At 31.5% G+C, this 63,504-nt stretch overlaps 2 protein-coding genes across 4 annotated transcripts; both read left to right on the top strand.

Moving 5' to 3' along the window:
* Window positions 1–25,661: 25,661 nt before the first annotated feature.
* On the top strand, window positions 25,662–56,478 carry LOC120277480 (guanine nucleotide exchange factor SPIKE 1). 3 transcript variants are annotated; one of them, XM_039284341.1, is made up of 31 exons: window positions 25,662–25,907; window positions 27,239–27,325; window positions 28,623–28,785; window positions 29,267–29,385; window positions 30,652–30,764; window positions 30,927–30,982; window positions 31,123–31,220; window positions 31,412–31,549; window positions 31,841–32,155; window positions 32,559–32,747; window positions 36,606–36,773; window positions 36,866–37,057; window positions 37,237–37,280; window positions 38,387–38,456; window positions 38,684–38,845; window positions 40,466–40,573; window positions 40,770–40,807; window positions 42,184–42,328; window positions 43,736–43,862; window positions 44,381–44,574; window positions 45,647–45,777; window positions 47,117–47,192; window positions 47,343–47,453; window positions 52,010–52,192; window positions 52,462–52,605; window positions 53,111–53,284; window positions 53,367–53,714; window positions 53,800–54,132; window positions 54,642–54,827; window positions 54,918–55,889; window positions 55,979–56,478. In XM_039284341.1, exons 1-31 carry the CDS (start codon window positions 25,905–25,907, stop codon window positions 56,231–56,233), a joined length of 5,442 nt encoding a protein of 1,813 aa, XP_039140275.1. In that variant the 5' UTR covers window positions 25,662–25,904; the 3' UTR covers window positions 56,234–56,478. The 3 variants fall into 3 exon arrangements, with proteins under 3 accessions (XP_039140275.1, XP_039140274.1, XP_039140276.1); XM_039284340.1 differs by having other exon boundaries at window positions 32,559–32,852; XM_039284342.1 differs by lacking the exons at window positions 25,662–25,907; window positions 27,239–27,325; window positions 30,652–30,764 and having other exon boundaries at window positions 28,649–28,785; window positions 32,559–32,852.
* Window positions 56,479–57,320: 842 nt separating this feature from the next.
* On the top strand, window positions 57,321–60,603 carry LOC120276962 (signal recognition particle 9 kDa protein). The gene is made up of 4 exons (XM_039283705.1): window positions 57,321–57,479; window positions 57,587–57,655; window positions 59,947–60,040; window positions 60,180–60,603. Exons 1-4 carry the CDS (start codon window positions 57,408–57,410, stop codon window positions 60,254–60,256), a joined length of 312 nt encoding a protein of 103 aa, XP_039139639.1. The 5' UTR covers window positions 57,321–57,407; the 3' UTR covers window positions 60,257–60,603.
* Window positions 60,604–63,504: the final 2,901 nt, after the last annotated feature.

Genomic DNA, 63,504 nt, shown 5'->3' with positions numbered 1-63,504 from the left:
TAGCTTTCTAATGCCGGTGATCTCATGTAATTTGGTTCAGTAGTCTGGGAGAATTTTGATGTTTAATTTGCATTGGTTGGGACTGTGGTTGAAAGTGAGCTTCATTGAGTTTTGGAGTTCTAACTCAAAATTTAAGTAATATCTTTGAGTTTTTATGATTTGAAGCTGTAGAAGACAAGTAGAGGAATCAAAAGAACTTGGAATCATGAAAATTGGTGAAGAAATGGATGGGTAAAACTTCATTTGAATGACATGGAAGTGACACAGATGAACCTTTCTTGAAGAACAGTGTACTCAAACATTTGGTGGCAAAGAAATTAAACTCTTTTGTTTATGTCTTTTATAAATCTAAATTTCATTTGCATAATGAACTACTAGAGTTGTAGATTGGTAGTTTTGTGGCATGGTTTTGATGGTGCAGTTGCATGTTGTTATATGTTTGCAAAGTTTTCAGTATTAGTTAAGGTTGCATGGACTTGCTGCATGGTGATTGTGATTGATTTTTTTCATTCTTAAGAGTGATGGGAATAAGAGAATGATGTACTCTTTTATTCAATCTCAAAATCTCACTAGTTAACTAAATGTTATTCTATATATATATATACAAATATATGGCTTAAATATTTAAACAATCAAGCAAAGATGGATGCTTTATAAGATATCTATATATATATATATATATATATATATATGTAACTAATGCAAGCTAGCATGTTAGATATGTTTATACATCTAACTAGATAATTAAATATAGTGAAGTAAGAACATTAAGAACATAGTAAAAATGAAACACTAGAAGAAGAATGTCGAAGTTTTACTTTACTTGCTTGCCATATTACATAATTTATTTGTCGTTTGCGTATAAACTCTTTCTATCAATGGATTCATCATAGTTTGTGTGTTTTGATTGTAGAAAGGGAAGATACTAAGATAGCTAATCATCATTCAAATTAATAATAAACATATAGGATACACAATAGAGACTTGTTATAGAGAACTTGGTATACTTGCTATACATATATATATATATATGTGATTCATAATTTACATACATGTCAATACATCCAACTAGATAATTAAATGTATTGAATTAAGAACAGAGTAAAAATGACATACTAGAAGAAGAATGTCGAAGTTTTACTTTAATTACTTGCTATATTACATAATTTTTTTTATTTGTCGTTTTCGTATAAACTCTTTCTATCAATGGATTCATAGTTTATCTATTTGGATTGTAGAAAGGGTTGATAATAAGATAGCTAATTATCATTCAAATTAATGGTAAAACACAAAGGACACTTGTTAAAGAGAACTTGGTAAACTTGGTATACATATATGTGTAATTCATAAGCAAGGTTTCACCAAACATCTATAACTATCAATTAGTTATCAAATCATATCATTGTTTGTTTTGGGTTTAATGGCCTTGAAGCCTATGAAGGATGAAAAAGATTAGCTATACATGATCATATTGCTTTAACTCACCATGGCCCCATATTAGTACCAATTAGCATTAAATTAAATGCAGGACTATCATTTCAAACCTTTCTTGACAGCATAGCATTAAATTAGATGGCACATAATTTTGAAGTATTGTTACAAATAGCATACCTTTCAATACAGTGAATTCTAATAAGATATCTTGGGACCAAACTCAAATGGATTTCACTTAAGGTTTAAGAAAAGGTTTATTTTTCAAGTATGGATATATATATATATATATATCTCTTTCCAGTTGATTCTTCATACTGATAAATTCATTTGAGTAGTAGTTCTCCAAATTATGAATTATGATTCTAATTCATTCCTTAATTTCATTTATCGGTTTAGTTGGGGGTTGTGAAGAGAATATTGAAAATCTTTTAACCTAATTCATGTATGATTTTTCTATTTTTCTTTCGCTTTAGATCAGCCCTATGATGTTTATATCATTTTCGTAGCATTTATGGATGTGAGTAGTGAAGAATGATCAAATTAGAGACCTTATTTGAGCTTTTATGTTCACCTAACTCCCTATTAATCAATTCGAAAACCCGTTTATTTTACTAAAATGGTGTTATTTTAGGTTCATGGATAAAGAAAATCTTCTCTGGGAAGATTTAGTAAAATCTAGATAACCAAATTTTCTACATATGTTGGAACTTTTCAAGAATCACGACTCTTACTTCTACATAAATTTCAATTTGAGTTAAAAGTAATCAATTCCTCTATTATGGAATATTTGTCATTTTGAGCATCTTGCGGAAGAATTAAAGATAACAATAATTTTTTAAAAATTTAGAATAAAAATGAACTAAGATTAAACTACCATTTTCTTGGTACCATACTTATGATTAAATATAACTCTCTTTATTAAACACCTTTTCTTTTACCCATTACATAGGTGCTTTCTTTTTTTTCCCACAATATTTGATATGTGTTTAACATCAAGATTTTCAATCTAAGTTTTAAAAAATCTATAATTTTCACCATACAAATTTTTTCCCCAATAAGATTTTTAATTTAAAATTATGAATATTTATAATTTTCACAAAAAAACAAAGAACAGGTGCATCACATGGGTTTTCATGAAGTAGATTTAAATATAAATAAGGAACATAGTTGAAAACGACAAGCGCAAATTCATTTGTCTGATCTTAACAATGATGTTGTTGCTATTGTAAGTTGAAACATGAGTCTTTAACGGTGGAATTTTATTAGAGAGAGAAACCCATAATCCCTAGCAAACTAAATTATATCATAATTAAATTTTAAATAACATATTCTAATTATTTATTGATATTTTCAATTGTTAACAATTATAAGAGGGAATTAATTAAAAAACCATGAAGTTTTGAGGTATGTTCACCACAAGCCTTTTGTTTAATTAGTTGCCATTGAAAACTTCCGCTATAGAAATATCTATATTATCCACAGACCTATATAGTCTAGAGTAAATCGCATTGGAGATGACAAACTTCACAATTTTTATAAAATATTTAAATCCTAATTAGAGAAAATATTTTGATAGATTCAAATATGTTTTGTGATTTAAAATTATTCAAATTATCAAAGATGTAATTTTGTAAAAATTTATTATTCTAATAAAATAGTTTCAAACTATGAAAGAATAGTAAAATTTATTTATTTATTTATTATTATTATTATTATTATTATTATTATTATTATTATTATTATTTTGAGAAGGTAAAGAAACCAAAGCTAAGAAAAAAAAAGTAACACAACCACATTATATTAAAAAGGAAAGAGTAATAGGTATTACAAAGTCTTAAGGACTATAAAGATATAAGGGAAATAAATTGAAGCTAAGAAAAAAGAAACACAAGCACGTCAAAAGTACAACAAAAGCAAAGCACAACCTAAACAAAAACATTAATTAGGAATGGACAATGAACTCAAAATCACATAGGAACAAAACAAAAGACAGGGAAAGATTTCACTTCAAGAAGCGCCACAATCTTGATTATCAACACAGAGGCTCTCTAGCAAAGGCTAAGGGCCCGACAAAGCCAAGACTTCGCCTGATCAGTGGGATAACATTTTCCAACTTTGTTTTTGTTTTTGCTTTTTTTTTTTTTTGGGGGTCGGAGCTACATTAATTCAAGTAACAAGTGAATGGCGAGATTTGCAGATCATCGACGAAAAAGAACATGACAAGAGAATGGCAAGAATAGTAAATATTTTGATATAGAGTTGTTTTATGGTCATCAAAATTTTAGGTAATTAGGGAATACATTAAAAAGAAATTAATAAATTGCATCTCAAAAGTTAAATGTCTAAAAAGTTAATATATTTATTATTTATTATTTATTTTAAAAGGAGTATGCGTGACCAATAAACATGGAAATTGGGTGAAGTGGGTGTTTTCAAAGTCATTTTTCTACTCTGTAAATCTAAATAGACTATAATATTAATGAAACATAAAACAAGGTATTTTGTTGATGTTTTATTATTTAGTTATAAAATATTTTAAATTAAAATTTTACTTTATTTAAAAATACTACAAATAAGATTTAATAATAATTACTAAGTTATTAGAGGATTTAATAAATTGAGGTGACATAAAAAAATTTAACACATAGGGGGCGTTTGGTTCGCGGTAATGTGCAAACATTACCGGGAATCTGGTGGTAATCTGTTCAGATTACCATGTTTGGTTACTGTAGCAGTGGTAATGTTGATGGTAATGTAAGATTACCAATAGTGAAATATTACCAAGTAAGGTGGTAATCACATTACCACCAAAACATGTGTCCATCCAGATTACCAAGTTGGTGGTAATCTGACATGTATTTTTTTTTCAATTATACCCCCACTCATTTAATCTAATTCCTTATTACACTCCCTAGTTTTTATTTTCCTTTATTATTGTTTAATATTATAATTTATTTATTTATTTATCTAAATACTTTAAATTAAGATTTTCAAATTTTTATACGTAGGGATATTTTGATAAATACAAATATATTTTAAAAAATTGTGAAAAATTATCTTTTATATTATAATTTAATTATTTATTTATCTAAATACTTTAAATTAAGTTTTTCAAATTTTTATACATAGGGGTATTTTCGTAAATACAAAGGTATTTTAAAAAATTGTAAAAAAATAATTTTTGATATTATAATTTAATTATTTATTTATCTAAATACTTGAAATTAAGTTGTTCAAATTTTTATACATAGGGGTATTTTGGTAAATACAAAGGTATTTTAAAAAATTATAAAAAAATAATTTTTGATATTATAATTTAAATTATTTATTTATTTAAATACTTTAAATTATATTTTTAAAAAAATTTATACGTAGGGGTATTTTGATAAATACAAAGGTATTTTAAAAATTGTGAAAAAAATAATTTTTAATATTATAATTTAATTATTTATTTATCTAAATACTTTAAATTATATTTTTCAAAATTTTATATGTAAGGGTATTTTGGTAAATTTAACATATTACTGAGGTGATTACCATGACTAACCAAACATAGTAATGAAAGATTACCAGTAATATAAATTCTCAACCAAACATGGTAATCTCACATTACCACAACATTCCCAGGCATATAACATTCCCGATCATATTACCATAGTAATCTCATTACCATGGTAATATATCATTACTGTGAACCAAACGCCCCCATAGATTAAAATATCGTCAATTGATCATAAAGTCAAAGTTACCACTCAAATAATCACTTTCATTTAAGTTGGGATGTAAATAGTATTCTAAATACCAACTGATATTCAACATAAATTACATGAGAGCTAGTGGAGAGAACTTTTGACAAGTAGGTTGTTAATATTATCAATAAAGTTGAGTTATAAATATATTGGTAAGATTTATAAATATCATGATTCAAAGTTAATTTTGATAGTACAGCTTTGCTTACTAACAGTGAAATCATATTTTCTTTTTAAAGTTAAAAGCTTAACATAATCACATTGTTTATTTGGTCATTATACTCCAAAAATCTTATATAGTTAAAAAATAAAATAAAATACAAATAAGCTAAAAACTTATGTGGCATGTCAATTTATGTAAAGCAAAAGGAGTTTTTCTTTAGAGAAAATGCTAATATGTTAAATTAGCAAATGTGTTAAAAAAAATAAAAACTAAGTATAACTGCATACACTTGTTGCTTAAGCCAACTAGTATACCTCAATACCACAAATATCCAACTCAATATATATATATATATATATATATATATATATATATATTTATAAAAATGGATAAATCACCCAACTCGATATTAAAAATTTTTAAATATATCTATAATTTTTTATTGTAATTTCCACCAATAGAATTGTATTGTTTTTTATATTTATTTTAATTAAGGCTTTCTCATAAACACAAATATCTCTATAATCCTAAAAGAGATATTTTATCATTATGTGATTATAAAAGTATTGTACATACACATGATCCACAATGATCAACTAATTAACTAAATAAGTCAATTTCTTTTTTTTTTTTTAATGTAACTTTCGCTCTTGGTGTGTAGTCTAGATGAGTGTTATTTCAAATGTTGATTTTATTGTCATTTTATACTAAGTTGATTGAAGTGAACATTTGTTTAGGTCGTATTATTTTTAAATAAAGTTATTTTATTTTTTTATTTTTTGGATAAATTAATAAGTGAGGAAAAAATTATACATGTATAATAATAAATTAAATATGATTCTTTTACTTTAAAATAAAAAGCGTATCAAAAGAAATGTAGATAATAAATAATTATCCTTGTTAGCATATTATTATTAAAATATTTATGACCGTTTGGTTTGTTTGTTTGTTTTTTTTTTTGTTTTTTTTTTAAATTTATAAATGTAGCAAACCTTGTAGTCAAAGGGGTTTGTGCATAGGGAATCAACAGCTACCTTGCATGCCTTCATTTAATGATGAGGACTTATTGCCTTCATTCAAAGATTGTAAAGAATTTATGAACATTTTAATTGACTCATTTCAAATTTAAAATGAATCTTTGACATGAATCAAAAATGTAAATTAAGATATTTAATTGGCCAAGTTTAATGATGGGAATTGGATCTACTATTATTAATTTATAGATTTCCAAAATGCATTTTATAGAAGCAAATAAACACATTTACCATTAATAAATGTATCAAATTTTATTTTATTTTTATATAGATAAAATGTAATCAAAATAAAATAACAATACCAATATAACAAGCTATAAATACATAATATCGTAACCGCACAAGACATTTTGATAAATAAAAACATGTTTCCACAACATTAAAACTTTTTCTATATTCAATTTAAAGTAAATGCTAGTTTAAAGACATATCACACACACAAAAATTGCAAAAAGATACTATAAATTTTGGGAAAAACCATTAGGGAATGTAATTTTTAAATCAATTTCGATTATGGGAAGTATATTTTTAGATGTGAAAAATTTGGGAAATATATTACTTTGAAAATATGTTATATTTTTTATTGAATGATTAAAATGACTTCATTAGATACTTTGGAAAAAAAAAAAAATCATATCAAATATTAAGCTTTCCTCTTGGTTTTTATCTTCTTATTCGTATAGAATGATGGAAGGATAATGAAAAGGATTTTAATGCTCAAGAAGGAAAATGTCCAAAATATATAAAATTAAGAGATAAGAAACAAATATATTTTCAAACTTCAATTTAAAAACATAGTAAAGTCTATAAACAACAAAAACAACCATGATTATTTCCTTGAAATAGTTTTTAACAATATGTAACAACCCAATAAAATATCTTTGGAAGTAAATAGTATTCTTTTCTTGCAATAACTAAATATGACAAACAAAAGTTTGTAAAGATAATATCATTGATGAAAATACTTAAATAATTATTTCAAAAGATAATATTTTATTCAACTAATACTTTATATGTTGTTAAGGTGTACGTAATAATGTAATTGTGAAAGCATACCTTTCCTTATGAGCTTGTAAACTATGGTTAATTTGTCATTTCTTCAAAGCTTTATTATGTCCTGTGCAAATTTCTTTAACCTAAAAAACTTAAAACATTATCTACATTATTGAAATTACTAAAGACGATCATGCATAGCAGTTATATAGCCAAACATAGCATGACATAATTCTTTCACATTCATCCTATTGAAGTATAAAACAACATTAGTCATTATTTCGAGTTTATAGTAGTCTTTGATCGTGTGATTGTAATAGATATTACCTGGTTTACTGCCTTGCAGGAAAAGCATTGATCTTTTTTTTTTATATAGATTTGAAAGTGTTATTCCATCTCATCATTTTTCTCATAACTGTCTTTTTTCTTTCTTTCTTGCTTAGGTGTATTTTTTTTTTGTTTCTTTGCTGTTGAGGCTTTCAATTCATAGATCTGAAAAAATTTCAATCTTTGATAATGATTCCAGTAGTTCACTTACTTTACGCTTGCTGCTAGCTTCATCAATTTCTGATGTAGATTGCTCAGTTGATCCTTCTATTGCTAGTTGTATATGTTTTTCCCCTTCGAGCTTTCTCCATGTAAAATAATAGGTTTTGCATTGTAAATTATGTAGGTGAGCACATCATCTTTAATTGTTTGTTGTGAGAGACCAACAGTTAAACTGAATTTCTTGTCGATTATACTACGAATTTATTTAGGCACTTTTGTTTTTGAGATCTCTTCTGTCGTGAACAGCAAATCAAGCTTTATGTTCGCCATTGATTCTATTTCCATATCCTCAATTTTATCTCTCACAATCATAGGTAGTCTCATCATGTAACATGATTATTTTGTCAAAATAATTATTATAATTATGCATAATAAACTAGGTTTAACATGGAATTATTGATTATACTTACACTACCCTCAGAATCGTAGGTCCGTGCTTGTAGCAAGAATAACTATATACTGATTCAGCAAGGCATTTGTTACAAATATTGCATGAATTGTAAAACCAACCATTAGATGTGTCGATCTTCTCAACCCATACATCACATTTGAATATAGTTAACAGTACAAATTTTTTTATAGCAAAATTAGTAATTATAGTTTATTAGCAATAAGTGTAGATTTATATAATTTACTAATTTGGGAATTAAGCTTCAAGATATGGTTGTTTTTACTTATACCAATTGTTGTTGGGTCAAACTTCAACAATTTATTAATTGTTGAACACTCAGCTTGTGAAGTTTTTTGTTGCAAAGTGGCTTCTTGGTTCTGTATAGATAGTAGCTGCACTTGTTGATTTTCAAGTCCTTGTCTATTTTATTTCACAAATGGTAATTTATGAGTTTGAAAATCAAATTGAGTTTCTTTCCCTAGTTTTAAAATTGTTAAGTGTTAGTCTTACTGTTCTCTGATAACTTTTGTCTCGAGTATATCTAGATTTACATAAATTCAGATTGGCGAAATAGAAGCCAAATATATGATTCCTGTTAAATAGTTTGAAATGTTAGTAATTGTTGATTGTCTATTTACGTATAGTAATAATTTTGTACAATCACATTTTGTACTCACCTTGGAATATTTGAATAATAGTTCCAGTAATGATAAGTATAGGCCTTGATTGCATTTATAGCTTATTATGATCATTTAATTGAGAAAAGTAGAATTCCCATATAGTTATTCTAAGTTCATCGCCCTTTTTTTTTATTTAATTGAAAATGGTTAGAATTTTAGGTAAGTACATATATCTCAAATGTACAAACTATAATCAAAGATGTTTTCTTGTTGCTTACCTTCGCTCTTTGATAAAAACATCTCTCTTCTGAACAGTTTTGGAAAACTTCATTAATTGAACAACAGTAATTGGGCCTATAGAAATCAAAGTACCAATTGCATATGTATTGTTTTAAATAGATTTGATTTTGTTAGTAAAAGCATGATTATATATATTGGGCAACATTGATAAGATTTTAGAATTGTAACTTTAATTGGAAAATGCAAGAAATGTGAATAAATAATAAATGTTTTTTTTTTACTTGTCAAATATTTATCAAAATTTGCATATGGTGCCATCTTTTCTCGATCAAAATATTGAAAGTAATACCTTGGCTAAAATGCAGGATCATCAGGGATTAACTTGAGCAGTGTATTAGATGTTAAAATATGGCAAATTCTCTCATTATCGATAAATTTCTAACAACTGTTTTAATAACTTGAAATTTGGATATGTGGTACACTGCTCCTTCGATGAGCCTATCTCGGAAGCTTGAACAACCATTTTCTCTTATTTAGACATGGATGGCATCACCCTGAGAATGATATTTTTATAGATATAATTTCTTAAAAAAACATATAAATAGTATTTACAAAAATTGATAGGACAATATATGATGAATACCTTTGCATCTGTTGCTACGAATGCTACACCAAGGAATTTTTTTAAAGTTGGGATATAACAATCCCATATTTTTTGTTATTCTAATTTTCACGGCCTGGTTTTGGCCAGGTGGCTTTCGCTGTGATATTTTCTTGAGACTCATTGTTGACTATCTACAAAACAACAAAGACATAATTTATTCAGTATTTTTTTTGTTTCGAGTTTCGATATTTTCTGTAATATAGAAGTTAGAAATAATTAGAGATAAACATGATATATATTTTTTTGGGTATGTATATGATTGTAACTATAATAGAACACAATTTCAACGTTCAGGATTTGAACTAATTTGTATACTATCAAAATCTTTTTTGTAGACAACATTCTTTATGTTGTTTGTATTCTTCCCAGTATTATTAAGAATTAAAACCTTTAGTCCTGTAGCAAAGGATACTTTGGAGAATGCAACATAGAGTTGGCCATGTGAAAATACAGGCTTGGGTAAAAACAAACCTACTAAATCAAGTGTTTGCCCTTGACTTTTGTTTATAGTCATTGCATATGAAAGCTTAATGGGGAATTGCTTTTGGCACATGGTGAATGGCCATTTGCCTTCTTGCACATGCATAATAATTCAAGGAATGTGCACTTTTTCTCCTATGTTGGATCCGAATATAATTCTTGCCTCCAAAATGTTTTGATGCATTTGTATAATTATCAATCTTGTTCCATAGCAAAAGCCATTCGCTTGGCCAATGTTTCTTATAAGCATTATCACACTACCTAATTTTAATGTAAGCTCATCATTCATTATGCTTGCAAATTTTAATGCATTTAAGAATTTAGTTGTATATAATGGTGCATTTACTTCAGCAGATGTAGAAGCTTTAAAAATGTAGTCTGAACTTAAATACTTCTACACATCAGCTTCAATTTTGTTGTTGATTATTTCATTTAATATATTAACAATTTCATTGTATGATGTAACTATAGCTGTTTGCCTTAAGTATTATGGCTTTATATAGTTCAGCCAGCATTGTGGATAAATAACTTCAATGATTGATTGTATTGGATTACATAAGTCTTCAACTAATAGATCTTGTGGAATTTCTATCCAATCTCCTTCATCAAGATCACTATGGTTTCTTTTGATAGATGCAATTGTGCCATCACCAATTTGTAACAACTATTTTGCAAATTCTCTTAATTGATTTTGACTTTCTTCATCAAGGTTGTTTCTATGCAGTCTCATATTAGTCTTGAGTTTTAATATTTTGCATTCTTTCCAAAGTTGTGATTAGGTTATAGTAGTATTTATGATATCTGTTTTGCTGCCATATGGAATAATTGGTTGGATTTGTTGGAAATCCCCACCAAGAACTATTGTTTTGCCTCCAAAAAGGTTTGTAGATGATTGTTTCTGAGAGAAGATCTTGTAAGGTTTTGTTTAATGCTTCAAGACAATTCATGTGAATCATAGGAGCTTCATCCCAAACAATCAAAGTTATTTCTTCAATCATTCTTGCTTGTTGAGTTTGCTTGCTGATTTTACATGTAGTGCATTCTCGAATATTTATTGGGATTTTGAATCTAGAGTGGGTAGTTTTACCTCTGGTAATAAAAGTGATGTAATTTCTGACAAAGTAACAGTTAGTACAATCTTTCTTTCAACATGAATACCATTAGTGATGGAGAAAAACAATTCATACAACCGTATATGTGAAAAATTTGTAATTATCAATTTGAGAAAATTGAGGATGCTTAAATTAAAGATGTAGCTATTTCAGAAAAAACGATAATAGAAAAATGGGGAATAACTAAAGAAGGAAAAGGCTAACTCTTATGTCGATTGTTTAAAACAACACAAGAATCATTTATATTAATATGACTTAGCAAAAGATCAATATTATGATCAGCACAAATATCTTTATTATTGGTCATTAGTAGATCAAATTCCAAGAGTCCAAACATATATTCTGATCTACTTGTTGAAGCATCGGCATTGGAACAACCCACTTATATTAGAAATGGATTTTTGTTGAAATGGGTTCTAAAACCACCATCAAGTTCACGTGAGTCTAATTGTAGTATAGACTCAACATCAACTTCATCATTAGCGCCAATATAACAATGTGATCGAAGTGTTTGATCATTGGCTTATTAACACCTCCAATCTTAGAGGCGTTCAACCATACTTCTGTACACGGTAGCTTCGTGCCACTAGCTTTTCAACCAAGCGCGATGACCAATCGTGTGAATCAACGGTTCCTCTCGTACTAGGTTGAATTACTATGGTGGAGCGGTCATCAATAGTGGCCGAGGGGGTTTCATGTGATGCCAAACGAAGGGGGAGGGGCTTCGGACCTGGATGCCGCCATCGACCGGACGGCCCCACCGGCGCTGCCACACCGTGCTGGGCAGCACCCGCGCGGTCCATCCCGTCCCGTCCCTCCCTCCCTCCCTCTGAGCCTGGGCGGAGCGGTCGCCGGTGCGGATCTTGGTGGTAGTAGCAAATATTCAAATGAGAACTTTGAAGGCCGAAGAAGGGAAAAGTTCCATGTGAACGTCACTTGCACATGGGTTAGCCGGTGACGTGGGTCGGCACGAGGGCTCCGCCGAGCACGTTCATGAGAGAATGCGGCGCTTGTGCGCGTGGGGTCGGGCACACGACGAGGGACGGGACAGCCGCGCTTGCGCGCCTAAGTGAATGGACCCACAAATTGGCTTATTAACACCTCCAAGCACACTATTAATTCCGCTATTATTTCTACTATGCATTCTTTTAGCATTTATAATATCCATTCATTTTATTATGTTACATGCAGTCTTTGATTTACTTGCCACATGTAATAAATCAGTATTTTTAATATCATTTAATATCATGGGTCTTAGTTATTATGTGAATTTTGCATAAATATTTTGCAACAGAACTAGAGTAAGGTGATCAACAAGAAATAATTTAAAAAGCTGTAGTAAGATACTAAATTCACAAAATATAAATATCATATAAGTATAAAATAATATAAGAAAATTCTTACCTCAAAAAAAGTTTGCAAACATTCAAATCAGCTTACGACTTCTAGTCAAGCTTTTGGATCTATATAACATGAGTGCATTTAGAAACAAATCATCAAATTTGCAATGTAAACATAATAGCATAATTTGATTAAATTATTCTTCCTTCAAATACAAAAGAATTCAACATTAATGTTTTAATAACCAGACCGGTTGTCGACCCGTTTAGGCAACCGGTTCCGGTCAAACCGGTTGAACCGGTTGCACTGGCCGGTTCAATCATATTTAATTCTTTTAAATAAATAAATATTTAAAAATTAAAAATAAGTAAAAAATAATTTCAAAAATAAGAAAAAAATAATACAAAAGATACAAAATTACATAATGCAAAGTTAAATTACCTTTATAAGGTCACAAAATCTCAACTTTACATAAAATTAAAATTTTCAAAATACAAATATACAAGGATACAACTATACAACAAATATTAAAAAATAAAAAATAAAATAAAATATAAGTCTACAAATATACAATAAAAATAATGATTAAAAAATAAAAACCAAACAGTTCAAATGTTTAGTTTAACACTTTAACTTTAATGATTTAATTATTGATTAGTGTAAAATTATAAGTTAATCATAATAAATTAATGATAATAAATCATAATATATTAATATCATTATGCATCTTGCTTTTATTTTTTTGACTTTTTTGCCTTTTTGAAGTTTGGACTACGTTAATGAGTTTATTCATTTCATTTAAGTTTTTTATTATAAATAAATAAACCAATTAAATAATTTAAATTAATAGATTAGCCGGTCCGGTCCAATCGATTCACCGGTTCATCGGTTGAACCGGTTGAACCGGCCGGTCTATTTTTTTAATGGTTTATGTGACTAATCAGACTAGTTTATCGGCCGATTCCCGGTTGAACCGGCTAGTCCGGTCCGGTTTTTAATTCATTATTCCACATCAACTGAATAAATGCATGAATGCATTTATCACATTAAGTATTAACATGAATAATAATAATAATAATAATAATAATAATTATTATTATAATTATTATTATTATTATTATTATTATTATTATTATTATGCACAGTATCATACAACTTAGTATAATCTATGGACAATTGAGTTAACATAAGGTTAACTTATCGGACCCCTATCCCCTTTCTCTCTCTCTCTCTCTCTCAATGTGTGTGTGTGTGTGTGTTTTTTTTTTTTAATTTTTTTACCAATATCTATTTTATTTGCATTATGTTTTCCAATTACTTATTATATAGTATATTCCATATAGGATTTGTGATATAATATTATTTATATTTTTTAAAAATTCATTTATTATAATTCATTTAAAATAATGGCTTTGATAGATAGCCTATATGTCACAAAATTATAATTATTTGTCACATTATTAAATGTATTATAATGGATAAATAATATGATAATCATTCGGTAATTTTTTCATTATAAAAAAAAATTTGTAGTATATTATTTATCAATCATAAATGTTACTGAATATTTATTTTCTCGTGAGATTCATATTTTATCATATTTAATTAATGATAAATGTATCTAATGACATAAGAAATTTCAGTTAATGATGAACTTTCCTCATCTACGGAGTATTCTTTCATCAATAATATTAAACTATTTGAGAATATATAGTGACATTGAATATTTTTATGATGATGTGCACTTATAATATGTGGAAACCATTTTAATTACTTAATTGTTATGTAACGATGAGAGAAGGGGAATAATTTTTTTTTAAATTTTCCATAATATTTTTAAACAAATAATTGTAATTATAATATTTATAAACAAATAATTTTCCATTCATTAATTGTATCATTTAAAAAAACATATTTGATGTATATTACTTAGTAATTATGAATATTATAGATTTTTTTATTCTCTCAAACATTAGTATATTTATCAGATTTAATTAAATGATAAATGTATCTAATAATATGGACAAATTGTGATAATGATAAACTTTCATCGACTTTCATCATCAATGAAGTATTTATTCATCAATACTATATACTATTTAAGAATATATATTGACATGGTTTTTTTTTTTATGATACCCAATTTTAAGATGTGGGTAACATTTTTATGATCCTTGGTGTTTTGACATGCCTTTGTGCTATAAACCCACTTTTATCAACATGGATATGGATTTGGATGATTTACATGTTGCTGATTTCATCATCAATGATTGTTAGGTTTTTCACAATTTTGAGATGGTTTTTGGATCCTCCTTTAATCCTCCTATCAAGAGATTGTGTACCATTGATCCTAATTCCCCCAATAATTGGGTGCGCTACCCAGTCTCTAACATTAATTGTCTTTCTACAATGATCTACAAATTCCTTAATGGGAGAAACATGGAAGATTTTACTTGGCAGGGTTGGTCTGAACTGTGGAAACTCTGGGTATCTCCTAGAGTGAAATTCTATATTTGGTTAGTTATGCATGACAGAATCCAAACTTATGATATCCTTCATAGCTTAAATTTGACGCCTGCCACTTATTACATTTTCTAAAATTTGAGTTGGGAAAACATTGATCATCTATTTTGGGAGTGCCATAGAATTCAGAGCATTTGGCAGTTGTTGAGTGCTATGTTGGGAGTTATGTTGGTTTTTTTTTAATGATGCCATAAGTGGTAATTGGTTGTTGGTGAGGAAATCCAAGCTGATATCCTTGGCAATAGCTGTAAACTTTAGGCTAATTTGGAAGATCATATGTGATTTTATTTTCAGAGGAATTCAATTAGATTTCACCAAGATAGCCAATCACGCTTTGGAACATGTTAAAGAATATAGAAACAATAACCACATTAAGATGGGGAAGTTCTTACTTAATCTTAGTCATCTATTCACTCCCAACATGCTGTTGTTTATTGATGCTTCTTGGGTGTTTGCTGATTCTGCAACAAGTATTGGGTTTGTTTTCTTATATGCTAATGGCAAAGTGTGTTTGACAGGTTGCTCCCAAGTTTGGGCGGAGTCGAGTCTTGAAGCAGAATTGCTGGCTATGAAGATTGTTTTGAAGACCATGTTGGAATGGCATTTGGAGATTCATCATATATTCACGGACTACTTAGAACTCCATGATGCTATTCATAGTGATCCCTAGAGATTGGAATGTGGTGGCGGATTAACTCGCTGGTCATGGACGATGCTCGCCAGAACTGTCTCTCTTTCATCAAGGCCGGGATCTCCCCCGGTGGCTCATGGAGACGTGCTTTATTGTAGGCTACCACTTAGTCTTTGTTTAAGTCTTGTTTTTCTTATCCTGTTGGTCTAACTTTTGAAGCTCTTTCAATATATATATATATATATATATGTATATTACTTGATTGATGAGTGAAGGACCATAAAATATTTTCAATTTTAGGTAATATTTAGAGACTAACCATTGTATTTTATAACAAATTATTACAGTATTATGCGACAAAAACAATCATGCTATTGATTATAAAATGTGTAATATCATTGTTTTATCAAAGGGGAAAAATAACATTGTATAACAAACATCCAAATCATAACATTAATTTTTGAATGACAAAGTAATTAGCTTAAAGTCATTACATTAAAAACAAACAAAAACTATATTAGTGTTTAAAATATGCAATTTTGTGGAATTGTCGCATAAATCAATATTTGACATATTCATGCAACTAAATCCAACTTAATTTGCAATTATGTCAATTCATGTAATATGTGGAGGGGAAAAGTGGATAATATTTTTAAATTTATAACACAATACATATTAATGGCATTCACCTCTAATGTGTTCATAGTTTTTTTTTAAACAAACAATATATTTAATGAGGTATGTCAAATGTAATCACATATTAAACTTATCTTATTTTTTATATAATAAAAATAAAGGTATTTGTTATTGAGTTTTGTCCTATGATCATCTTGTTTTTTCTCATTGAACCAATCTATCACTCATGATTAAATAATAAGTCTAATTATCTATAATCCTATCATTTGTCATTCGATACATCTATGTGATCACGTAGTATAATCTCAACATTCATATTTGTTGTGTTATATGTTTTGCTACAAATTGTGTTGAACTTTTTAAAAAATATTAAGATATTTATCCAAAAAATTTAGCATATATGTTAAAAAAGGTAAAATGATATGATCCAATTATTTGTTCATTATATGTTTGTTATTTATTAAAAGGCCATCTAACATGTTGTAAGTTATTACACTATTTTATCAAGCTATTTGTTAAGACTATGCAATTTAAAAAAAAAAATTATGATAGTATTACTTTCTTCGATGGTCAAGTCCATTTTAAAATCATGCTAGTAACGTTGTTTGTATGTATATTGGATATTGTTTTAGCGTTCATAATTACCTACAATCATTTACTTATTGAGAAGAGGTAACAAACCAAGGTTTCTAATGTCATTGTTTTATATATTAAAAAAGCTTGGTTGTCGACATTTCAAATGCTATATTAAAATCCAAATGTAATATAAATGAAATAGAAAATTTATCAAAGAAGATATGAAAACCTATCATAAAATTGTAATTTAGTCATTATAAATAGAACATAAAGATAATATAATATATGAAAAAGGGAAAAATTTTCTAACCTCAAAGAATGTGACCAACATTTGAATCAGCTCAGCTTTGCTTTTTAAACGTATGAAACAATAGAACGTGAGATTCAATTTCAAAATAGTAATAAAATTTGTTAATGATATTTTGACAGAAAATTAGATTCATATTTGTTACTGCAATATATATATATATATGTGTGTGTGTGTGTGTGTAATATTGAAATTAATATAAAATAGTATATTTATTATTATGTATATTTTGATGTATATAATAAATGATAAATTATATTAAATTTTTGTATATTTTAAATAGTTATTTTATAAAATATTAATTTAATTAGTTTGATACGATATTTATCGTTATTAAATTTATAAGTTGAATTTATCATTAAGAAAATAATCTATTTGTATTTTAAAACTAAATAGTTAGATATATATTATATTATAATTATTTAATATACATATAATATTTAAATTAATTTAAAATAGGATATTTATTATTCTTAATGTATAATTTGATGTATATGATATATGATAAATGATATTAAATTTTTTGTATATTTTTAATAGTTATTTTTAAAAATATTAATTTAATAAGTTTGATACGATATTTATCATTTTTAAATTTATAAGTTGAATTTATGATTTAAAAATAATCTATTTGTATTTTTAAAAGCTAAGTAGTTATATATATATATATATATATATATATATATATATATATATATATATATATATATATATATATATATATATATATATATATATATATATTATAATTATTCAATATTTAATGTTATGATATTTTGTATATTTTAAATAGTTATTTTTAAAAATATTAATTTAATAAGTTTGATACGATATTTATCGTTATTCAATTTATAAGTTAAATTTATTATTAAAAAATAATCTATTTGTATTTTAAAACTTAATAGTTAGACATATATATTATAATTATTTAATATTTAATGTTATGATAGTATTTTATACATGTTTTGGGGGACAAATTTTTAATAAGAACTTGACATGTGGCACCTTAATTATATATTTAATATAATTTGTTTCCCATTAAAACATTGAATAGCACAACATTTTAATGAATTTAAATTTATTTTAATATATTTATATGATTAATTAACATATATAACAATAATAACATATACAATAATGTTGTTATATATAAATGGGGAAGAAATACAAAAAACACTTTTGTTTAAATATTTAATATAATTAGTCTTGCATTGAAACATAAAACACATAACATTTAAACTAAACTAAAATTTATTTTAATAACTAAGAAAGCTTAATTTTTATCTACATCCAGGAGGAAAATTACACAATGAAGCATATATTCTTTTCTCTCAATTTATAAATAAATCTTGTTTACTTTTAGATTGTTCTGCTTCATTCAATCCCATCCTGGCCTTAAGATCTTCCAACTCATTAGTAACCATAGCAAGGCTTTCTGATAATATTTTGTTAGCGTCTTTTAGATTTTATAACTCATATTTAATGTCATATAGTTCCCTCTCATTCACATCTTTAATATTAATATTATCAATATTTTTAAGATGCTTTATAGCACGCAATATTATTTTCAGCTGTTTTTTGGTATATGCTTCAAATCCATGTTATTTATGAATTCCGCAGCTATATTCAAATATGACTTTAGTTAAAAACATGGTTTATGATTTGGAGTATGTTTTTCACATTCATAGATTGTAGGCAGTAATCTTAATTTTTCCAAAAGTTTGTTAAGTCTTACCTTAAATTTTACAGTAACAACAACCTGGCCGATGTCTTCAATTTTTTTTCACCTTTTGTGATTTATCAATGACAGGTAAAAGTTTTAATCAATAAATTGACTTAAAAAATAAAAATATATGTAAAGAAAAACACATTATTATATTTTATTTATATATAATAAAATAATTGTTTTTAATCATCATCTCCCTTTAATTGGTTATATATCTTATATTTCTTAAATATTAATTTATATATTATATTATAAGGAAAATGTTATTTTGCTTTTAAATGTCTTTAACAGTAATATTATAGTTTAAAAATATTCACACAAACACAAAAATTTCATGTTATGATATTTTGTATATTTTAAATAGTTATTTTTAAAAATATTAATTTAATAAGTTTCATACGATATTTATCATTATTAAATTTATAAGTTGAATCTATCATTATTTTATATTTTAAAACTAAATAGTTATATATTATAATTATTTAATATTTAATGTTATGATAGTTTTTTATATATATTTTGGAGGAAAAAAATTTAATAGGAAATGGACATGTGGCACTTTAATTATATATTTACTTTAATATAATTTGTTTCCCATCAAAACATTGAATAACATAACATTTTAATGAATTTAAATTTATTTTAATATGCTTATATGATTAATTAATACGTATTACAATAACAACATATCTAATAATAATAATAATAATAATAACATATACAATAATACTATCAAAAGTGGTAAGTATTATCAAAATCTATATTTTTAAGATTTGATTTTTTTTTTACATTATTTCCTACTTTTTAAACATGCCCAAGTCTTAAATTATGTAAATTAAAAAATAAAACAAACCAAAATTATAGGTGAAAATAAACATTACAGGCTGTTGAGCATAGCATGATCCTATTTAGTCATTATTGTTAACTTCATTTGATCATCACTGCTTTACAATAACAAATAGTATAATGAAATGAATATTTTTAAAATCAAGAACTTTATTTACTAAGATTATCAAATAAAAAAATTGTAAGTGTAAAATTTACCTGATTTTCTAAATGAGGGATAGATTCAATCCGGCAAGCTTAAGACAAAATCTTAATTTTATTGTAAAACGTTTATTAATCAAATCCAAAAGTTATCGCATTGTTATCATGCAATGACATCATTTTATAAGAAATAAAGGATCATTTTATTATTTTGTTTCCTATATAAGACTGTAAAAAGTCAAAAATAAATCACTGAAATTTATGTTACATATTGTGAAGTCAAAATTGCTCTCACCTATTTTGTAGCAAATTATATACGATTTCAGATAGAGTCAAATATTTGTGGCTCATGCTTCCATTCAAGCGGGTCCCATTAAAAAATAAAATTAAACAATTAAATATCCATGAAATTGATCAATAAAATAATCGATAAATCCAAGGATTTTGATAGTGATGCTGGTAAAGCTGGCAACCTCACATCAAATCTTTAAAAATAGTTTTTTTACTTACATGTCCAACAACTATTGCAACGCATGGAATGGTGTATATTTCTTCAAAAGTGGGGACCTACAAACAGGAGTTCAATTGGAAAAAAGCCAAGGGCAAAAGCTATGGAAATTTAGACTCTGCTTCATCGTCGTTCCGACTCTTCCACTTTAGCTTTGATCACATCATAATATTTTTATTAACTTATTTGAATTTGATATTACATGTAGGGGGGTTTACTGTTAAACTTCTTCTGATTGATTTTCTCACTGATAAACTTTATATAGCCATCACCACAATTAATTTTTTGCTCATGCTTAAATGAGAACTGGAAAACTAATGTCTTGTTCTTATTATTGAGCTTTGGCAACTCTATTGTAATGACATAGCATTGATAATTCTTGATAGTTTGGATTAGTGCAGTCGAAAATCATAATCAAAACATCAAGGACGTGTTAGTTCAAGTAGAAGATCAAAAGTTACTCTTTAATGATGCAGGAGATAATTAAAAAAGATTAGACAAATGTACCTTTGCCCTCGTACTCCACTCCATTTGCTGGAAGTATGATTCAATTCCCCGGGCATGTTGTCTTGCATAGTCATGAATTCAATGTTTTAACAGAGAGATGATTATTGGTTAGTTTGATTTCTCCAATATTAAAACATACAAACATATTAAAAATTATTATTTTAGTTTTTAATATTGGAGCAAATTTTCATCAAATTATGTGAATGAATATTATTTCTAATTATAGTAACTTATTTAAACTTCATGTAAAAATGACAATGTTGCTAAGTTATTTTTTAAATTCAGAGAAAAAAATTACTATGATGTTTATATATATATATGATAAATATATGACAGGCGCCCCCATATTTAAGAGAAATCAGGGACGTGTATAGACAATGTGTTAAGATCTCAACGCACATGTGCCATCATCTTACGCAAAAGACTCAATAGCAATAGATCAAGAGGTCCTTGGTGTTTTCATGTATCATGAGAAATAAAAGATTTGTATTTTATTAGGGTGAAGGTCATGCTTAAAATGGGGGTAAAACATATTTAGTGATATTATTTTAAATTTAAATATATTTAGGATATAATTTATAAATAAATTTTCTTTCTTATGCAGATGTTATTGAATTAGAAGTTTTGCTTTCAAACTCTCAACAATTTAAGTAATTAGAAAATATGATCAAATAAATTGGTAGCAAATCATATTAATCACTTTACCATATATATATATATATATATATATATATTAATCAAATAGTCAACTAAATAATTGCATTCCAATATTATCGATACATTTAATAACACATTTGGTTACCAATTAACTAATTAAAACATATGTTTTTAGGAATAGTGGGCTAGTTCAGTGGTAACCACCTTCATAGTGTGATTGAGAGGTCTCATGTTCGAGCTTTTCAACTCACATTGCATTAGGTCCCCTTTGGGAGTTTTGTTTGATAAATACTTCTCGTCTTCCTCTTTACGGTTGCATGGTATGAGGGTTTGTCCCTAGGAGATCATTCAAGCCACCGTAACTAGTGCACCTCTGTACCTGTATGTCCTTTAGTTTGGTGCTTGTCACCTTTGTAAAAAAAAAGAAAAAGAAAAAAAAAAGTATGCTTTAACTTAACCAAATAAAATACCATGATGATTATTCTTTAATATTTTAAATTATCATTAATAATGAATGTTTTAGCCTAGTATCTTGTCAATCATTCCATTTTATATTTTTATCTATGTAACTTCACTTTAAAAACTTCAATCAAATGACTAACCTAAATCAAATAATAAAAAAATAATGATAATTAGAAATGCAATAAAATATTTAGTAGGCACCCCAATACTCGTATATCTTATTGAGTACCTATGATTCAATTAATCACTTTAACTCAACTTAGGATAAATTTCATACTTTGGCCATCCTCTCTTTGTTAAAACAAACCTTAAGGCTTACTTTTGTAAATTAAAATATTAGTAAATTGTTCACCTTATCTCACTAGATATCTTTCTAAACGTACAACACATAGAATGACCTTATAGAACAAATAGTATCACCTTCTCCTGTGAAATAATAAATCTCCCTTATATTATATATAATTATAATTTGGTTCAATTTATTAAGATCTTTGAAGATAATTTTGTTTTTATCTAAAATTGTTTCTATTATTTACCATTGGATTATATATATACATTTCAATATATATTAATATAAATAATTCCAAATAGCAGCTAACCAGAACATTATGGTGAAAATTACAATTGGCATATTCATTTATTATGTTATTAATTGAGCATAATAAAATCATTATTAGAGTGACAAAGACACATATAATTGGAGGTTACATTTTGAATTTAATAAATGGGGGCATACCCCAATTCTAATGCATATATAGGGAAATCATGTTGATGAAGTCATTAAAATCATTGTTACGAAGCTTTTTAAATTTTTATTGAGGGCTTGTTTGGTTGCAAAATAAAAAAATATGACATAATTTTATTATGTAGAAAGTGCAAGTGATTACTACAGAAATTGTAACATATTTTATTATTACAGAATGAGTGTTTGGTTAACAAAATAAAAAAAATTATGGAGACCATCTGGTTAGCGACCAGACCACCGGTGGACAGGTGGGCGATTGCCAGAGGCTGACCAGGCCACCAGTGGTCAGCCGGCGTGTCATCGGAGGCCAGCCAGCCGATGGTCGGTGGACTGATAGCCGGCTGGCGGAGGCCAGCATGTAGTTCACCGGACCACCGGTGGACTGGTGGCCGGTCACCGGAGGCTAGCCAACCACCCGTGGACCGCGGGCGTGTCATTGGAGACCGGTCGACTAATGGATGGACTACCGGTGGATTGGTGGCCGGTCGCTAGAGGTCGGCCGGATCGATTGCGAGAGGCGGGGCAAACCACTGATGGACCAGTATCCAATGGCTGGATCAAAAAAGAGAGAGAGATTTTTTCACAATGAAAAATATTCCACTATAGATGGAATATTTTTTTTATGCCATAATACTTATATTATGCCATAATTTTATACTCTAAAATAAGCACCCAAACAGTCAATATGACATAATTATCAGAAAATGTTAAATTATGGCATATTGTACGGATTATGCCATAATTTTGACCCATCCAAACATGACCTGAGTTGTGACAAGGAAAATTATAACTTTTCAATATTTTTTCATAAGTGAAAAAATAAAAAGCAAAATATCTTCAAAACCACATTAACTAAAAATTATGATGCATGCCCTTTAAAAACTATTTGTTTAAAAGCTATGCATCATTAGGTGTAATCCACATTCCAAACTATACTGAATTAGTTTCATTGTGATTTTATGAGAAATAGTTATAGAGTTTAGTATCAGTTAAAAGTAAGTTTTTTAAATAAATATGAACAAATCACCACTCTTAGTCATTGAGATTCGAGGGAGTTAAACACTTACTTCTCAGGTGGGAGGGAGTTGGGTTATTTATTTATTTATTTTTCAATGCGGAAATTGTTAAAAATTGTAATTCTTTCAATTAATGTTTACAAAATAAATATCATCTCATGATCATTTTTATTGGACATCAAAGGATATACTTTAGTTGTGTGTATTTTGAGTGTTTTAGAATCCATACTATACAAGTTTTGTGATTCAAGTTTCAAGAGTGTTAGGAAATTTCTTAATATTACTAATCAAGAAATTTATAAATGCTTCATTTTATCCTAAAGAACTTGGAAACAAGAACACAAATACAAGTCTTATGATGCTTCATTGCATCATTAATTTTTAAAAAATCTTTCGAAGTATCGAAAAATTCTTCAATAAGTAATTTAGCAAGAAATTTCCAAATCCTTTTAGAATTTGAATCACAAAACTTGTTTAGTATGAACTCTAAAGTACTCAAAACATACACAAAACTAAAGTATGTTTTTTGAAAGTCGAGTAAAAAGGTTGGGGACAGGGGAGGGGGTGCTGGTTGGGTATTTGGAGGGAGAAAAATATTATTAGTTTTTGTAAGTATTTCTTGAAAGACTTAAAACTTTTAACCAGTTCTAAAATAAAAATAGTAGTAATTTATTTTTTTTAAGTAAGAGATTGATGATCTACAATTATTAAAAAAATGCAATCTTTTAAATGTAACAATTGAAAATCAATAGTTGTTTGACGGTTGGATTTTTTTATAGTACTTTTTTTATCCATAATGTCTTTTTTATAATAATTCTTACCGAATTATTACAAATTTCAAATTATATCTTTTAATTATTTAAAAAACATTTAGTTAATAAAACACAAAAACAGTAATTTATAGTTAAAAAGTATTTATTTTATAAATATTTTTTTAAAAGTGCATATTTATTTAAATGTGTGCTTACTGGTTCATAATATACCTAATGTATTAAACATTTCTTTTTAAGATAGGCGACAAGCCCGGGTATTAAACATTTCTCAAAAACCGATAATATATATATATATATATATATGACGGTTCATTGTCCCTTAATCCCAACTCATCCCCAAACCTAAACGCACATATCAAAATCGAATCTCCGTGACGTCCGCACGCCTGGCTGGGTCCCACACGACTCGTCATCGAACTCACCGGCCCGAAACCGTCCAGGTGACTCGGCAGTCACGGGTCAGCTCCTCTTCTCGTGGGCCCCACTCCCACCCCTGACACCTGCTCACCAATCACCACCCAGATAAATTTCAAAAGTTAAAAAAATAAAAAATAAAAACAATCATTTTTTTGCTGCGTTCTCAAGGAATTACCAGCGTCCAACCAAAGCAAAATAAAAAAATTAAAAAAAAGAAAGTTAAAATTAAATAGCAAAAGGAAAAGTCTCCCTTTCGCTTCAAGTATAAATAATCTCGACCTCTTGTTACTTGTATTTTTCCTCCTTTTTTTAATAAATAAATAAATAAATAAATAATTTTTTTTTTAGAAGAGAGAGTGAGTAGTCTTGAAACCAAAATTTTATTTATTTATTTATTTATTTATTTATTTTCCTTTAGTTCAGCAGAGCAGCTACTACCTGCTCTTCTTTCTCTCTCTCTCTGTCGCTCGCTCTCTCTCTCTCTCTTCTTAGCGGCTCCGCTTCCTCTCATTCGTTGCCATACCGTTGCCATCTCGAGATCCATGGAGAGGAGGATGGAAGGGGGAGCTGGAGGATGCTAAGGGTTTTGAGTTTGCTGAGGTTTTTCGCCGGATCTGAGGGTTTTTGAAGCTTTGGGGGGTGATCTTTAGCTTGGTGTTGCTAATGGTATGGTTCTATGTCTTTTTCGGGTTTTTTTGGATGTTTTAATCCGAGAAATGCTGCTTTTTTTTTTAAAAAAAAAAGATTAGAAACTGAGTTCGTGTGTGTTTGTTGTGTGGTGGAGTTTGGGTTTGTTATTTGTGGATGGTTTTTAGGGTAATGTGGTAGGGGCTGGAGCGGAGTTAATAAAAATAGCTTCTTTTTAGGTTTCTTGTTCTGGATTCTTAGTTTCATGTGATGTGGTTGTGGCTAGAGGAATGTAGTTGGTACAATGTGTTTGGGATTGGGTGTATAAAATCTGAGAGGCGAATTCCTGTGGTTGTTGCTGTGGGTTATGTTTTCCATGAGAAAAAAAGTGCGGAGGGTTTTATGAGACCGTTAGCTGTGGTTATAGCCTTGACGATGTGGTTCGTATTTTGGGGAAGAGTGGTTTTGGTGTTGCTCTTCTTTGTATGCTTGGAGTAAGTGATGTTGAAAACTTTTACTCTGAATAAGCCATGTGGCTAATTGGACTATTGGAGTAAAGATAGTATTTTGGGATTGCTGTGTAGGCGTAAAAGTGGCTGCTTTTTTGTTCCTTCCTCTAGATGTCAGGTTCATGTAATGTGGGAGTGTTAGAGCAATGCATTTGATACAATGTATAAGAGATTGAGTGCATAAGATCTGGGAAGGTGGCTCCTCCATTTAATTCCAACGTGCAGTGGTGGCGGGCTTTTTTTTCCATAAGAAACAAAATTGAGGGTTTTCATGAGATCATTCTTTATGATTATACCCTTGATGGGGTGCTTTGTAATTTGGGAGGAGTGGTTATTGGATTTCTCTTCTTTGTTTGATCAAATCAATGTTAAAACACTTATAGTTAAAATAAATCATGTGGCTAATGGGATTATGGGGGTGAAGATGGTATTTTGTGCACAGTTCAGATGATTTGTGACTGAACTAACAATCATGTACATGTACATGTTTTTTTTTGACAAACCAGCCATGTTCATGTTGGGCTGCTATCTTGTAATGCTTCTCATTTGTTACCAATTTTTGTTGGTGCCACTGTTAGCTGTGGAACTTGTTTTGTTAGGCACTTAGATTCCATCCTTTGTATCCAAATGCCATGGTGTAGCTTCTGAAAAATTTTCAGAAATGAATAATATTGTCAATGACTCTTAGAGCTTGCTTTAGCTTTATTTGCAGACCTTTTGTAATCCTATGAAATTTTAGTGTTAATGTAAATAATTGATGCTGATCAGTACTTTGGTTGGAATAGCCACTTATTATGTTTTACCTTTGTGATTCAAGTATGGCTTCTCTAACTAAATCTTTCATACATGTTACCTATCCAGGCAATGGAAGATGTTTCATCTAATGCACCTCGGTTTAGAAGAATACTGCGCCAAGCATGGGCTTCAAACCCAGAGCTGGACCCTATGGTTTGTTCTCAATTCTATTTCTCTTGGTTTCTTTTTTAATCTGGTAATTAGTGATGGAAGACTTTTTGCAGTGTACTAGGCTGTAGCCACCTTTCTTATTCTCCATGTTCCCCTACCCAAATTTGACAAAGGTCATTCCATTCAAATTGTTGATGCTGTATTGCTGTGAATTGTTTAAAAAAAAAAAAAAAAATCAATTTTGAGCTATCAACTAATTTAACGGCAGCAATACAATGATTTAATTTTGTAAAATTCTTTAAGGGAATCTTTTTCCTGTACCATACTTAAAGACACCCCACTTCAGCAAGGATTCTTTTCTATATATTTGCTACTTGAAAATTTTATAAGTGACCAAGTTATAAGAGACAAGTAAACAAGTATCATAGGAAATATAAGCTTCATATTTTCGTTAATAAATTGATAGCTATTGACAATTTCTTTTATCAGTCCGATAACAAAATAATCAATCTTTCTCTTGAGCAAGTATTCTTCAATATGAAGCATGTGAGGCATATCTAACTCTTACACATTGTTTCCCTCTATAATATTGAAATTTAGAAACTGGGTCATCCACAAATAAACTCTTACTTCTTGTATTGAGATGATGTTATTTGCTTACAGTTGGCTTTGTGATGAAGGTTAACTTCTTGCTACATTCATCTGACAGTTGTTTGCTCCTAAATGAAAAATAGACCTTTTCCCTTTGCTAGGAGATTTTCTTCAAGAACCAAGATAATTGTTCATCCTATGGCCATTTACCCTTTGACTTTTCTGTTGAGCATTTTTCCTCCCATCTTCTTTCTTTCTTGTGATGCAGCAGCCTCACTTATCAACCTACTGGTGCAGGTGCAACCTCCATCTTCATCCTATATTTTTGCCCCCTTCATCCCTGACCCAAAACTTTTACTTTCTTTTTCTCCAGCTTCTTGTACCATGTCTTTTTCTTGATTTCTACATTATTCACTTTTTGCAATCACCATAATACAAATTCTAATACTTAGAAAGAAGAGGATTACTGGGCCTCTGGCAACACTGACATTTATTTGAGCTAATTTATTAGAATTTTTGGACTAGTGTGCTTGGCATCTGCCTTGTAACCTTACTAGTTGATATAAATATGATTAGGGCAGACACTAAATGTGTTTTTTCAGTTTTAACATGACAGAAGTCAAAATTTTCTACATAAATCCAATTTATCATCAATGAAATGATACGTTTTTTGCTTTGTGAGTCGCTGTCAAAACTATAAACTTCAAACTGTAAAAATTTCATTAATGTGGCCTGTTTTTGTCCTCAGCTAAATGAAAACTTGGAACAGTGGCCACATCTAAATGAGTTGGTCCAGTGCTACAAGGCAGATTGGGTGAAGGATGAAATCAAGTATGGGCATTATGAAAGTGTTTCACCTTTGCCTTTTCAAAATCAAATTTTTGAGGGGCCTGACACAGATATAGAAACAGGTGATGATTTTACTAAATTTTATGACATCTTAGTTCATCGGAGGATATACTACTTTATGTACTGGAGCTTGAGCTCCATGTTTCGAGAAGATGAATTAATCTGTTAATCTTAATTGACTTGATCACTTGAATCAGGTTTGATATGCCATTAGTTGTAAAATTATTGTGTAATCCTTTTGTTTTGAGACACTTAATTTATTTAGGTACTCACAGTATCACTCATTTACCAGCATTGATGTTTGTTTATTATCCATCAATTGCCAAACTCTTGTTAAATTATCCTCTAGAGAGAAAAGTTAGTTTACTTAGTACTCATAAGTCCCTCGTTTGCTTGCATAAATTATATTGATGACATAATTTGTTCTGATCTTTCTCCAGAGTCATGATGCAAAGTGTGCAGCATTATTATTCAGTCAAAGTTTACTTTGTGATTTGCTTGAAAACACTTTCATGTACTCATAATTGTTGTCTTTTTTTATAGAAATCCACCTGGCCCGTTCTAGGCATTCTAAAGCGGAAGATGCTACTGATGATGACACTCCTAGTACCTCCGGAAGACAGATATCTGAATTTGGTCCTGATAATTTATCTACAAAACATGTAAATCTTGTCAACCATTCCGAAATTCAATATCTTATGAATGATCTTATTTCTCAGTTTGTGTTGATGTAAGTTAGATTTTTTTTTTTATAATTTTATTTCTCTTTGGGAGGTTGTGCTTTAGGTGCTCTGTTTAAGTTGACATCCCAAACAAAAGGGAAAAATAATAAAACTAAGTTGATAATATTTACCACAGCCAGATTGCTGTGTTTCTTTGCAAGCTATTACTTCATTCACATTTTAGGTAATTTCCTTTCTCAAGTCTGAACCTTTGTTTTCGACGCCATTTTCATGCTTTATGTCTTCTGTTACTCACACCTAGTTTTTATTTTATATTTCCTGCTTATGTTTTATTGACCTTTATGTTTTTCTCTTTGAATAGTCATATATTTGATGTTAATTTGATTTCTTGAACTTTAATGTAGTTTAATAATACTACATCGTTAGAAACAGACCTTTTATGTCAGAGTTTTTCCCCTGCATCCAGGAATTTGTAGACCCAAATATCATCTGAATCTTGCTTATGCTTTGATTAAGTTTGACATCATCAAGGAAATATCTTAGGTGTAAACATTTTATTTAGGGAAATACTAGTTTAGTGTAGTTATGCAAAGTATAAAAGTTCAGATCTTATAAGGTTAATTGCACCATTGACTTTGGAAGAGGTTTTGTTGAAGAATTCTGATAGTTCAACTTTCCATGAAATCCCTTTTGCCATTGGTGGCTCTGTTGCTCTTTGCTGTGAGAACTTTTTCTTGTGTTCTGTGAGTGAATTTAAAAAGGAAGAATTTATTATGAACATGACCCAACGTAGTGATAATTTATGTGGAGATTTTGGTTGATCCGGAAGCATCATATTTAGCTTTTAATGATACAAAAAAAGTCTTTAGTCACCATTGCTCCTATAGTTAATTTGCTCATAAGCCCTTGAACCTCTTTGATTTATTTTATTTTATGCTCTTTTAGGCTAAGGCTACGGTGGACAAGAACCCGGAACCTAGATTACCTACATCTTGTACTCAACATTTTTTAGTTCAAAGCATGGTGTAGACTATGTACTGGGGGTAATGGGTTCTGGGTTCCAGGTTCAAGATTTATACTAAAAACCATCAGGTACAACAAATGGGCAATGGTTTCTGGGTTCTGGTTGCTTATGCACCACGGCTTTGCTGCATTTTGAATCTGCAGTTATATTTCTTTATCTCTGTTCTTTTGGATTATGAGTCTGTTTGTTCCTGGCATGATATATTATCACTTGTGTTCCAGCATTTTGGTTTCTCTCCGCTGCCCGCTTATGAACCAACCTTTGATTGGGAAACTGAAAGGTCATTGATTTTTGGCCAAAGGATTTCTGAAAATTACCCGGCTCAATATTCCAGGTCTATATGATCATCAACTTTTTTCTTTCCTTGTCTTGACTGTCATTCTTTACATGATTTTGCTTGCTTGTACTAGGTGTCCTGTATTAAATGTCTCTACTTCCACGTTTTTTTGTTTTCCAGTTGTTTCTATTATTGCTAACCATTTCTCATGTGTTTCAGTGGATTGAAGATCACTGTGAAGGTGTTATCCTTATCATTTCAAGCTGGATTAGTTGGTAAGAATTGTGTTTTAACTCTAATAATTCTAGTATTACCTAGCTAGGCTGTTCCTGGTTTGGCTATTCTATCATTAGTTGAACTTTCCACTATTCCAGTGAATCTGATGATGTCTTTACTGTTATCTTTTTTCTTGCAGAGCCCTTTTATGGTACAATATGCTTATATAATAGGGAGAGGAGAGAAAAATTGTCCGAGGACTTCTATTTTCATGTTCTACCAACAGATACGCAGGAAGTAATTATTCAAATTTTATTACTAGTTTAATTTTTACATATGAAATTTTCCCTAAAAAAATGAGTCTATTGTTTTCCATTTACTCTTTGTTATATAAATGTTTATTGCCTTATTTTTGGTGATTCATTGTATCATAACATTTTTACCTTTGCTGGTGGGATAAACCAACTTGCGCATTTCCACCATTGTAGGCCACTATTATTCTAGAACGTCGAGGGGTTTTCTCCTTGGATACTCCATCATCTGCAATTTGCTTCCTCATTCAGCTAGAGAAGCCTGCTACCGAAGAAGGAGGAATTGCTCCATCAGTTTACTCTCGAAAAGAACCCGTAAGTTAGGGATACATTTTGCCAATCTACCATCGTTATATTGGCTTTTCTTTCAAGTTTCTGATGGTACTGTAAATTTTTGAGAAATTATTTAAGAAGAAAACATGATGCTACAGTGAAAGTTTAAGTGGAGTATATAGTTGTTGCAGACAGTGGTCTGTACATCTGCCATCTTTTCCTAGTCATTCTCAAGCTTTAGCCATTGTTTGATGATCTTTATTTGGTGGCTGAATGCAGAAGTTTAAGCATGTTTTTACTGATGTCTAACCTTTAGTTTCATTGGCGTAACAGTTACATTTGACTGAGAGAGAAAGACAGAAGCTGCAGATTTGGTCTCGGATCATGCCTTACAGGGAATCATTTGCTTGGGTTATTGTTCCATTGTTTGAAAACCACAACAATGTATCTGCAAGTGGTGCTGCCTCCCCTGGTAGCCCCATTGCCCCTAGTGTATCTGGCTCAAGCTCCCAAGAAAGTGCTATGGAATCTGGGGCAAAAATCACTTTGGATGGCAAGCTTGCTCAATACTCCAGTGGAAGCTCAGTTGTCCTTGAGATATCAAATTTAAATAAGGTCAAAGAAAGCTATACAGAGGATTCACTTCAGGTTTGTTTCTAAAAATATTGATTTTCCAATTTTACCTTGATTTTTGTGGTCTGAATATGTCCATAGTAAACTACTTTGTGGAACTTTCAATTTTGGGACAATATCTTTTAATTTTCTTTTATTTTTTGTCTGCATCCTACTTGCACCCTTCAATGGATTTATTTGTTTAGCTTTTATAACTCTAAATTTTTGGTAACATTGGCTGGCATGTAAAGTATTCTAATCTTGCCCTCCTTTGTTCTTGTTTAATTTTTGATTGGTGTATTGTTTACAAGCTTCTGACATTGCCAAAACTAGTTTGACTGTGGTCCTCTGCCATTATAATTTATTGACCGACTCATATGTTTTGGTCCACTATCAAGAATTCTTATTATGTTCTCTCTTCTTTTTATTTTTTTTTTAGGACCCGAAAAGGAAGGTTCACAAGCCTGTTAAAGGTATTCTAAGATTGGAAGTTGAAAAACTTCAGGCAGCCCATGTTCAACCTGACAGCATTTCTGAGAGTGGGAGCTTGACCAATGATACCAGTGATGCCGGTGACCGGCTTGCTGAACCTAATTCTTCAAAGTACTTTGCTCATGGTTCTCGTGAGGTACGAGTTTCTAATCCAAAGTACAATTCTGTTGATGCTAAGGAACCTCACCAGAACGGTTCAAATGCTATGATGGGATGTCTTCCTGATTCCGACAGCTTTGACGTGAGTTGGCGTTCATTTGTTTCTTGATGATTTAGTTTTCATGATTGAGCACTATACCTATACCATGACCTGGCATACGATGTTTAAACCTGTTTCTTAAATATGTAATTATTCCCTAATAAGCAAGTTTTGATCTTATAGCTTAGGTACATGGTATACTGCCTAACCTTTTGCTGTTTTTTTTCCTTTATTTTAATCTTATTGCCTTTGCTGATGCTATTACTTCTATCATCATTATGTATCACTAATAGTATAAAATGGCTAGATGTGTGGTATCATTTAGTGATAAAAAGTACCCAATAATGAGTAGCTTACTAAGCTGTTGAATTTGGAATTGCATTGCAAAACTTACACCTCTCTTGAAAGTTGGGTACTGAATGATATTGAAAGGCTTGAAATGGTTCATGGACCATACAGGTAAATAATATTGCATACTTGATAAATTGCTGGGATTTAACATGCAAAATGGCATCTGTCGTAAATGAAGAGTAATGTGTGGATTGCATTGTGAAACTGACACCTATTTGAGAGTTGGGCATTAAATGATATCAGGAGGTTCAAAATGGTTGTTGGACTATATAGTTTGAATGATATTGCATGCTTGGTGGCGGCGTTGTAAAATGCAATTGCATCTGCCTTGAATGAACAATAACGGATGGATGTCTGCGTCAGGGCCTTTGGTATCACCTCGTTTGATTGATCATTTATGAATGCTCCTAAATTTGGGAATACTGTTAAAGGCTGTGGCCTAGGCTCCTGGTTGGTTGTGTTGGTAGTTTTGCGCTTGAAACTTTCGATTCGTTAGATGGTTTATTGATATCTAATGTGCTAATCACCCGTTTTGTAGTCTTGGTGGTGGTGAAGTTATAATCCCTTCTAGCAGCTTATCATTAGGTCAGTTGCGAAGACCTTAATTCTGCTAAATTCTACCAAATCAACATGTATTTATGTATCACAAAGAAACCAAAAACTCACTTTTCAATTGAAGTAAAAAAATTAAACCCTGTTCCACTATATAAATGTTTATGCTTTATTATATGTGGAAATTAGGAGGGAGGGAGCAGATGCAACTAATCATTTGGCTGATGTTTAGTTGACCACCGACATTAGCACATTTTTAATCTAGCACTTCTGTGTACTTGAAGTTAATCAAATACTTGGAGTAATGTGTACAGTTCCTCATTCAGATGAAGCAATTAATCATGCGTGCTTGTGTATATGAATTATGTATGAGTTTTGAAGTTCGTGATATTTTGTTTGATATTGTTGAAGAACTAATACATAATATTCTTCAATGTTTGCCAGTGTACTTGTGAAATGCTCCTGTTTGTGTGCACCAGCTAGAATTGATTCTGCCAATTTGCAGATTATAGTTTGGTGCTTTAGCCATTTATATAAATGCTTAATTTGTATGAACACATGTCACAAATGACCAAATACCAATTGAATGAAACCTTTGGGGGGAACCTAGAAATGACTTTAACTTAAAATTGGGATCTTGGATTGACAAAGATATGGAAAGAGCTCAGAAATTTTTGATTTTTTAGAATTATTAATCAATTTCGATTTAGTGTGTTTTTCATTGACATTTTCTTTTGCATCAAGAACTTTATGTGGCTCTCTTTAACCAATAAATTGGGAGAATAATAAACGTGTGTAATTAATTTTGTGCATGATGCTGTTGAGATCATTAGCTGGTCAGCCTAAATATTTGGAGTTTGTATTACCTATGCATATCTTAACTGCCTTGACAGGATTTGAGGTTGAGATTTGTGTTAAAGTAACCTAAAGACTAGGAAATTTGGGTTGACTGTTTGTTTTTAAAAGGTGGCTGCATTTGGATGGATTTATGATATAACAATTCAAGCATAGAAGAAGACATTGACACTCCTTGAAAACTAGATATGCCATATATCCTTGCCATCTTCCTTAAGAAAGATGGATCTATTTGTCCATTTAAATATGGACTTTGCAATTGGACTGAAATTGATTTAGACTTGGACTAAATTAAATTCCCTTGGCTTTCTTTTTAGAGTCAAAATAAGGACCCATCATGCATCCAAGAGACTTTGTTTCTATCGTTTAACACAACATTGTTAATGTTTCTGTAAAACTTAAACTTGGATGAGTAAACAAGTTGGTTTAAGCCCTTAGACAAACTATATTGTCTTGCATCTTATCAAAGAACAATATTAATTTTGGAATTTGGATTTCCATTTCTTCTGTATTTTCCAAAACTCTTGGTATGTGGTTTCTATATGATGACTTTATCCTTTTCCAATTTAACAATGAAAAGCAACTAAAAGTAGTAGTTTTGTATGCACCGATCACCTTGGAGACAGCTTGAGGTGTGTTAGAGTAACCAATAATACCATAATGGTTAATGTAATAAGTTTGGACTTGAATATGTAAGTACAAGTCTTTCATCCTATTAGCTTTAGCTTTTGTGTTTACTAAGCCTGTAGAATATCTTTGGTTCCCATCTAACTTGGTATTAACTCGTGGTTAATTGGCTTGTTTACCTTGTGGCTCGTTAAAATAGACTAGCATGTATCAATGGGGCTTATAAGGGTAACTAATAGTTCTACATCAGTTAATGTAGTAAGTTGTACTTGAATATGTCTCTTGTCCTATTAGCTTAAGCTTTTGATATGAATCGAGTCCATATAATGTGTTTGGTCTTAATCTAACAAGGTGACTAGTCAACCCTTTGTCTGTGAGATACTGTAGTTGATTGCACTGTGTTCAATATTGCTGTAAGACTGCATAAATCATTTTCAGAGAAAGAATAAAATGTGCATTTCTAGAAAAGGTGCTCATAACTACAAGATGGAATCATGCCCTCTGTTTATCAGCAAGGACAATTGGCCCCACAACGAGGGATGAGTAAGCCATCAAATTATCTTTCTAGTTCATTCCATGAGATGTGCCATAAATAACTCGGCGTGATGTCAATGTTTTGATAATTTTGGTGCCAAATGCCATCTACATAAGATTGGTATTTCCTGACAATTTAGGTTTCTCTTCTAGGAACATATTTAAGCACAAAATTTCATACATTTTCCAACTCAAAAGGTGTCCACATCATGCAGAGAAGTTTTCCACTGGAGGTGACTAAGTTCTCCACTTTGGTTAACTTAAATGAATATGTAAGTCTGTGTCTTTGATCCTGTTAACCTGAAGGGTTTTGGTTGGATTGAGTTTCACTAACTTGTGTTCAGTTTGGATATAGCATGGTATCAAAGCCATAAGATTCGTTTGTTTGCATTGTGACTAGTTGAAAGACTACAACGTATCAAGGGCGCTATTAGGTATAACTAATAGTTCTTCATATGCTGATTTAGTAAATTTTTCTATAGATATACAAAGTTTCTGTCATCCTATCAACTTAAGCTTTTAAGTTAAATTGACATGTGTTTGGTTTACATCTAGCATTAGTGACCTATTTGACCTTTTTCATTTGAGCATGTAGGCCTCATATTTTGCCGTGCAGTTTAACAATTAAATATGTAATGGATGTACTTTTATCTTTTCTAAACTATTTTGTCTGTAGGATTTAGGAATAAGCACAACCATAAGAGTTTTTATGAACTTTTGTTCAGTGATTATTATTGGATTACCTGCACTTCGAGGTTTTTGTCTAAATGATGCCTTCTTGAGCTCTCTTCTGAGCTCTCTTTTTTGGTTAAATCTTACTTATACACATGTTTGCACTTTTTGTCTTTAATACATGACAACTTTGGCACTTTGCAGTTCCATGCTTTTGATTTTCGCGTGATGACCAGAAGCGAGCCATTTTCTCAACTTCTTCATTGTCTGTATGTGTACCCCTTGACTGTCAGTTTGGGCCGCAAAAGGAATTTATTCATAAGGGTGGAGATGAGAAAGGATGATAGTGACATTCGCAAACACCCATTGGGGGTCCTTAATTTTGTTGATTACTTTGAGCACATTTAACCTTTTTTCAATTGTAAAACCTTTTCACTCAGCTTTGCATTTCCATGAATTCTCAGGCTATGTATCCAAGGGATCACGGAGCAGCGCTTCAAAAATGGGCTCATACACAAGTTTCTGTTGGTTCTAGGATGGCATGTTACCATGATGAGATTAAAATATCCCTCCCTGCGATTTTGTCACCTCAACATCATCTTTTGTTTACCCTTTTTCATGTCGATCTCCAAACCAAGCAGGAGGCTCCAAAGCCTGTAAGCCTTCATTTTTTTCTGTATTTGTTGAAGGGTACACTTGTGGAGTTCTCTATTTGTTAGGCTGTACTCAGATTCTTTTATATCTTCATCCAGGCTTCTAAGGTTTTGTTTCTCAAACAATATGTAGACATGTGGAATATTTACATAACCTATTTCTGCTTTTTTATTTGCTACAGGTAATTGTAGGATATGCTGCACTTCCCTTGTCCACCCATGCCCAGTATGTTTACTCACCTTAAAAGTCTGTCCGGCTATGATGTTGGTTTATTCTCTTTAGGTTCAAGATTCTTTCTATGCCATTAACCATCAAATATTGAACTCAAATTGCACAAGATGACCAGATCAGTTAACTCTTAGAATATCCTTCCTGTAATATTGCATGAGCTATGATTCAAGGATTTTTCTTTCTTGTTTGTTTTTTGTCATTCCTATGATTATCCAGCCTCAATATTCAATCTTTTTAAAATTTTATATGAAGGGTTTTTTAGTTCCTCGGGCAGCCCTACAAATATAGCTCAGGATGGCACACAGTTAGGATGTTGTAGTTTTTGCTGTCAATTTCAAACTGAATGGAAACAGTTCAGTTCTGTAGAATATGAAATCCTAGTTAAAATTCTAACTGAAACTGAACTTAAATTCAATGGTGTGATCAAACATTTTAACAACAGCATATCACTTGCTGCATGATCTAAGATTATGCAACAAATTAGCAGTCATAAAAGTCCTCTTGTCAAAGGCATGCCTAGTTGAGATTGTTTTTATTCCTTATGCGTTTGTTTTTTAATGATCTATAGGAAGTGGACGAGTTGCTCTTATTTCCTGTGGGTATCTTGTCCTTATGACAATTAATGGTTCTGATATTAATGTGATTTAGTTAATTTAGTGTACGAAATGTGAAAAAAGAAGCTACCTTATTTAAAGGTTGAGAACAATTCAAAGGTTTGTGGAGCCATTGTAAGCTCATATTGTTCTCAAACAATCAAGTTGTCTTTAATCTACCCCTTCTTACTCTCTACTATGTTTAGTATCTGAGCTGATTTCTAAATGGATTGCAATCCTATGCTTGATGGTGAACTTGGTGAAAAATTTAGTATTGTTTATCCAAAATTATTGTACGGGTTTGTTAAATGATATGATTGTTTTGCTGCAGGCCTAGTCATAATAATGCTATGTAAATGTTGCATTTGCCATATGCTTATGGATGTTCATAGATATTCTATGCTTTTTCTGGTTGAGTTTGTTGGGACAACACAACAAATTTTGCTCTCTACTTTAGTTACCCAATGTGATTTTTTCACTGAGACTTGAAATTATAATTTCATTCAGGTTGCATTCTGAAGTCTCTTTGCCAATTCTTAGAGAGCTGGTTCCGCATTATCTTCAAGACAGTATCAAGGTATATATTATATCTGATAAATTAAACTGAATTTGTCTTTCAGAATTTTCTTCAAATGTGTTAGTGCTTATCATTTTAGTGGTATCTCTCCTTTACAACCGTGAATAATGCTTGTGAATATAAATTTGCTTGAATGCTATTAAGACACTATTCTAGTTGAGTTTCTAATGGCAGAGTGAATCTGTTGTCTTATTACTTAAGATTGCCTTTCACATGTATATTTTCAGGAAAGATTGGATTATTTGGAGGATGGGAAAAATGTCTTCAGACTGCGTTTAAGGTTATGTTCTTCTTTGTTTCCAGTCAATGAGCGAGTAAGGGACTTTTTCCTGGAGTATGATCGGCATATACTCCGCACAAGTCCTCCTTGGGGGTCCGAGCTACTTGAGGTATGATTTATATTTTCTTAAAGTTATATGTTGAAAACAACTTGAATCTGCATATGTTATTTGATATAATTGTTTTAATTTCTTGCTTTGATTTTGCTAGTAGGTTGTGCATTGATCTTTGTGGACATGAAATGCTGTTATCTCTTGGTTGTAGTTCTAAATTATTGCATCATGTCTTTCTCCTCATTGTCTCCATATGCTCATATATTCTAGTTGTTGTCAAGTATAATCTGAGTTATAGTAAGATTAAAATTTCTTGTTGAGTATGATATATCTCCTGAGTGTGCTGCATAAGTGGTAACTCACAGTTTGATGAGGGTTAATTTAGGAAGGCAGCTAGATTCCCATGTTTCAATTCATCTGATAGATAGAAGCTATCATTGTGCTCGCTACGTCGGGTAAGCTATGTCGGTGATTTGTGAAACTATCTTTGGAATGAAGATCTACTAGAAACTCCGTACTTGACCATATGTTTAATATGGTGTTCACCAGCATATATCTACAGAGAAATAGTGGACGTTGAAGATGATCAAACTAAGAGCATTGATGTTAGCTGAATTAAGTCGTTCTTCTGTGTAATGCTTCATCATTTTATTCTTGTCCATTTGATTCACTGCTGAAGCTGCTGAGGCCCAATTGAATTGATGTTGGGTTTATTCAGTTATATTTTTTGTTTCCCTCTATCTGATGAAGTGATGAACTAAGAAAAGAAAGATACAGGGCAGTCTGCTGGCTCAATAAGGCAAAGCCTGAAATACAAAACCTATGGCAGAAAAGAAAGGAAAGTTACATGGATTTTTAATATCTCAAAATGGTTTCACTAAATCAATTGGGGTAAAAAAGTCAAAACAACTATAAAAGGAAGAATTTAGCCTGTCTTGTTGTCATCTATAATAGGCATGCTGGACCCAAATTTCAGTTTACATGTTTCTATACTAGTTACTTTCCAGAACATTTACCAAATTAAATCCCTATTCTTAGTAGAAAGTAAAGGGGCAAGTTTGTCAGGTTTTAGTTGCATAGTCTTTTATTTTCACCTACAACTATGTATTTTTCTTTGTATAAAAATCACAATAAAGGGAAGTTAAGATTTACTGGTTTGTTGCCATCATCTAGGTTCCTCTGGTCTGGGAAGTTCTCTCTAAGATGGATTTGATCTCTTATCTTTCTTCTAAATCAGATAGCATCTTTTACCTATAGTCTAAAGACAGCTGGAAATATTTACTTGATATCTTCACCTCAAAATGCGGAGCCTTTCAATATGGAAACTGAAATGTTTCCCTGCAAAATGTCAGTTACATGCTACCACCAAAAGGTCAATTAACACAATGAACTGTTTAAAAATACAGTTCTGATGAAAGTCACGAAATAATCTAAAGATTCTAAACAAGCGAGCTGGGATCTTGTCACATGAATATGTTTTCGTATTGTTCATTTTCTTTAATTGCTGATTTTTATGCAATAAGTGTTTGCCTTATTCGTAAAACATTACAGTATTCTCTCAACCTTATGACTTCTGCTGATCCTGTGAAAGAATATTCTGGTTACTGAAATTTTGAAGATGATTGTTTGGTATCTTCATCTGATTAAATAAGTAACATGCATAATGATTTTTTGCAGGCCATCAACAGTTTGAAGAATGTTGAGTCAACTGCCTTGTTGCAGTTTCTTCAGCCAATTCTTAACATGCTTCTTCATCTCATTGGTGATGGTGGTGAAACCCTTCAGGTTTTCTTGCCTAATTGATCCTAAATTTTCTTCATTCCCTTTGTTTCTTTAGGAAACTAGAACATGTTCCCTCTAGAATATTTGAGTTTTCAACCTAAATCTTGTAGGTTGTTTTCTGCAATAGCATGTGTCTAATTTGATGCTTGACTGTTTGATCTATCCTTTTGTTCATTGGTACTTTCATCTCCATTTTCAGGTTGCAGCTTTTCGAGCAATGGTCAATATATTAACTCGGTAAGTTCAAGAGTTATGTAATCTCCACTGAATTTGTTGTGTGAAACTGACATAGATTAGATAAGTAATGTGTTTCTGTTTTATTTCTATTTCTAGTTATATTTATTGCGTACGTAGAAGATTACGTATAACATTTTGTCTGCTAGCCTTTTTTCCTGCTTAAAAAGCACACTTGCATGACAACAAGGGTTAAATTAGCACTAAGGTGGATTCCTGACTTGTAGTTTTTGAACAATTTCTAGGTCAGAGACCTGAGCTCATTCTTCTAGTTCCCTTTGGATTTTTAATTTGTTTCCATCTGGCGGCATTATATTAATAAATTTATTTTACAATTACTTAAAAGAAATATGTTAAGGTTCGGTTTGGCAGAACCAGGCTGCATCATGTTGACATGTTTGCTTCTTTAATACTCCCTCTGTTCCTATATAATTGTCCCAAATAACCGAATCTTGTATATTAAGGAAGTTAGGTTCCAAAATTCAATAAAAGTTTTACTTCTCTTTCCAAAATTGCCATTGATCTTTCTATCCATATCTCTTTAAATATATTTATCTTTATCTTGTTCTTCCTCTTTTCAATTCAGTAAAAGAAGGGTAAATTTGTAAAAATGATAATTAATGCTTTTTTGTTCTAATAACAGGACAAATGAAAAGGAACACTGAAATGGGACAATTATGTAGGAACAGAGGGTGTATTATTAAGTCATACTGTGTATCTAGGATTCTTACTGAACTATGTTTTTTTCTTTCCAACTTAATGTTGTTAATTTGCTCAAATTGTTTTTAGATCAGAACATTGGTTTGATGCTTGTCTGTGCCTATCATCTACTTGTATATGTTACGGTCTCATTTTGCTTTCTTTTTTGTCGAATGCACGAAACTTAATTTGGTTTCTGCATGTTCAGATGTGTCGAGTTTCTGCTGTAGCTTAAGATAATTTAGTCAACCATGTGCTTGTATCTGTTTTCTTATTCATGCCAATAGTGGTTTGCAGTTTCCATACTCTCAGTAAGTTTCATTTTTCTTCTATCTTTTTATCTTGTTTACTGTATTTTTCAATGTGGCTAGGTTTATTTGTATATCCTATAATTAGAACTTATAGGATAAGGAATATCTCTTATATGCACAATTAATAAATCAGCTCATCTTAGAGAAAGTGTTTCTGACTAGCAATCTTGCGTCCTGGTCATATCTTTGAAATGCAATGTGATTGTTGCCTGTGTCCCAAGTTTGCTGGCAGGCTGTATTTGCTTTCTGGCTTTAAATCCCTCTATTTGTGGTAGTGAACTCCTTGTGAATGCTAGATCGTTGAGGATCTGATTACCTTTCCAGCCATCTCGCTAGCAGCTTATGGTTTGTGTCTAATGTATAATGCAGGGTACAGCAGGAGTCATCTGATGGAGCTGATAGAAATCGGTTTCTTGTTAATTATGTTGATTATGCTTTTGATGATTTTGGCGGTCGGCAGGCGCCGGTCCATCCTGGCTTATCTACAGTATGGGGAAGCTTGGCTCGGAGCAAGGTAAGCTTCTGGCATGTTCTTTGGTTTACTGATGCCTCAAATTTGATGGATGTTCATTATTTTTATTGTATTCCGAAGTCAGTGCTGATGTCTCATATCTTCGAACACTTTGTCATACTGATCAAATATTGGCCTAACTGTTTTTTAGTTTCTTATGAAGTCTATTTGTTCAGTTTTAGTATGAGGCCAATTGTCTGGATGCTGGAAATTTATTCACCAGTAGCTTCTGCAAGCTGGGGATCCCTCGTGCTTTCTATGAAAAGAATAGCACTTATACCATCAAAGCATAATTTGAATTGCGATATGATTAGGTTAATGAATGCACACACACACATATAAATATTAATTGAGCATTTTAAATTCCAAATTTTATGCATGTATTTATAATATATTATGTTAAATAATGTTAAGCCTTACCGAGCTTAATGTGCATGAGCCTATCATTGTTTGGGCTCAGTTCATCTGGTTATTGAGTCTGATTTTGCTCACTTGTTATTTGAACTGGTTGAGGGAACCAAAACATTCTGCTTGAGGGAGCCAAAACATTTGTGACTGGGTTGACTAATTTGACAGTGCTACTCACTGCACGAGTTATTTCTTTATTTCATTGTCTTCTTTTTGACTTTTAGAGCTATGTGTGTGTTTTGCTTAGGTTAGAATGGTGGTTAAGGTTTGCAAGTTTGAATTGTTTTGGATGGAAAAGTTTTTAATATAGTGGACCAAACATTGACTTATAATTAATCAAATTAAATATTTTAAGATAACATTTACTTTTCTTATTATAACACTTGTTTATTAATATTAATAGTTTTTAAAAAGTTAATTTATAAACAAATTTATTTAAATAATTAACTATTGTGAAAAAGGTTGGTGAGGGTAACCTTGGGTGTTTGGGTGGAACCTTGAGGGTAACTCCACAATCAAATATAGATATGAATAACCTAATATTGACAATCATTTTGCCAATGGGTAGCTTTCCATTTTGATAATCTACATCAAAGTCCCTTTACTGACTGGTAATCTTCTTGTTGATTTTGGCTATTGTGAATTATTCGCTGGAATTCTTACATCTTTCTTTTACTCTTTACCTTCTCCTATGGATTGGTGATTGTAAAATTTTTACCAATCTTACTTGCATTTGATGACACTATTCTACTTGGTCTCAGAATTATCTTCATTAAAATGCTTGACATGTGAAGATGTTCAATGACCTGGGAATTGTCTTATTGTCAGTACTCATTTTCCAAGATTTTTTAAATTGAAATATACATTTTTTTTTTGCATATGGTTCCTCAACATATGCATGCACAATTTGGATGTTTTTTTATTAGTGCAAACTTAAAGCTGCATAAATTTCAATAAAATTGCAACTATAATATCGTAAATGCCTTTTCTTTTGCAATATAGGCTAAAGGATATCGTGTTGGACCTGTTTACGATGATGTCCTAGCAATGGCATGGTTTTTCTTGGAGCTTATTGTGAAATCAATGGCGTTGGAGCAAAGCCGCCTATTCTACCACAGCCTTCCTTTAGGTAAGTGCTAGTCTTCTCTATGTTGAATTTTTCATCCGCTGTTATTCAGTAATATTTCTTATTAAACATGAGATTGTTAGTTTCTCTAACTGAATCAACAGAGGTAGTGAGAGCAGATGATAATTAGAATCTCTCCTGTTCATCCTGATATTCAATATTTCATGTAGTGGAAGTATTTTCTCAATGCATATGGCTTTTTGGCTAATTTTTCCAAATATTGTTGTTTTAAGTTATGAATTATGAACAATGTCTTTTAATGGAGCATTTCTTGGGGAATATGCTTTTCCTTTTCAAGACAAGTTTCAGGCAATTTCATGTACTTGGCTCATAAATTTGTTTGGTATGATTTGGTTTCACCATTAATCTGACACAAAAAGAACTACTATTCGCATATTGGATGTTTCGACTAATTTTCTACATCTGTGCGACTGAAAAATTTACTATTATTTATTGTAAATCAATCTTTTAATGTGGTTACAAGTTGCATGCTTGTTAAAATGAGTATTTCTTTCTTCTAGGTGATGATGTCCCACCACTGCAGTTGAGGGATGCTGTATTTCATTGTATTAAGCAGCTTTATGATTGCCTTCTTACTGAGGTTCATGAGCGCTGCAAGAAGGGTTTAAGCTTGGCAAAACGCTTAAACAGCAGCCTTGCCTTTTTTTGTTATGATCTACTATCCATCATTGAACCACGGCAAGTTTTTGAACTGGTATTTTCACCTGTCTAAGAAACTCCTTAATGTTTACTTTATTAATTGGATTCTATTATGTTTTGGGAACAAATTCACTGTCTTCTTTAGGAAATATCTGACGTCATATTGATTATCTTGTCATAATTAATTGATAATTGTGCTGTAGATAATATCATGTTTGTGTGTGGCATATAAATTTTTTGGTTTACTGAGCTCACAATTTTAAAGGCATTATTTGTCTTTGAAAAGTGTTGTCTGCATGTTTATTGGCTGTCATGGTTCTTTGTGCTGTTTGATTTTATTTTGACTTGACAAAATTTTGGCAATCATGTTGAGAGCATTATTGCCTGACTTTATTTATAGGTCTTTATTTGATCAATGCCAGTATTAGAGCAGCCAACAATCCATGCTTTTCTGTGAAGGCTGCAATTCTCAGCTTTGCTTCCTGTTTCAGGGCCTCCGGTTTGGGCCAGTTGCTGTTGCACAATAATAAATACACATGCTCAGAGGCCTGGCTGGCCTGAAAAGTTTAACTAATAAACTCAGGATTGGATGTGTTGATCATATGGAGGCCTGCCTGGTCCATTTACAGCCAATTCATTTTGGTAGTTCTTGGCTTTTTGGCGAACCTTCTATCCCAATATGCCATGATGATGAAGTACAGGCATGTTATAGTGTTTGATCTTGATTGAGAGTCACAAGTAGAAAAAATTGTCAAACCTTCTATTAATAGGAATATTCTTTCACAAACCTTCTATTCCGTGGAAAATTTTTTCATTGTGTCAATTACTTAAGTGTTGAATAGTATCTCTCTTCTAATATAAAAAATTAACCCTTATCATACTCTTAGAAGGCTGTTTTTTTTTCTTGGCTAGCTGATTCTACTTGCTGATTTATCCAAATTAAAGTGTGTATTATGTTTTCCTCATGAAGATGCTCTTGAACCTCTGGGACTCCTTAACTTGGGTTGGCATTAACTTTGGCCAAGCTTACATCCGAGAGTAATATGCTTGCATTTCCATTCTGCTAATAAAAGGGTGGCTGTCGTCTCCTCTGTGCATGAAGACTTCTGAATTTTGGTTTGCCACAGGTTTCATCATATATGGACAAATTTGCTGGAGTGTGCCAATCCGTTCTTCATGACTGCAAGCTGACATTTTTGCAAATATTATGTGATCATGACCTTTTTGTGGAAATGCCTGGGAGAGATCCCTCGGATAGGTATGATGAATTTATCCTGTAACCTAGGGCTTTTAATGTTGCATTTGAATGAGGATTTATACTTATATTTTCATGTTGAAGCTATTCTATGATGATTTAATCTGTGTTTTGCCATTTTCCCCCGTAATATTAAGGCATCAATATAATTAAGTTGAGAAGGATATTACACATATCTATGGACGAAATTTTGTCTTGTTTATGATGTCTTTTATACAATTGCACTTGCAGTGATGGCATTTTTACTTCTTTTTCCTCTTGATTATTTTAGTTTTCATTTTTTACTTTTTATTGAGGATTAGCATATGGCTTAAGCTCTAATGGCTGTTTGTTTGAATGTGTGAGAGGAGAGGATGTCTCTTGTTCTAGATTGAAATTTTGATATTTTTACTTTTTTTTGTGAGGATTAGCATATAAATTCAGCTCTAATGGCGGTTGGAATCAATGAGAGGAGAGGATATATCTTGTTCTTGATTGAAAATTTTGAAGTTAACTTGAGCAAACACTAAATAAATGGAGCTGGGTTGGGCAAGTCCAATGCATCTTGTAGGCAAATTAATTTCTTCTTTACAGACTTACCATAAATCTTGTTATCTGCATGAAAACTAACCAGACATTCATAAAACAAACTGACTAAATAAAATAGGCTAACAACTCATCCCATATTGCTGATGGGTGAAACTCTTGCTTTGCATGTGTTCCTTGCCACTACCCGGCTTGTTTAAACTTCTCTGAAGGGTGCTCTATTGACATATTGATGATAGAATTTGAAAATGAATTTATAAAATATTTTATACTCAAAAACTGTCTTTCTTACAATTTACTAGCGTGAAGTTTCTTTGCAATCTATACGCCTCCTATAACATTGGTTTCGACCTAATTATAAGGTATGGGACCAATTAAACTGAATGTATGAAATAAGGATGCCAACATTGGACTATCTTTCCTTTCTCATGCTTTGTATGGTAGAGGCTATACTTTTAATTCAGAATTGGCGTCCTGCCACTGATGTAGCAGGTATGAACGAAATTTATTTAGTGAAACCTTGGCATGTTTAGTTTGTGCGTGGTGGGCATCTGTCACTATTGACCTCAAAGTACTAGGATCAAGTGGCACCAGTTGACTAAAAGTCAGGGATTGTCCCAAGTCATCATCACAAGTAGTCTTAAGAATTTACATCTCTCCAGTAAAGTTTCTCACCTGACAAAATTGGAAACATATCAAAATCTTTGTTGAACAGTATTTTCATTTCTTATTCTGTTTGTTAGCTACTGTATTGCATCCTTGCATCAATAATTTACGATTATTAAGTGTTAATTCAAAATCTTCCCTCATCGTGCAGAAACTATCTTTCATCAGTTCTGATTCAAGAGCTTTTCCTTACATGGGATCATGATGATTTGACACAACGAGCAAAAGTGGGTCCATCATCCTTAATACCTTTCTATTCTGTGTGGTTTTGCTTGCTCCATTGGGTTTACTTCTGTTTGTTGCTTGTTTCCGTATGTGTTTTTTCATTTTTTTATTCTGCTTGTTTATTTTTTAATAGTTCTCTTTGGTGAATATAGGCAGCTCGTATTCTTGTGGTTCTCATGTGCAAGCATGAGTTTGACTCTCGATATCAGAAGCGTGAGGATAAGTTATACATCGCACAGCTATACTTCCCTCTTATTGGACAGGTGTTTAAACATCCCTTTTATTTAGGAGATTGTATATTCGTATATTACATATTTATATTTTATGTTCTATGTTTTGCGTATCTGATCTTCTTGCTCAACAAGTACATTTATATCATACTAATTTTAATTCCCTAAGTGAATTGTGATTTGAAGGTTGATAAGTTGTCTCTGTGAAAATGAATGAAACACGAAGAAACTAAGGGGTGAACTCGCTTAACCTTTTTTATTGTGCTCAATATATATACTGTGTATTGGCTTTGTGTAGAAAACTAGAAAAAGTAGGAAAGAGAAACAATAAAAATCGGAAAAAATATTCCTAAAATGGATCCCCATATTAAGGGATTTCCGTAACTAATTCCCTCGATAGAGGAATTGCAACTTAGAAATTAGCCTAAAATAGCTTCTAGTTTTCCAATGCTTCCCCTCAAGCTGGTGAATAGATATTATCTATTCCCAGCCTTAATTATCACTGTGATGTCATGACCATTAAGTCCTTTTGTTAACACATCTGCAAGTTGCTCATTTGTCGACACATATGGAGTGCAAATCAGGTTGTTGTTTAGCTTCTCCTTTATAAAGTGTTTGTTGATCTCGATGTGCTTTGTCTTGTATGATGTACTGGATTATGAGCAATATTGATGGTGGCTCATAGGCTCCTCTCTTTTTTATCTTGAATCTTCAGGGATAATTTTAGCTGCAATAGCTTACACACACCATGAGCCATAGCCCTGAACTTTGCTTTTGCACTTGACCGAGATACCACATTCTATTTCTTACTTTCCCCGTGACTAGATTACCACCTAAGAATGTGCAGTAACCTGTTTTGGAACATTTATCCACCGGGAATCGTGTGTAGTCCGCATTAGTGCAGGCTTCAAGAATGGACCCTTCATTCTTCTTGAATGAAAGTCATTTTCTTGGATTAGCTTTTAGGTGTGAAGAATCTAGTTTGTCTTGTTGATGAATTTCCTTAGGGTTGTGCATAACTTGACTTACCATGCTGATAGTATATGTTGTCGAGTGTGAGCCAAATATGTCCAATTTCTGATATCCTTCCTTGTCTACTACCTTATCACTATGTCTCTCTAAGTTTGTGATTGGGATCAATTGGTGTTGAAGCATGTTTACACGCCAATATACCAATTTCTCTCAGAAGATCAACTATATGCTTTTGTTGGGAAATGAAGATTCCTTTGCGGGGACATGCTACTATTATCCCGGAGAAGTATTTAAACCTCCTAGAGTCTTTTATCTCAAATTCCTTTGCCAAGAAATTCTTCAAGGCTTCCTTATTCTTCTCATCGTCCTCAGTAACAATTATGTCACCAAAAGAACAGTAACTTCCACTGAAGCCGTATGTTTGATGAACAACATGTGATTAACTTGACTCTGCTTAGTGTTAAGTATCACTTTTGTAAACCAACCAAACCAGCTCTTGGAGACTGCTTAAGTCCGTGTAATGCCTTAATAATTTGCAAAATTTGTTTCTTATAATTTCTCCTTGAAAGCTTGGTAGAATCTCCATGTATATCTCCTTCTCCAAGTCACTATGAAGAAGTGCATTTTTCACATTAAACTATTATAAATCCTAATTTGAAGTTCGCAGCTAAGAACAATTGGATTCTTACTGTGTTCATCTTCACTGGTGATGCAAATGTCTCCTGATAGTCCATTGCATAGGTTTGTGTGTAATCCTTAACAGCCAATATTGCATTCTATTTTTTTACAAATCCATCTAATCTATGTTTCACGGTAAAAACCTTGTATCCCACTCGATGATTTCTGATGTTTTGTTCTTTTCACATGCCTCTGTCTCTACTGTCATAGCTTTTTTCCACTTCTTATCAAATAATGCCTCAGCATAAATACTAGAAATTGGAATGGTGTTTAAGTTGGCTATGAAGCTTTGTGTAATGGAGAAAATATGTGAAAAAGACATTGATTTGGCCAATGGATACCTTGGATATTTCTTGCATTCTTTACTCTCTTTTCTCAAGGAAATAGGTAGACCATAATCAGATGGAATATGGGAGGGAATTGATGCGTACTGCAAGCGCACGGATCGTTCAAGTAGTAAATTAAATATCGTTCCCACAAGGACTTTGTTGCTAACTACCAATTTTTTGCAATTAGGGTTATTTAGATGAATCGTTAGGTATGTGAATTGTGGAAATAATAACTAATGAAAATTAAAATTATCAAAATTAAGGCTACCTATGGCTTAGATGATTAATTCAGATTTCAAGGGCTTCTAGGATTAAGATTCACCATAATGATAGATAAAAAACTTCGTATTGACTCTTTCTTGTTTAAGTTTAATTGTTTTGAATGTGGAATACTCTAAGATACTCACTATTTTCATTCATAATATAGTGAGGTATCTAACTTAGAACAACTCCTATTTCGTAGTAATTGTAATAACATGGTATCACGTGGGATCATGATACCTATACAGATGTTGTGTGATAATCAGGCCGCCATATTCATTGCAAATAATCCAACATTCCATGAGCGTACCAAGCATGTGGAGGTTGATGTCACTATGCTCGTGATATGGTATTGAAGGGAGTCATCTCTATGTCATACACCCAATTGTCTGAGCAACTGGCAATCTGGCAGATATCTTTACGAAGGGTTTAAGTGTTAAAGTCTTTAATAATCTATGTAACAAGCTGGGCATGTTCGATTATGCTCCAACTTGAGGGGGGAGTGTTAGTGTTTAGATTGGTTAATGGGCCATATTGGGCCCATACTACAAAACCCTAATATTTCTCTATATATACCCTTGTACTCTTTTCTTGATTGATATCCAATTATTTTTCCTATTCTCATAGTTGTGAAGTAGGTAGGTCTAGGAAAAACAGATATTCTTTCTTAACTTCCCGAATAGACCTATACTCTCCCTGAAAATAAGGATGAGAGGAAAAAGGTTAATCTACCTCAAAAGTGACATCAACGGATTTACAAAATCTTTGTGTAGGTGTGATGGCACTTGTAGCTTTTATGTGTTGGAGAATACCTTAGAAACACACAATTGCGTGTGGATCTAATTTACTTTTGTTGTGGTTAGGCACATGAACGAAAACAGGAAAATCATATACTTGAGGAGTGAGATTATTTATGGTTCGAACATTAGGATAAACTAAGAGAGGAGTTGCATAAAGGGTTCGATTGCCCAAGACTTTAGTGGGTAGTCGGTTTATAATGTATGCTCTGGTGAGGATGACTTCTCCCGTTAGGATTTTGGAACTTAGTTTTGGAAAAACAGGGTAAGGGTTATGTCTAATAAATAACCATTTTTCCTCATAGCAATTCCATTTTGTTAAGGAGTATCTATGCATGAATTATCCCTTGTAGAAAATAGGATGAAAGAAGCTGGTTTTGTATCATGGGAATGAAGTTTTTTATTCCCTCGCATTATCTGATCTGATCGGACGTTTTTTTTATTTTGACACCAAATTGGTTTTGTATCATGGGAATGAAGTTTGGAAGGATAGTGCTTCAAATTTATGTTTGTTTTGAGGAGGAAAATCCATGAAACTCTAGTGCAATCATCTATAAAAGAAACAAACCACCAAACTCTTTTAATGCCGGGAATTCTATAAGGGCCTCATATATCAGTGCGAATCAAATAAAAAGGAAAAGGACTTTTATTATGTTTCATCGGAAAGGAAACCCTTTTATGCTTAGCAAATTGACATACATCACTATGAAAATCCTTAACATTAACACCCTTAAAGGCTTAAACAAAGAAGGGAATATTGTCGTTAGAACAGTAAATGAAGGATGACTAAACCGGAAGTAGTGGCACCAAAATTATTCTAAAATAGCTGCTGGTTTTCCAACAGTCTCCTCTTTGTTAATTAATAGCTTTGAGGAATAGAGTTATGCATAATCATGAATAAGATCCAGAGCTTCCAAACTCTCTTGCAGTTCATTGCCTGTGTCAATCATTATTTTCTAGTACAAAGGTGACGTGGTATAGAATGTAGGCTAATGCTTGTCATATTTTTTTTTACTTTGAACAAGGTTCAGATCTGATTAGATTAGACTGAAGATGGAAGCAAAATATATGGTTAGAGGCATATTATGGTTGCTACTTCCCAAGAGTTCTAAGCAGGTACATATGACTGATTGTTCTATTGGCCCCTTTGTATCAAAGGTGGTTCAATGTAATAAATAAAAATAAAATAAAGGGAGACCCTTCTTTGCAACCCGATCTCTTTCAGTTCTTACTGGTCTCCCAAGCTTGCTTTTGATCTGATTAATCTTACAACTAAGGACCTTACTTTCGTACACGTATTGGTCATATAGTTTGTGATCATCAATAAGCATGCATGTGACAAAGCATGGCCTCTGGTTATAGTTTGTATGGCCTTTGTTGCCTACCAAATATACCTTTTATTAATGATAAGTTATATGGCAACTATTTATATGATTAAAATTATCTCTACTTGCACCTCAAATATTTGATTATCATTGTACATTTTATCCTTCAACTCGTTCATTTCAGTACAATTAATGCATCAATTTTTTTTTTTCTTTTATTTGTGCAGATTTTGGATGAGATGCCAGTTTTCTATAATCTTAATGCGGTTGAAAAGCGTGAAGTCTTAATTGTAGTTCTTCAAATCATACGCAATCTGGATGATGCATCCCTTGTTAAGGCATGGCAGCAGAGCATTGCTCGAACAAGATTGTTTTTCAAACTTCTAGAAGAATGTCTTGTTGTTTTTGAGGTATCTTCCAGAGAAAACCCAGTTGCACATTGTGCTGAGACAATGTCCTTGATTATGTCACTTGTTTCAAGTCATATAAAGCAATTTTATTCAAATTAAGAGTGCCTGGTAGTGTCATCTTCTGGATTAAAGTCTCTTTCACATTTTTCAGTTGCTTTTCTTGTGATAGTCGAGATCTTCTTTGTGAAGAGGCTGTAGGCAAGAATGGCTTTATCGCATGACTTCCATATTTGTCCCTTTTAATTAATGGCACTATACTGTCTTTGCAGCACAAAAAGCCAACAGACAGCTTGCTTATGAGCTGTAGCTCTCGCAGCCCAGATAGTGAGGCACCTGCTTCTCCCAAGTACTCTGATCGGCTTTCCCCGGCTATCAATTCATATCTTTCAGAGGCCTCTCGACAAGAAGTTAGAGTATGTTGTCTGGTTCTGCTTTATCATCTGTTCCTGCATTTTCCCCTAGCCATGCTCTCCGCTGATTTTTTGTTCTTCAATTGGAGTTTATGTTCTCATATCTTCTGTTTCTCAAGAAATTTTGGATGTTTATTTTGGGTTCCTTAACCCCAAGACTCCAACCTTTCAAGAAAGGTCAAATTTCCCCCTAATTTTGTATGTTTTTTTTGTAATAGTTTTATTGATTCAATAAATTCACTTTGAACTACTTGAAGAGATGTTATCTGATTTTGTTTGAATAATTGCCTGTCTACTATATCCCATGTCTTATTTGGTTTGCATTGTTAAGCTGGTGCCGGTGATAGTAGCCAAATCTAACATTGCCTTAACCTGATGCTAATATCTTTTTGCAAACTACCATTTAAGATTTATTTGATGATGAATAGCATTTTTACCATGATAGCATTAAAAACAACACAAAGATGTTATCTGATTTTGTGGATTTGTTTCCAACTATTTAATGCAGACACAGGGAACACCTGAAAATGGTTATATGTGGCACAAAGTCAGTCCTCAGCTAAGCTCACCTAGCCAACCATACTCTTTGAGAGAAGCTCTTGCGCAGGCACAATCATCTAGAATTGGTACTTCGACCAGAGCATTAAGAGAGTCCCTCCACCCAATACTAAGACAAAAGCTGGTAAGTAATTCAACTTAACTATGTTCAAGTTGGTTTTCCTGTGAGCTAGAGAGTTTATGATGTCGTTTTTTTTTTCATTCAGGAACTTTGGGAGGAGAATTTGAGTACTGCCGTCAGTCTCCAGGTTTTAGAGATGACTGATAAATTTTCAAGTGCTGCAGCGTCCCACAGCATTGCTACTGATTTTGGAAAGTTAGACTGCATTACATCTATAGTCATGGGTCTCTTTTCTCGTAGTCAACCATTGGCCTTCTGGAAAGCATTATTCCCTGTTTTCAACAATGTTTTTAATCTTCATGGTGCAACGTTGATGGCAAGGGAGAATGATCGTTTCTTGAAGCAAGTTGCATTTCATCTATTACGGTTGGCAGTTTTTCGAAATGATTCCATTAGGAGAAGGGCTGTTGTTGGGCTTCAAATACTTGTCAGGGTAGGCTTTTCATTATAGTATCATGGTGCATAACAAATTACATTGGGAATTCGCTATATTATCTAACTTTTCTTTTGATGTGCAGAATTCGTTTTATCATTTTACAAACACAACTCGACTGAGGGTCATGCTGACAATTACTCTGTCAGAATTGATGTCCGATGTACAAGTTACCCAAATGAAATATGATGGATCTCTGGAAGAAAGCGGTGAAGCTCGACGTTTGAGGAAATCCTTGTGTGAAATGGCAGATGAAGATAGAAGTTTGGATCTGATTGAAGAGAGTGGACTTCCTAGAAATGCACTTGAAGCAGTTCCTGGAGGTACAACCGATACTCGTTGGTCTTGGCATGAAGTCCGACATCTATCTGAGTGTCTTCTTCAGGCCCTGGATGCAGGCCTGGAGCATGCCTTACTGGTAAGCAGTAATATTTTTATTGTTATTTTATTGGAAAGTGGCGAGCATATCTGCATTCGTGCACTATTATGGGGGTTTCTTACCATATATTTGCCTGCAATCCTTGAGGTTCTTGTCCCTTGTATGGGACTACCGAATCGTGAAGCATCCCCTGACTGAGCTCCTGTAGTCTTGAACACTGGCCTTTTCCTTTTGGTAGAGATTGATGTGACATTAGTACAGCTGTACAAGGTGGTTTTATGTTAGCAACAAGTAAATGATTCACATCATGTGTCTGTGTGTGTGTATTTTATTTGTGAGAGATTTGGAGATGCCAATTTTTGGTTGGCACTGACATGCATCAAACATTCGACCACTGACTTGGTGATTCACATCATGTTAGGGTATAGAGTAAAATTTGAGGCGAATTCATAACTTCATGATTTCTGTTAGATTCTGCTTACAATATCTAAATTCCAATGGTTTTCCAATCTCTGCTTGTGCTAAAGAACCATTATGCTATATGTCAGGGTTCTGTAATGAATGTTGATAGATATGCCGCTGCAGAAAGCTTTTATAAGCTCGCAATGGCTTATGCCCCTGTACCAGATCTGCACATAATGTGGTTGCTGCATCTATGTGATGCACACCAGGAAATGCAGTCTTGGGCTGAAGCTGCTCAATGTGCGGTCGCTGTTGCTGGTGTGATCATGCAGGTTTGCTTTTGGTTCATGCTCAACATTTCATTTACACATCCCATGTTATTTTTCCCCATTTTGTCATTTTTATGTAAGATATCCTTTTAGGCCCTTGTGGGAAGGAATGATGCTGTTTGGAGCCGAGATCATGTGGCTGCTTTAAGGAAGATCTGCCCAATGGTTAGTGATGCGGTAAATGCTGAGGCATCTGCTGCTGAGGTGGAAGGATATGGTGCATCAAAACTCACTGTTGACTCAGCTGTGAAGTACTTACAGCTTGCAAATAAGTTGTTTTCGCAGGCAGAACTTCATCACTTCTGTGCCAGTATCCTAGAACTGATAATTCCAGTTTATAAAAGCAGAAGGGCCTTCGGACAACTCGCTAAATGTCACACATCCCTCACCAACATCTACGAAGCAATTCTTGAGCAGGAATCTAGCCCAATACCCTTTATAGATGCTACTTACTACCGAGTTGGATTTTATGGTGAACGGTTTGGGAAGTTGGATAGAAAGGAATATGTCTACAGAGAACCACGAGATGTTCGCCTAGGGGACATAATGGAAAAGCTTAGTCACATATATGAATCCCGAATGGACGGTGCCACCCTTCATATAATTCCAGATTCAAGGCAAGTCAACGCGGAGGAATTGCAGTCAGGTGTCTGTTATCTGCAGATAACGGCAGTGGACCCTGTTATGGAAGATGAAGACCTTGGTAGCCGAAGAGAAAGGATCTTCTCACTCTCAACTGGAAGTGTACGTGCTCGTGTTTTTGATCGTTTCTTGTTTGACACTCCATTTACGAAAAATGGCAAGACCCAAGGGGGTTTAGAAGATCAATGGAAGCGTCGCTCTGTGCTCCAAACTGAGGGCTCCTTTCCTGCTCTTGTTAATCGGCTTTTGGTAGTCAAATCTGAATCTCTAGAGTTCTCTCCTGTAGAAAATGCCATCGGAATGATTGAAACCCGGACTGCTGCACTTAGGAATGAGCTTGAAGAGCCACGCAGCTCTGAAGGGGATCAGCTCCCCCGCCTTCAAAGTCTTCAGAGGATACTTCAAGGCAGTGTTGCTGTTCAGGTAAGAAAATTGTGAATTTTCTCTTCACTTGTTCTATATGTTGCACTACAATTTAAAAATGACCTTGTCGTAAAAACCGAATCCTGCAGGTGAACAGTGGTGTACTCAGTGTTTGTACGGCATTTTTATCCGGGGAGCCGGCCACCAGACTCCGATCACAAGAACTGCAGCAACTTATTGCAGCACTCCTGGAATTTATGGCTGTGTGCAAACGGGCTATTCGAGTACATTTCCGATTAATAGGTGAAGAAGATCAAGACTTCCACACGCAGCTTGTGAATGGTTTCCAGTCTCTTACGGCGGAACTCTCACACTACATCCCTGCAATACTTTCCGAGCTATAGATTGCTTCTGCTTTGGTGTGCCGAATTATTCCCAGAGGCTTGTCCTTATAATGTTCATATTTGTTGCAGTAGTTTGTTGTATTCTTGTTACATTTTGGGTAACGCTCTTTAACCAACCTTTTGTAATGGTTTTGTTTTGAAGGTCTTGATTTCAAGATCTTGTAAAAAGTTGTATGGTCAGTGATTTGTAACCATGAGGAAATGTTTCTCTAATTGATTTGGTTTGCACCTCAGATTTCATTCAAGCCCTGATTACAGCAGCTTTTTTGCTTGTGAATTTAGAGGATTTTGCGGCATTGCCGTGATTTCAATGTATTTCTTCATATTTTTTTCAGCATGAATACTGATCACTGATCAGCAGAAGACTTTAATTTGCAGAAACACTGATCATACCATATCAACCTCATGCTGGTGTTATCAATGTACATGAGGTTTTCTGAAAATAGTTCAAAAGGCTATTTTTGGTGTGCAATTTATATATACATGTGTATGTAAATGTAATTACCTACTTAATTTGCGAAGATATTCTGAAGGGAAAGTGTTTAAGCATACAAACCTGCAGTTATTAATACAAAAAAAAAAAAAGGCAAAATAAATTAAGACGAACATAATTTTTGTTTTACTAGAGATCATATAATAAATTTTTTTTATTTATTTATCAATACGTTTATCTTCTCTAGATAAGAATACCGTTCGTTTTTATTTCACATTCGCAAATATACATAGATTATGTCATAAATGTAATAATAATATGATATTTTTATTTTTTTTCTTAATTTTTTTTAAACAAGTGGATAAATAACGTTTGAAACTTCGAAGCATTCTCATGTGAGGAGTTAATGTATTGAATCAGTTATCTCATCAAGGACTTGAAAACTCTATGCAGCGGTCGGTGCCAGTAGAGAAAACGGTGCTCAAATTTTTTTTTTTTTTTATTTATAGAAAAATGTTTATTGTTGGTTTAAATATATCATATATTATTTTGAAATATTTCATTTTCTTTATACACAAAAATTATTTTAAATATTTAATTATTATATCATCTTACACACATACATTAACGGATTAACCCTTAAAAATCCAAAAATCCCTTTCTTTTTTTGTCTCTAGGTTTTTTCCCGTTTTTATAAACCTTTGTTCCCTGATTGGAAGGCGAAGAAGAGCGGTGCTCACGATGGTGTACATCGCTTCTTGGGAGGAGTTCGTCGAGAGATCCATCCAGATTTTCCGCGCTGATCCCCAATCTGTGCGTTTCCTTTTTGATTTCTTTGTGTTCCTTTCGATTTCGGATCTTCTTTTCTTGATCTTTGCTTGATTTTTTTATTTTTTATTTTTTTGTTGTGTTTGGATCAGTCTCGGTATGTGATGAAGTACAGACATTGCGACGGAAAACTTGTGCTCAAGGTCACTGACAATCGTGAGGTATTTTTGTTGTTTTGATCTTTTTTAGCCAAAAAATTATAGGGTTTCTTCTCCAATTGTGGTACTTTGTTTTGCATCTCTATCCAATTGGTGATGATTTGGAAGAGCAAACGCTGTTTCCAGCTGTGATTTAGTTTTTTTTTTTTTTTAAAAAAAATATATTTATGGATAGATTATTGTATTGTTCTTGTTGTGTTGATGGTATTGAATTGGCTTGTTTATGCCCATGTATGAGCTTGAAGATATTTGCATTAGCTGATAAAATTTGTATGGCTTTTGGTACACATATTTATCAATTGTGAGTATTCATTTTGACTTGCATTTGGTTGGCCTTCGATGTCGATGTAATTTTGCAAGTTTGGATTCTTTGTGCATTGTTTGGTTGCATTAGTTGTATTTGATATTCATGTAAGCTTGGCCATACTGAACTGCACTCTAGGGAAGTTGGTCTAGCTTAAGGTTCTTTCATTTTTGAATTTAGAGCAATTCAAAGTCAAGCCAAATGTTTAGTCACCTTTGTGGCATAAAGATAGTGGATTTATAAGAAACTTATTAGTTTATCTTAGAAAAATATGAAGTAATGTTGCATGAAGGAATTACTTGATAATTTGTTTATTTGCAATTTCAGCAATTGGATATAGTTTCATAAAGAGTTCATGGTTGTAAGATCCCTTAAGGCAATCCGTAGGGAAGTTTATTGACTTACTTGCTGTATGCTTTGTATGAAGCCTTTGTAAATGTTGTTGGTCCATGTTATGGCTATCTGAAGAACATTTTTCTGTAACAACATTTGAAAGTCTTCCCATATTTGAGTCATTGATCTTCTTATTACTTATTTCTTATGTTAATCTCCCGTTCGTTAACCTTCTTTTGTGTATATTTTCACATTTATTGACTTCATATCATGGGGCCAGTTATGCCTGCTCCATTTTACAAGACTTGATCACCTTATTTTTTTGTGCTTCTATTTTGATTATATGTTGGTCCTATATACAACTTTTGGAACCTTGATTTTTGTTACCTCTAGGTCTTCTATTGACTTTATACACTGATTTTGTTACTTTATATTGGCCCAGTTATATTCCTAGAAATTAGTTTCTCATCCATTTATCCTTCAGCTTCTCATTGTCTTGTTTCATTCTCAACAGATTTTTGTATATTTAATTTTACTAAATTCTCAATGTTCATTTTGTTGTCAATAATTCCTATGTGCTTACTACTACAATGGATTGAACAAAGTGCACAAATTGATCAGTATTATTGTCTCCTCTGCACCTCTTTCGCCTCTTTTGCGGAGTTGAATTTATTTTTAGCTTGCTTCCTATTTGATTGTAGCATACCTTAAACAGTTGGAGCAACCTTCATACATATTTCTTGCACAGCTTATTTCCACATTGAAGTGTTTTTGAGTCTGTGTCTCTCTAAATTGATTATCTGTATGAACAAATGCTTATTATTGTTTTTTTTTACCTAATATTATATTTTATTCTTGGTAACTGCATCATATGGTTGGGCCAGGCATTTTGTATCTTTTAACCGATGCTTATGAGATTGAAAAATAACCTTGTTTACAAATCCTTAAATTTATTCTTAAAGGGTTTTTTCTTCTATGCAGTGTCTATAAATTATGGTTGGTATATAGACTTTTTATTCCAATTGTACTCAGTAACCGAACTCTAATTGACCTTTTAATCATAGTGAACTATCAGGTGATAAACCTCATCTTTTGACTGTGATTGCATTGTCCACAGTTGGGTTTTATTTTTGTTTATTTTTGTTTTTGTTTTGGAAAGCCTCTGTCTTTTGCTTTTGTAACACTCTCATATCTAGTGAGTGTACTTGAGGAGACATGATTCATTGCTATGTCAGCTGGCCAATTATGGATTCAAGGAATACATATTTACAAAAGGATTACATTATTCATGTACTAATCAGACATCAGATAGCAGTAACTGTATGTGGGTCTGTTTGGAATTAACTGGATATTTTTTACAGGAAAGTTACCTTGGTTTGCTAAATGTGGGCCCTTTATAATGTTAGTGGACATTAGGCAACCTTTTTTTTTTTATTATTATTTTTATAATATGTATATTACTTTTTTCTTGGGTATTTTGGCATCCTTGATTTACATATTAAGTTTGTTGGTTGAAAATTCTTTTTTCTAAAGCAAGAAATATTCTTCATTAGAATAATTCATTCACCATTTATAATCCCAAAGCTTCCAAAATCACTCATCATTGTTCTCATGTTGATATGATGAACTAGTCATAATGAAAGTCTTATGGTTACAGTGCCTGAAGTTTAAGACGGATCAGGCCCAAGATGTAAAGAAGATGGAGAAGCTGAATAACATCTTTTTCACTCTGATGGCTCGAGGCCCTGACGGTAAAACTTAGTTTCTGTTATTTTCTTATAGATATTGATTTTACTTCATTTTGAATAATTTATGTTCCCTTGGTATTTCGATCAAGTCATTGGCGATTATTGTTGTTTAACATGGAGATTATGTTTACCTTTTGCACAGCTGATATATCCGAAGTATCAGGCAAGGAACAAGTAGAGCAGTTGGCTTCCAAGAAAGGCAGAGGCCGGAGGCAGTGAAAGGGTTTCGCTAATCACATCCGACCGGCACCGTTTTGATTTCATTAAAATTTAGACGAAAAGGCATTGAAATTTTGTGATAATTTGTTTCACAGTTTTTTTCCAATAGAAGTGAAACTGCTTTACAGTTTAGGATATGTGAACAAATGCAATGTGGTGTGTGCTAAACTCTTCACAATTTCAAGTTGTTTTTGTACTGGATGTCACATTGGCATCATTTCACGGAGCTTTAGATGGCTACTTGCTTTTGTAAACAATTAGTTATGCCTGTGTCTTGGTAAATTACTTCTTAGTCCTTGGTTAATTTCATTTTAACCAAATAGGGAGAAGGTTTAATGGTTTGAAGACCTCTTATTCCTTTTTGTGTTTTTTTTTATTGAAACAAAAAACGATGTGCACCAAAAATAAAATATTAATTTTAAATTATGTGTAAAAAGCAAAAAAAAAAATTATGTAAAGATTAACAAATGTATGATTGTTCACATGGTTGTTTACCTGAAAAGTATGACTCTTGTGTTGTACCTCTAACAAGAAAATTCTTTCTTTTCTTGTTTGACTCACATTTTTGTCCAAATATTATATATAATTTAAGCTCATAAAAATATCTTAAATGTTAGGCAAAAACATTTAACACTTACTGAAATTTAAATAAAATATAAGAAGTTTTTTTTTTTTTTTGTTAAAAAATTGAATTATAAGGAGTTGCACAGAAATCTAAATAATAGGGTAGAGATTTAGATATTTGTTTATTTATTTATTTATATTTTGTTGGATTTAAACCAGTTTGAGGCATGGTATGGAAAGTTTTATGAAATAGTAGACCTCTCTTAATCCCACTGGTTTAACGTGTCAAATATCTATTGGTTGGACCAATCACTGTTAATTTGAATATATAACTTTTTTTTTCATATAAAATGAGTAAGGGATGGTTCTTGGGATTATAATTATTTTTCATTGTTAATAACAACTATCAGGATCTATGGGGAAGTTTTATAAACTTGTTGGTCAAATGTATTTACTTAGAAGATTTGGTTTATTATTATTTTTGTTTAAACTCTTATATAAAATAAAAATCTATGTTTGAATGAATGAACTTACAAAATACCTTATCAAAATAGGAAATCAAATACATAAGAAATTTTTTATTTGAATTCGGTCAATTGAATCAAAATTATAATAATTTATATAAATTTAATGTTTAAGGATCTAAACAACATCAATACATACAAATTGAATCAAATAAACACAACAATTCATTATTAATGGTTTCATGAGTGATAATATTTGCTAATCCGATTAGTTCAATATCTTGGCAAAAGTTTGAAAAAAATAAATAAACTTATTAAATTATTATCTATATTAATGCATGACAAAAATTCTAAGAGGAGCTCGTGGCTATTTTTTTAAATAAATACCAAAATGCACATTTAGGTAGATAATTACCAAAATGCGCACATAGTACTCTCCATGCTATTTTTTTTAATATAAAATAGTTTAAAGTTAGCAAAAAAAAAAAAAACAATAAATTTTTAACAATATTTTTAAATTTTAAAGTCAATTGTTTTAAATATTTTATTTACACTTAAATACTTATAAATTTTTTATCAAATTTACAACGGTAAAAACTATAATTCCAAAATCTGCAATTGTTAATAATTATGACAATCAAATTTACAGCTGTCAGTAATTATGACGGTCAAATTTCTAACAGTTTGACAGTTGTGATTTTTTATCATTGCAGATTTAATCGTTATAATTTCTGACTGTTGCAAGTTTAACCGTGATAATTACTGACAATTGTAGATTTGACTGTCATAATTACTGATATTTGTTAATTTAACGGTTGTGATTTTTATTATTGCAGATTTGACAATCCTAATTTCTGACAATTGTAGATTTAACAGTCATAGTTATTGATAATTGCAGATTTGACTGCCATAATTACTGACAGTTACAGATTTTAGAATTATAATTTTGTAAGGTGATAAATTTGACCGTCATAACATTTAATAGTTGCAGGTTTTTAATGTCAAAATTTAAATAAAGTTGTAGGAAAGAATTTTAATTAAAATTTATAAGGACTTCAACATAAATATAATATTTAAAAAACTTATTTTAAAATTTTAAAATAAATATGGTAAAAATTTATCATTTTTGGGGCAAACTTTAATCCATTTTCAATTTAAAAATGGCATAGATATATAGTACTATGTGTGTATTTTGGTAAATATCCATATAAATGCGCATTTTTGTATTTATTTAAAAATATATAATATGTTAAAAAAAGGAGCTCGTTTAGAAAATATTAAATTATTAGGTTGCTGTTCTCTTAATAATTTTTTAAAAAAACCTCCTCTTAGAAATTATGTTTTAGATTATATATAATATTTTATTTAAACAAAATATCAACAAATGATTCTAGGTTTATATAAGACATGATTATAGGTTTGATTTAATGTAAATTAGCAATAATTGTTGACATGATTTTTCTTGTTAATCAGTAGATATTTATGAGAATAGAATAGAAATAATGAATTATTAAAACAAATAAAAAATATAATAATGAAACTAATCAAGAGGTGATCCGGATTGAATGATATAAGATATTGGTTTATGTTTGAATTTTACTATGTATATTATGTACACCTTTGCCAACTCTAGCATGATCTAGTATGTAGAGACACAATGATAAACATAAATTATTTAATCAAAACAATGAAAATAAATGAATACATAAATTAAAAGGACAAATTTATTAAAATATCCAAAAATTTAATTATATATTTATCTCCATTCCACGAATGATGCATTTTTTTCTTATATTATAATTTTCTAAAATAAATTTTAAGGATTATTTATTTAAAGTGAAAGTACGCTAATTATTTCTGAAATTTATCTAAAACATATATTTCGAACATAAAAGCTAATAATTATAATAATGAAACCATTTGATTTTCATGTGTGAAATTGAGGTTTTGATTTTTTTTTCCAATTTGTAGTTAAGGAGAAAATATCGCATGTGCGGTGACTTGTACATATTATCACATTATATCATTATATTTACCTCGATACAGTTTATAATTCATTATATAATGATTAAATTTATGTTATTCTTTCAATATAATTAGAATTAGAAGAGAGACCAAATTAAATACAATTGTATAGTTACATCTTTTCCAAATTTAGGGACAAAAATATGCTTTGAAAGATTATTTAGGGACCATCAACACACTTAACACCTTTATTTA

Source organism: Dioscorea cayenensis, chromosome 15 (genome assembly GCF_009730915.1).
Source record: "Dioscorea cayenensis subsp. rotundata cultivar TDr96_F1 chromosome 15, TDr96_F1_v2_PseudoChromosome.rev07_lg8_w22 25.fasta, whole genome shotgun sequence".
NCBI classification, from domain to species: domain Eukaryota; kingdom Viridiplantae; phylum Streptophyta; class Magnoliopsida; order Dioscoreales; family Dioscoreaceae; genus Dioscorea; species Dioscorea cayenensis.
Note: the sequence above shows the minus strand (reverse complement) of the source record. Positions and strands in the feature narration are given on the sequence as shown.

Bases quoted from the DNA above. Each gene is read 5' to 3' on its own strand.
- LOC120277480 (XM_039284340.1), top strand. The intron at 31,221-31,411 runs GTAATTATTCAA...CCACCATTGTAG, and splicing joins TACCAACAGATACGCAGGAA to GCCACTATTATTCTAGAACG. The intron at 47,193-47,342 runs GTGGGTCCATCA...TGGTGAATATAG, and splicing joins ATTTGACACAACGAGCAAAA to GCAGCTCGTATTCTTGTGGT.
- LOC120276962 (XM_039283705.1), top strand. From the start codon at position 57,408: ATGGTGTACATCGCTTCTTGGGAGGAGTTCGTCGAGAGATCCATCCAG. The intron at 57,480-57,586 runs GTGCGTTTCCTT...TGTTTGGATCAG, and splicing joins TCCGCGCTGATCCCCAATCT to TCTCGGTATGTGATGAAGTA. The intron at 60,041-60,179 runs GTAAAACTTAGT...CCTTTTGCACAG, and splicing joins GATGGCTCGAGGCCCTGACG to CTGATATATCCGAAGTATCA.